The 72,089-nt window shown below is 35.0% G+C and overlaps 7 protein-coding genes and 1 non-coding gene across 12 annotated transcripts; 5 read left to right on the forward strand and 3 right to left on the reverse strand.

Moving 5' to 3' along the window:
- Nucleotides 1-3,459: 3,459 nt before the first annotated feature.
- On the forward strand, nt 3,460-3,531 carry TRNAH-GUG (transfer RNA histidin (anticodon GUG)). The gene has a single exon. It is a non-coding gene; the product is annotated as a tRNA-His (tRNA).
- An 858-nt stretch (nt 3,532-4,389) lies between these two features.
- Nucleotides 4,390-8,330, forward strand: LOC104895301 (mitogen-activated protein kinase 4). Its single transcript, XM_048637827.2, is given in 3 exon segments — nt 4,390-6,484; nt 6,486-6,777; nt 7,440-8,330. Coding segments are annotated over 3 exon segments (1,068 nt in total). The 5' UTR covers nt 4,390-6,392; the 3' UTR covers nt 8,124-8,330.
- Nucleotides 8,331-11,968: 3,638 nt separating this feature from the next.
- LOC104895073 (bZIP transcription factor 11) lies at nt 11,969-13,495 on the forward strand. Its single transcript, XM_010681483.4, has one exon. It carries the CDS (start codon nt 12,641-12,643, stop codon nt 13,181-13,183), a length of 543 nt encoding a protein of 180 aa, XP_010679785.1. The 5' UTR covers nt 11,969-12,640; the 3' UTR covers nt 13,184-13,495.
- Nucleotides 13,496-31,434: 17,939 nt separating this feature from the next.
- LOC104895074 (hypothetical protein) lies at nt 31,435-35,109 on the forward strand. 4 transcript variants are annotated; one of them, XM_048637789.2, is made up of 6 exons: nt 31,435-31,937; nt 32,029-32,110; nt 32,859-33,569; nt 33,661-33,915; nt 34,115-34,207; nt 34,287-34,515. In XM_048637789.2, the coding sequence occupies exons 1-5, from the start codon at nt 31,526-31,528 to the stop codon at nt 34,164-34,166; spliced, it is 1,512 nt and encodes a 503-aa protein (XP_048493746.1). In that variant the 5' UTR covers nt 31,435-31,525; the 3' UTR covers nt 34,167-34,207; nt 34,287-34,515. The 4 variants fall into 4 exon arrangements, with proteins under 4 accessions (XP_048493746.1, XP_048493745.1, XP_048493747.1 ...); XM_048637788.2 differs by having other exon boundaries at nt 34,115-34,515; XM_048637790.2 differs by having other exon boundaries at nt 31,436-31,937; nt 34,059-34,515.
- Nucleotides 35,110-35,687: 578 nt separating this feature from the next.
- On the reverse strand, nt 35,688-37,563 carry LOC104895075 (dehydrin Rab18). The gene is made up of 2 exons (XM_010681485.4): nt 37,157-37,563; nt 35,688-36,019 (listed from the first exon to the last, which is right to left on the reverse strand). The coding sequence occupies exons 1-2, from the start codon at nt 37,484-37,486 to the stop codon at nt 35,798-35,800; spliced, it is 552 nt and encodes a 183-aa protein (XP_010679787.1). The 5' UTR covers nt 37,487-37,563; the 3' UTR covers nt 35,688-35,797.
- A 1,987-nt stretch (nt 37,564-39,550) lies between these two features.
- LOC104895076 (putative disease resistance protein RGA3) lies at nt 39,551-42,551 on the reverse strand. Its single transcript, XM_010681486.4, has one exon. The coding sequence runs from the start codon at nt 42,424-42,426 to the stop codon at nt 39,895-39,897; it is 2,532 nt and encodes an 843-aa protein (XP_010679788.1). The 5' UTR covers nt 42,427-42,551; the 3' UTR covers nt 39,551-39,894.
- Nucleotides 42,552-51,697: 9,146 nt separating this feature from the next.
- Nucleotides 51,698-52,276, reverse strand: LOC104895302 (glycine-rich cell wall structural protein 1.8). The gene has a single exon (XM_010681770.1). The coding sequence runs from the start codon at nt 52,274-52,276 to the stop codon at nt 51,698-51,700; it is 579 nt and encodes a 192-aa protein (XP_010680072.1).
- A 9,830-nt stretch (nt 52,277-62,106) lies between these two features.
- LOC104895077 (hypothetical protein) lies at nt 62,107-71,613 on the forward strand. Of its 2 annotated transcripts, none has more exons than XM_019250075.3 (19): nt 62,107-62,274; nt 62,669-62,726; nt 63,011-63,102; nt 64,443-64,481; nt 64,568-64,621; nt 65,887-65,961; nt 67,542-67,607; nt 67,709-67,745; nt 67,861-67,906; nt 68,761-68,854; nt 68,937-68,989; nt 69,153-69,237; nt 69,401-69,503; nt 69,570-69,662; nt 69,762-69,828; nt 70,308-70,374; nt 70,546-70,599; nt 70,955-71,126; nt 71,266-71,613. In XM_019250075.3, the coding sequence occupies exons 2-18, from the start codon at nt 62,669-62,671 to the stop codon at nt 71,063-71,065; spliced, it is 1,194 nt and encodes a 397-aa protein (XP_019105620.1). In that variant the 5' UTR covers nt 62,107-62,274; the 3' UTR covers nt 71,066-71,126; nt 71,266-71,613. The 2 variants fall into 2 exon arrangements, with proteins under 2 accessions (XP_019105620.1, XP_010679789.1); XM_010681487.4 differs by having other exon boundaries at nt 62,108-62,274; nt 67,709-67,751.
- The last annotated feature ends 476 nt before the right edge of the window (nt 71,614-72,089 follow it).

Below are 72,089 nucleotides of genomic sequence, written 5' to 3' on the forward strand. Positions count from 1 at the left end.
TTCATTTATTAATATTGTACTTTGATATGATAGCACTAAATACAACTTGGTCTAGCGGTTAAAACTTTAGTACATGAACTTGAGGTCACGGGATCAAAACCTATACTATGCAATTTCTAAATTTTTTTATTGTACATCGATTACATGAACTAAATTAAAACTCCTTAGAGAGAGCGCCACGTGGCACCGTTCCTGGTTTATGCACGCCTTTCAATGTATTAGTATAGATATAGATTTCTATTTCTTATTATATTTATATGGAAAATAAAGCAAAATCTAATTATAATATAACTAGCTACAAAATGTATGTTGTATAGTTAAGTTATAACTGTAGGTTTATTCAAACTATATGTTTCTGTAAATAATATAAAAAAATACTTTCAACCTCATTCTTTATATTTTCTTATTTACTCTATAAAACTAACTAATACCAAAAATACGGAGTATTATAATATATATATTATTAAAATATGTATAAAAATATTGGAAATTTGGAGGTCTTCACTTGTCATATGATTGTATAATACACTGATATAGCGACATGTAATTCAATTAATGTCAATTAATGTCATAAAATAAAATGAAAAGAATTATGCAATGGACCCGGAGTATCACCCTGGTCCACTATTAGTTATTATACTTAAAATTTGTGTCATACAAATTAAAATTGTTATATAATTATTATATTTCTTTGTTAAAAAAAAAACAAAAAACATGACATAAACTAAATGATGCCTCAACTAATCTAAATTTGATATTGTGCAAAAAAGTATATGTGATTATTAATTTCAATAAATTTCCATATTATTTTCTAAAGATTTATATATCTATAATTTCTCATAAATTATAAAAATATTATATATGATTAGCAGCATTAGATATTTTACATGTATATATATAGTATTAATTTCTACAAAAATTTAGGGACAATTGGCATTTGAATGGCGTGTCAATTGTTGATTTCTCATTGAATCTATTCGGCATTTTGTATATGCAACTAGACTTGTGTCCAACCCATGTTATACATTAAAAGTATGTTCTATAATATTATATTTATTTGTTGAAAAAATAATCATAGATAAAATGATCGTAAGAATTAAAAATTAATAGTACAACATTTGATCGAAAACAAATATTATTGAAAAAATCACGTATATTTATTATTCACAAAGTCTTATAAAATACGGTCTCACGTTAGTCTTAACGTGAGATCTGTCAAAATAAGCATGTATTGGCGTTTGCCCCAAGCGCTTTATAGGCCCAAGCGCTACTGGTCTAAGTATTTTTTCTGATATAACTAATCTATCCTAGCGTTTAACTAATATACCTCAGCATTTAACTAATATACTTCAGCGCTTAACTAATTCATCCAGAAGCAATTTAAGGCTAGCATAACTAATAGGTGCAAACGCTTAACTAATTCTACTGCTTGTTTGATACACGTGTGTGATGTCAGCATGACATCAGCGGTCTCACGTTTACACTAACGTGAGACCGTCTCACCAAAGATGGACTCTTTATTATTTTCAAGTACTTTCCGTGTTATCTAAACATTTGTACATATATAGTTAAATATAAAATTATGTAATGATTCTTTATGTTTAGTATAATATATATGACATATTATTTTAATGGAATAATCTAAACAAATACACGTTCCTAAAAGATATATAGAAACAATTCACATTCAAAAGAGATGTCAAGTGGGGATACCTCGACTAATATATCCGACTTGATTAGATTAAACTCATTAGACTTAAAACTTAATTATTTTAACATTGGGTTCTCTCTCTAGTTTTCTAGAGAGAGTTTGTTCCCTCTAGGTTTTTTCTTGGGAGGGATTCTTCCTAGCCTCCGCGGCTAGGGTTTTCATTATTTTAAAACTTTCTCCTTCCTTTCTTCTTCCTCTTCTTCTTCCTTCATCCTTTTCTTAACCAGTGGTAAGCCCCAAAAAATCCTATTTATTTGCTTTCAATAAAAGTTCCCATATTTTAGATGGTGATTTTTTCTACTATGTTGATTGTGTTGGTTTTTGAAGAATTAGGGTTTCACAACTTCTGTAAAATTATGGAAGACTATTGGAGTACGTTCATCCCGAAATTTCCGCATCTGCAGATCGTATGCCGAACCAGAGCGAACTCACAGATTGCATTGCTTCAGATGAAGATTTTTATTAAGGCAAAATTAAGTCAAATCTGCGATGTTTACATTTCTAGTGTGATATGTATTTCTATTAGAATTTTATATTTTTCAAAAATGGCTTGTAAGTGCCGTTTGGCGAAATATTAATGAAATCCCTTTTCTTTCCGTCAAAAAAAAAAAAACTTAATTATTTTAAGGTGAATATAACACACTCCTAACTTTTCTTGAGTTAAATATTATATAAGATATCACATAATAGTATGGAGAAATATAATTCAAAAGACTGTAGAATTATACCTCTACCTCAAAGTACTACTACCTTTATTATCAATCAGGACATTTTTTTTATACGTAAGTCAACGAAAACGTCAAAATAGTATAAAAGAGAATAGAGTAATAGGGAGATAAAGGTTTTCCTTGATTTAAAATGTGGGTTTTTTACTTGTTAGAAAAAAAATTGTCAAAAAAAAAAACCTTATAAAATGTTCACTTTGCGAAAAACAAACTTATAAAATATTTCTTGTGACTTACAACCTTTAACTCCATTTTTTTTGCCAAATGAAACCTCAGACTTCTTTTCCGACGTTGACCATCACTTTCGGTATTGACCTACCTTTTCCTATTCTTCCCCCGACTCTTCTTTCCTTCTAGATTCATTAATACAACAAATCCTTCAATTATATATAAAATAAAATTCAAGCTCATAAAATCCTTGATCCAAAAATTATAATTTATTTCAAGTCTTCAACTTGCTAAATCATGTTCCAAACGTGGGTCAACGCCAGAAAGTGACAGTCAACCCCGAAAAAATGGTCTGAGATTTTATCTCGTAAAAAGTTAAAAGTTGTAATTAACAAAAAAAACAACTTTTATAAGATTATTTTTTGTAAAATGGACATTTTATTTTAAAAGATCTTTTTGACAAATTATTCTATCAATTAATAAAGTGGGTCAACCTATCAAGAAAATTGAGCCACATATCTATTAAAATATATCCCTCGATATCATATAAGAATGTCTAAATTCCATAAAAAAAAATATAGAATGTCTAAATTTAAAAATACAACAAATAAAGAGACTATATGACTTGACCTTTTAGAACGAAATCATAATTATGATAATTAATTTTTATTAAGATTTTATTTCTCAGTATTGTCTTAGATGTTTTTGTTTTGTTAATATTTCTAAGAACTGTTATTCATTCTTGTTCTTTTATCATTATATGAATATAAGAGTAGAAATTAATTGTTAAATTGCCAAAGGGGTAATAAAGTTCATTGCTATAGTAAGTTATATACGACCTAGTATTCAACAAAAGTGGCTGTAGTTTAGTGGTTAGAATTCCACGTTGTGGCCGTGGAGACCTGGGCTCGAATCCCAGCAGCCACATTTCATTTTTTATTTTTCATATTCTCATTATATGATGCTTAACTTCTTCAAATATCTAATACTTCATTTATTTTTTCCCCTATATATTCAATATTACAAAAATATAACATCACACTTATTCATAAGACAAATAATTTCATTTTTTTATTTTTCATACTCTCATTATATGATGCTTAACTTCTTCAAATATCTAATACTTCATTTATTTTTTTCCCTATATATTCAATATTACAAAAATATAACATCACACTTATTCATAAGACAAATAATTTCATTTTTTTATTTTTCATACTCTCATTATATGATGCTTAACTTCTTCAAATATCTAATACTTCATTTATTTTTTCCCTATTCAATATTACAAAAAGGAAAATGATATACATAGCCCTTAGGGCCATGTATAAGGTGCTTAAAATGGAAATAAAATATCAAATCAAGCATTTATTACCTCAATTGATGTGAAAATGTGTATTGAATTCTTAAATTGTTTCCATTTAAAAAAATGTATTTAATGCTTATATGTAGCCCTAAGGGTTACATATATCATTACCCTTACAAAAATATAACATCACACTTATTCATAAGACACATAAAACAATTAATAAGATTAGAAGAAAAAAAACAACCATTTTGATAAATAAGATTGAAAAAAAAAAACAGTCCAACTTGGGCCGGGCCGCGCCTAAAAAAACAACCATTTTCATATTCTCATTATATGATGCTTAACTTCTTCAAATATCTAATACTTCATTTATTTTTTCCCCTATATATTCAATATTACAAAAATATAACATCACACTTATTCATAAGACAAATAATTTCATTTTTTTATTTTTCATACTCTCATTATATGATGCTTAACTTCTTCAAATATCTAATACTTCATTTATTTTTTTCCCTATATATTCAATATTACAAAAATATAACATCACACTTATTCATAAGACAAATAATTTCATTTTTTTATTTTTCATACTCTCATTATATGATGCTTAACTTCTTCAAATATCTAATACTTCATTTATTTTTTCCCTATTCAATATTACAAAAAGGAAAATGATATACATAGCCCTTAGGGCCATGTATAAGGTGCTTAAAATGGAAATAAAATATCAAATCAAGCATTTATTACCTCAATTGATGTGAAAATGTGTATTGAATTCTTAAATTGTTTCCATTTAAAAAAATGTATTTAATGCTTATATGTAGCCCTAAGGGTTACATATATCATTACCCTTACAAAAATATAACATCACACTTATTCATAAGACACATAAAACAATTAATAAGATTAGAAGAAAAAAAACAACCATTTTGATAAATAAGATTGAAAAAAAAAAACAGTCCAACTTGGGCCGGGCCGCGCCTAAAAAAATTGCCTATTAATCTGGCCGGGCCAAAATTTTGTGCCGAAAACCCGCTATTTCGGATCAAAATGACGGGCTTTCAGCCACATTTCATTTTTTATTTTTCATACTCTGATTATATGATGCTTAACTTCTTCAAATATTTAATACTTCATTTATTTTTTCCCTATTCAATATTACAAAAATATATCATACTTATTCACAAGGCAAAAACAATTAATAAGATTAGAAAAAAAAAACAGCCATTTTGATAAATAAGATTGAAAAAAAAGGCGGCAAAATGTGCAACAGTCCAACTTGGGCCGGGCCACGCCTAAAAAATTATCTATTGATCGGGCCGGGCCAAAATTTTGTACCCAAAATCCGGTATTTCGGGTCAAAATGAAGGACTTTTTGGGCCAAAATAGACTGAAAAGTCATTTTTGCCTTGCCCAAAGCAAAAGATTATGCCCAACCCCCATCCAAAAAGCAGGCTGGGCCGAACCAAAATAATCAGCTATAAGTCCAAGTGTCCGAAAGCAAAGAACACTTGTTTCATGATTCACTATGGTGAGTAGAGAGAGAATACACCAAAGTTCCCTAATAAGTATTACAAATGCAAACAAGAAAAAAAAAAATCAAATAATCAATCAAAGCCAACAATAATTACCCACGATTGCAAAACCAAAATGCAATTCTTCAAAATCAAAATGCAACTTCGGATTATAGCATTGTGCAAGCAATAATTGCGTATTTGATGGTGATAAAACTAATATTACATATTTTACGGGTGACAGCTGATAGCCTGATATGGAGGATTATTGTTCGAAGATAATTACGGAATTTACAAGAAGAAGAGAGAAATCAGAGAAATTGAAGAAGAATTTTAAAGGTAAGTGATGAATTATTAGACACTAGTACTTTTTTTTGTCGAAAAGAGAGCAAGATTGGGCTCCATAATATTTTTGGGCCCTTAAAATTTGAAATCATAGCCTGTTTTTTATTTTTCGAAAGGAGCCTGTTAATTTTTTGGAAGAGCATTATAATACCGTTTGTTTTTTTAACCAATTGGAGTTGGCGTGAGTCGGCCCTTAATCAAGATCTCGAGTTCGAACGTGGAGATTAGTCGGTGGGAAACTTGTGGAAGTAGGACAAAAAAATAATACCGTTTGTTTTTTTTAAATTGATCTATAAAATACAACTTTGTTTAGGATTTTTCTAACCTATAAGAATACAACTTTATGTAGGATTTAGGAAGAGTAGAAAACCGTTTCAGAAATATGCATTAAACATTTTCTATTTTATCTTCTATGTAGTATTATCTCTACCTAAGTTTAAACTAATTAAGATGGGTAGATTATCATAAACATAGTAGGATAGGAGAAAGTCGTTGTTATAAATAAGAGGGAAAGGTAAATGCAAAGTTAGAGAGAAAAACTCACGCTACTTCTGCTAAAACCAAATCAACCATCCCTTAAATCGTCTTTGTTTAATTTTGTAAGAAAGTTAGTAAGGATGATCTTCCACGAGATACATAGTTTTAGGGTATGGAATACCATATTCGACGTGGACGCAAAGTACGTACCAATAAAACCACTAGGAAAGGGATGTTGTTTGTTCTTGTCTTGATACAAAAACTACTGAAAAAGTTGCCATCAAAAAAATCATTGATGCGTTTGACGATCCAACTAATGCAGTAAGAATACTAAGGGAAATTACAATTCTACGGAAGATTCGCCATCGGAATATTATTGAGTTAAAGAACGTTTTGATTAGTTCTCCTAAACAACTTTTTAAAGATGTGTATTTGGTTTATGAGCTTATGGATACTGACCTTGATCAGATTATTAAGTCACCTCAACCTCTTACCAATGATCAATGCAAGTTATTTTTTGTTCAGGTATTATATTCTTAATTCCAAATTTTTTTTGCTCTATTTTTGTTAGCTATATTTTTTTTTTTTTTTAGAGTTGCATCAACTCTTAGATTTTTTATTTATTAATAGACTAACTATCGGAAAAATTTAACCAACAACTTTAATCGGAAAGAATTAGATCATAGTTTTTATATAAGAAATATTGTTGGAATTAACTCAATGCGTATTTACATAATATAAGTTTGTTTAGTTCCTGGCATGGTGCTGAACTTCTTTCTCACATCCTATAGCAGGAAGAACATTGTGTTTAAGATGAGTGATTAAATGTAATGTTTCCGTAGAATGAGTTTGTCCAAGATTAAAAAGCAATGTAGTGCAATTGTAATAGGACAGATGAGTGATTAAATGTAATGTTTTCCGTAGAATGAGTTTGTCCAAGATTAGACAGCAACGTAGTGCCATTGTAATAGGACTCAATTCCTCCCGCTTCTCTTAATTTTAATCCATGAAGACAAAAGACAAATCATAAAAAAAAAAAAATATTTACTGTTAAAGATTTGCATTGGCTTCAAAATATTGCAACTAACAAAGGAATGTTATCATTTGAATTTTTTTCAAAGAAATATGTGCTAATTGATATCCTGTTTTATGATTATCAATCCATGTTTTTTTTTTTCTTGTTGTAGTTACTTCGAGGCCTAAATCATCTCCATTCAGCTAACATCCTCCACCGAGATCTAAAGCCTGCAAATATCTTGGTAAATGCAAACTATGATCTAAAGATTTGTGATTTCGGCCTAGCAAGAACGAGCAAAGGTGAAGGTAGATCTATGACTGAGTATGTGGGAACCCGTGTGTACCAAGCACCCGAGCTACTTGTTTGTGGTGGCAACTACACTGCATCAATTGATGTGTGGAGTGTTGGATGTATATTTGCTGAAATGTTGGGGCGCAAACCCATCTTCCCTGGTCGAGATAGTATTAACCAATTGAAACTCATACTCAGCATTCTTGGAACTCCTCATCATAATTCTGATATGGACTTTATTGAAGATTTAAGAACAATAAACTTCATAAAAACACAACATTATTCAAGTGGAATTCCATTCGCGGCCTTATATCCTCGAGCCAATCCTTTAGCGTTGGACTTGCTACAAAAAATGCTTGTATTCAACCCGAACAAGAGGATTACCATCTCTGAAGCACTTCAACACCCTTACCTCTCAGCGTTGTATGATCCTTCTCCTGATCCTGCTCCAAAACCATTGAATATTGATATTGATCCAAAGATCGGGGAGATAAAAATGAGAGATATAATGTGGAGAGAGATGTTGATCTATGAACCTGAAATTGTTTTTCAGCATTTGTAGATAAAGTATTGTTCTTTGTGATTCATATAAAAAACATTTAAGTTTTATTCAATATTCAGTATTTGTATTTCAAAGAGTTGTGATTAATTTATGTGTTAGACTTGTATGCAGCATAGCTCATATTTCTCTTCGAGATGCTCTACAAACAATTGGTTTAATGTAAGATGCATTTATTGAGCTAATTGGTGCATAGCAGAGCTTCAATATGAGCTATGCTGCAGAAACAAAATGTGTGCGATTAAGGTAGATTAGTTGAATTTGACTTCCCATGGCCATTACTACAGTCCTTTTAAAACGTTTAGATGATAATAATGATTGATAATTTCTTTATTAAGCTCATTCTAAACATTGTAGATGGAGTTATTTCATTTTTTCTGGTTTTCAATGTAATATTGCTAAATGTTTTTCCTAATTCCTATGCAATTTATTTTTCAGTTATATATATTCATCAAATACGACGCTTTTTAATAGTCGTTTCACTTGCTTTTCTTAAGGTCAAAACTCTGAATTTTGACCATAATTTTTTCGAATATAAATAATACATTATCATGTGGGATTTTCTTAATTTCATGTCAATAATTTTTTTGGCCAAGCAACTATAGTTAATTAATTAATTTTGTTAAACTAGTCTTTTGACTTATAAAAGGTTTCTAACTTAACCCTCGATTAATTTGCATACAAGTCTTAATTGTCACCACGATATTTAATAAAAAAATCTAATAATAACATAATCAGCTAATAGTAATATGAATAATAAATAATAGATAATAATACAAATATTTTAATAAAATAATAGACACTAATACAAGTATAATACTATATAATCATTGTGGTACTTTAATTAAAATTCTAATAATAACATAATAGACAATAATACAAATATTTATTAAACATTGACTATTTGGACCTTATTGGACCTTATTAGACCTGCCTTATTGGAACTTATTGCACCTTATTAGACCTGATTGGAACTTATTGCACCTGATTGGAACTTATTGCACCTGATTGGAACTTATTGCACCTGATTGAAACTTATTGGACCTTATTAGACCTGATTGAAACTTATTGCCCTTATTGGACCTTATTGCAACTTATCTGAACTTATCTGAACTTATTAGACCTGAAACTTAATTTTTTAAGTTGAGGAGAACGCACCCTTAAACTTCGTTTCTTGCTTGTCAAATGAAAACTTTGTTTATCTTGAAACAGTAAATTGAAATATAAGTGAGGTAAACAGTGCTAACATAATTAAAAATCTATACAAATATATTAAAAGGCGTGTGTGATAATGGATACACGCCACGTGGCACCTTTGTTACTCCACTAGAATTGTCCAATGTATACACAAGTGACAGGTGTACTGTGGCAATGGATACACGCCACGTGGCACCTCCATGTAATGTATACACGCCATGTGGCACCTCCACGTAATGTATACACGCCACGTGACACCTTTGTTACCCCGTTAGAATTGTCCAATGTATGCACAAGTGACAAATCATTTTAATTAACAAAAGTAAAATTAGGTTGCAATAAGATTTGAACATGTAACCTCAACCAACTTTTAATCATGTTTTAATTGTCCACATTATTATATTGGTACCTTTTTAGTGTTGCGTTTTTCTTAATATATTTTAATGGGAATGGAAAAAAAAATACATATCAAATCTGTAAAACGGTATCAGCCCGGAGCAACGCTCGAGCCCAAATATTATTACACAATATAAAAAGAAGTTACATATTCATAAGGAAAAAAAAATGAAATATAGTGGATAGGAACATAGGATCATTCTTATACCCTAAATCCTAATTAGAGATATCATATAGTGTACTCCATGTTAGCTTCTAACCACCTGTTTTTCCCGAGTTCACTCATGGTATACCCGGGTGTACCATGAGCATGGTACACCCAAGGGTATTTTTGTAATAAATTAGAATTTCAGATGCTCATTTGACACCAAATTTGTTCATATGTGCATTTTGCTCATTTGCTCATTTTGCTCATTTTGTAATAAAAGTGTTTGCTCATTTTCTTAAATGAATAGAAATGTTTGCTCATTTGTTCATTTTGCTCATTTGTTGATTCGCTCATTTTGCTCATTTGGAGAAAATAGTCTTAGGTGTACCATGTTGGTACACCCAGGTATACTATAAATATTCTCGTTTTTTCCCTTGAAAAAAATATCACATTGTGATTTATTTTTGAATACGATAAGAAATCATGGGTGTTAGATGCCGTGTGACAGCTTGCACTTGGACAATTGACAATTCTCTCGATGCGAGAAGTTACTTCGTTCTACCGCCACCGGCCACCTGCCACAATGCCATTTTTAGAAATAATCTGCATAGGTACTCACCGCCATCTCCTTTTAGAATTCCCCATTCTTCACAAACTAAAATCCATTTTTTTTCAATATAACCTTGACTTTGATAGCCCTGTTTTTTATAATCCTGAACTTGATTTTTGTTATTAAATCTGACGGAATTGTCAATTGTCTTAAAATACGCAGTATAACGTCGTGTCTAATTCCGTCCAGTTTAATGACAAAAATCAAGTTCAAGGTTATTGGAAACAGGTCTGTCAAAATCAGAGTTACATTAGAAAAACGCTTATAAATCGGGATTATCTAAGATGATATATCAAAAAAACACCCATATTTTTCAAAAGTAATAATAAGCTTTGATTTTCCTAAGACGATATCTACTTTTGCTATTAACAAGACAATCAAAAGCCTTCCAAGAAAAAAGGCAGTTGGAGAAAAAATTGGATCTTTATAACTACATTCCATAATATTAATATACGTTATTTGTGCCTTAAATTTCAAGAGATACAAGGATTGTAGTTCAGACTTAAGCGAGCACATTATAGTAGCTCAATGAGTAAATCGAGCTAAAAATTTCTAGTATGGGACAATCTATCCGTGTGACAATATAATTTTCAGAATTTCAGGTGGGAAAATTACTTCTTTAGTTTTGGTATTTGTGATTTATTCAAATTTTCTTGCATTTTATGAGGACTATTAGTCAAAAATAGTTAAGAGTCGGTTGGAATTATCGTAGGGTTATGTCTTATATAACGAGCTTTATTTGAGTTACTTTGACATGCAATATTAGCCGAAACTTAAATGAAAGAATTAAAATCAAACCGAAATTATTACTACTATATATTGGAACAAATGGGTGATGAATTTTCAGGTAATATTCACTATAGTCAAGATTTAGTTGGATGGAAGTTATGGTTCCCTTTCTTTTCTTGGTGTATCAGAATCAATTATTTGGAGGACAAACTTATTTGACTAATGATTTCTCTTAAGTTACATTAATAGGAAAAATATAGTCAAATTTGTATCATTGTTTATAAAAGGTCTGTTTTTTTCAAATTATTTTTATGAATTTAATTTATATTTACCGAACTTATTCTTGTTGAACTTATTTTTTGACCTTTCCTATGAACTTATTTTGTTGAACTTATTTTTGCTGGACTTATTCTTGCTGATTTTGTTTATTTTTGTTACACTTGACTTATTTTTGTTGAACTTACATTTTTTTTTTCGCATAATAGAACTTATTCATGTTGAACTTGACTAATTTTTATTGAATTAAACTTATTTTTACGAACTAAAATATCTATAAGCTTTTAATACAAAACTTTATTTTCCACACATGAAAGGGATAAATTTAATTTAACAAATTGAGCGTACACTGCACGACTTCATACTTGCCTCAACATAGAAAATCACAATCCCTTTCCATTAAAATACTAAAACTTAATTAGGTTAGGACTATTAGAGTGCTTTAAAGAGAATCTTTATTTAAAAAAAGAGAGTAAATGATGATCAATCACTTGTTATAAAATACACCCATTTCCCATCACCAAAACCTCTTTCTCCTTATCATCTTTTTCTTAGTTGAAGTTTTTTTCTTAACCTCCCATTCTTTTTTTTTGTTCAATAATATTGCTTCCTCTCATCACCTTCATATATAGTTGATTCCTCACCTCCCCCAATCTCAAAAGATCCAACCAAACAATCCACTTCTCTTACTCATCTTCATTAGTCATTTCATACACCAAACAAACTTATAAACATCAAATTAATGCATGGATTAAGATTGAAACCTACCAAGTTTCTTCCATGTCGCCTATAATCAGTGAAGTCCTCCTCTCCGGGTTCACCATAAACTCCGCCCTCCGCCGTCGAACCCACCTTGTCTCCTCCTTATCTGTTGTCTTCCTCTACTGGTTCTACGTATTCTCATGAGCTTTTATTAGAGTAACATTATCCAATATATATATATATATATATAGTGTTTACAATACAGGTCTACGACTAGTAAAAATCCATTCTACCCTTTTAGATCGAAACAATGTTACTCTAATCGCTTTTCCCCTGCTTAGCTCCCCGATTTTTTTCTTCTTAGGTTCATATATTATTATTAGTTGACAAGGAGATATCGGTTCACCCCAACAGTAATTATTTACGAGCTAGGTTAGCTTTTATATTACTACTCTTATATACATGGCAAGTTCAAGTTCATCAAGTCAACAACATGTTATTACACCTAATAACTCATCATCAGGATCTGAGGCAGATCCTCAACAGATGATGGATTTAAGGAAGAGGAAACGTATGGAATCCAACAGGGAATCAGCGAGGCGGTCTCGAATACGAAAACAAAAGCATATGGATGATCTGAGGGCTCAAACGATAGAGATTAAAGCTCAAAACAACAAGATCTTGACCACCACGAACTCCACAACGCAGCACTATCTCGACGTTGAGGCGGAGAATTCTGTCCTTAGGGCTCAGCTAGCTGAGCTTGGAAACCGCCTTCAGTCTCTTAATAATATTATTAGCTGCCTCACGACCACGAATACGAATACGAACACGAACACGAACACGAACAACAATGGCAACAATAATTATAATAGTGAATGTGATGATCAAGAGAGCTTTGGTAGCTTTGATCTTGAGTTTGATGATGGATTTTCGATGAATTCATGGGGGTTTTCATTTGCTAATTATCCTATTGTGTCTACCTCAGATGCCTTCATGTGCTAGATAAGGCCTTGATCATGTGGTAATTAATGTTAACAACGATCCAATATATATATATATATATATATATATATATATATATATATATATATATATATATATATATATATATATATATATATATATATATATATATTCCTTCATTAATAAACTAGTTGTTTGATTAAAATGGGGAAATAATGTTGTTTTGTTGCGATTGTAATGGTATAGTAGTACAAAGTACATGGTGTTACATGAGGGTGTTACATTGTAAAATCCATCCTTGAAAAGAGAATTGTTGTATTGATAATGAAAGTTATTAATTATTATGAGTTATTATCGTTGTATTTGGAGTTACATTTTTAGGCTATGTTCAGTTCACCTTATTTCAAATCTAATCAGATCAGATCATGCTTATTAGTATACTATTAAATATCTTTCATTACATATTAGTAAAAATTATAATAATCGAATATTAATAAAGTACTCATTGAGACGAATCAAACAAGACCCCACATGACTATATTTTTTCTTATATATTGAGAAAAATCTAAATGATAAGATTTTGTAATCAGTTCAGATAAGTTCAGATAAGAAAATTTCAGGTGAACTAAACATATATAGCCTTATTCGATTCTAAGATGTTATAATATTGAAGTTACTTTTACAATTATGATAATTACCACTGCAAAAATTACCTCGATTTTACAATAAAATACTATAAGTATCACATATATAGAAATCGAGATAGCTTCATTAGACAGATATCTCTTATAAATTTATCTAATTCAGCTTAAGAGTCCAACTTAAATAAAATCTCTTGTTATTATCATAGGCCAATAAATGCTACTTGGTGGGTAATGTACGAATGTATTAATTATGTTAGGCGTCATATGATGCAGATAGTTTGGACTTTTCAATTTATTGTGAATATGATAGTATGATGCAAGGCAGCAAGGGCCCCTTATTGTGACCTTTCGAAGTATTTTATCAGAATTGATTGGTTAGAAAATTATTGACCATAAAATAATTGTAGCTTTTATGGCTCCTCATAATCATTGGATCAGGCAATCAGTGTAAACCGTGACACCCACAAAAGCCCGATATAAAAATAAGTGTTTTGGTTTTGAAATATACTTCTTTCGCAATTGTATAGTGTTTACTATTCACATCTTGCACTCTGATTGTTTTTGTAATTTGTATTTTAGGAAAAATATAAACATATAAAATTTTATTAGATTCGTCTCAATGTATATTATTTCAATATTAACTTTTTATAACTTTTACTTACTTCCTCCGTTTCAAAATAGATGCTACATTGTTGACTTTTCCACTATTCATGAATGAGGTTTGACCATGCATTATTTACTATTAGGTAAAATCAAATGTTATAATGTAATATGTTGTTGGATTTGTCTTAATGTATATTTTCATAAAATCAAAATTTTATACTTTACTCTAATACATAGTTAAAGATATTAGTAGTCAAAGTAGTGCCTCGACAAGCGTTTTAGTCAACAATATACCATCTATTTTGAAACGGAGAAAGTATTAAAAACTAGAAATATTAATATTTGAAATAATGCATTAACAAATGTGAAAATACAAAATGATGCAACTATTTTTAATTCTAACGGAGGAAATAGTAGCAAAGTTTTATTTGTAACAAACTTTCTATAACAAAGTTTTATTTTAATACAAAATAATGCGCGTGAGTGACGCGGTTGAATTGGACATTTACCCGCATTATTTAGTCACTATCCTAATTCACCTCCACCATCCTGAAAAGTTAACACAAATGGCAAACCTAATTAAGTTAAAAATCGTTAAAGGCCCTTCCAAACTTAAAAGAACATTTTCTACGCTACAAGCTAGTGGTTTATACTTTTTTTTTTTAGGGGAAACCGTAGCCAATAGTGGTTTATACTTTTTATCAATCCAATGTCTTTTTTTTTGTTTTGCTTAAAAAAGTGTTTTAACAAAATAATAATATACCTTTTGAAAAAAATAATAATGTAATTTCAAATGAACAAAAAAACCAGGTTAAATTCGCACTCAAAATAAATTTAAGTTTATTTACATTCTTCTAAAGTCTAAGATGTATATAGAGATGGGCATGGGCCGGGCCAGCACGAGGGCCGACACGGCATGATTTGAGCCCGGCCCAGCACGAATCCGCTATGAGCATGGCACGGCACGCCGACACGAGTGGTGGGCCGTGGGCCATGCATGAACAACATTCTAAAAGTTTGGTACGAACCCGGCACAAGCACGACGGGCCGACCCACAAGTTGGCACGCTTATTTTGGTTAAAAATTTTCATAATATTTAAAATTTGTATAAGGCACGATGGCACGGCACGTGGGCCGGGTCGTGCATGGGCCTTAGATTTTACAATTTGGCACGAGCCCGGCACGACACGAGCATTTCTTGTCCCGTTTTGACATGGCACGTTAGTTGTGGCACGAGGCACGTGGGCTTGGCACATGGGCCGTCCCGGCACGTCCCATGCCCACCTCTAGATGTATAGAGGACAACTTTATATTAAGAGAACAAATTTGGATTTATATTAGTATGAGTACAAATAAAACGTCACAAGAAGGTACCACCAAATATAATACTTATAGCATATTATTATTAAGTGAAAGTATTGGGTTAGATCGTCTGACCCAATACTTTCCGTCAGACTTGCTAAGTCCAACTTAACGCCGCAGGTTTACAAGCGAAGCTGAGTTTAGTTTGTTTATGAGTAACTAAGTAAGTTATGCCGAATTGTCCGCGACCTAATTCACGGCCAAAAATGTAGGATTCACGAACATCTTCCATTGGACGACCTAGAATTCTGCCGATGTTGGAAGAGAGAGAATGACGTACGTTGTGTTTTTTGTTGCGGTGGTTAGTTGTTGTTGTGGTGGTGGTAAGCCATTACAGAATTTACAGTTACCCATTTTGAGGAGAGAGAAAGTAGATATGGTAATGGAGGAAGAAGAGGGTGAAATGTAAGGAGGATTATATATGTGTGAAGAAGGAGAGAGAGAATTTAGATAATTTGAAGAGCTGACATTTTCAATGTAAGAAGAGCTGACATTTTCAATGCGGCAGTGACATTTTCAATCTACACGGCGGCAGTGATGGATGATTTTCAACGTAAGAAGCGGTTTTTGACGACTTCTGATGTTGTTCTTGGAGGAGTGGGTTTTTGACATGGTGGTGGACTGGTGGTGTTCTGAACATGAGTATGGAGTATCAGCTAAGAGGAATGAAGAAGAAGGAGAAAGTGAGAGAAAGTAGAGGTTAGTGTTTTGTTTTCTTTTCAGTCGGACTTTGTTTTCTTTCAGTTGGACTTTCTTTTCTTTCAGTTAGACTTTCTTTTCTTTCAGTTAGACTTTGTTTTCTTTCAGTTGGACTTTCTTTTCTTTCAGTTGGACTTTCTTTTCTTTCAGTTAGACTTTCTTTTCTTTCAGTTAGACTTTGTTTCTTTCAGTTGGACTTTCTTTTCTTTCAGTTGGACTTTCTTTTCTTTCAGTTAGACTTTCTTTTCTTTCAGTTGGACCAACTAAAGAAATAATGGGCCAACTGAAAGAAATAATGGACTAACTGAAACAAAATGAAGACTACCTGAAAAAAATGTAGACTACTTGAAAAGGAATAAAGACCAACTGAAACCCAAGTAAGTCTAACTGAAGCACAAAAACCCACTGAAAAACAAAGAAGACTAACTGAAGACAAAATGAAGACTACCTGAAAAAAATTTGGAACCACCTGGAAAAAAAATGAAGACTACCTGAAAAAAAATTGGAACCACCTGAAAGTCGTCCGACCAAGATTATGGTCGGACGAGTCCGACACAATACGTTCTCTATTATTAAATCAACAATATAATTAAAAAAAAAGGGGAAAAATATTGCTTACATTTTCCAAATCGCTAGGGGCTTAGGTGTCTGAGGTGCTAAATTGTTTGTTTTTATACTGTGGGTCATGAGGTGTGCGATAAGCCGCATTATAAGCTTACCAAATCTATAATTAACTATAAGTATAATGTTGATGAGATCATTATTTGATCTATTCTTGGTAGTTAGTATACCGGAAAGACCAATTAAGTAACTAGAATTATGTATCCCCACGCTTCTTTTCGTTATTGGAGAGTTGAGAGTGGAGAGTGATCATCACTTATTTTGCGTGTTATTTAATATTTTCTTCAAGTTTATTCATGTGTAGTGTAGATCATCTTTTATATAGATTTTATTGTGTCAAATAATGAAAGGTAAAATCCAATAAACTCCTATGAGAACGATTTTTTTTATTAATTTTATTAAAATAAATAGGATTAGTTAATAAATATTGAGAGGTATTGTACTTATTAATTGGGGTGTGGATAATATCTGATCTGGTTGATCCGATTCGTGATCTGGTCGATCCAATACGATAAATCAAATATCTTATCTGATTTTTGAAGTTTCGTATATTTCGGATCGAGTATCCATAAGGTTTCGAGTCTGGTATGGGTCAGAAATTTTGAATTTCGTATATCCCAAAATATCCTAAACATGGTGATTTTTCCATGTATTTTCGGATATCCAATCTGAAATATCCGTTTTAAGGCCGGTTATCCGAAAATACCCGGTTTTGAATCCGGATGTCCGAAATATCCAATGATCCTAAACCTTTTTTATGTGCTTTTTCTTTGAAAATTTCATTTTTAAAAGTTTTCATATATTCGATCCGATCCAAAATTTTCACTTTTTTGGATCAAATTCGAGTCGCTTATCCCCGATCCGAAATTTTCAGATCGGATTATCCGAAATTAATACTCTTACTTGTTAACTTATAATTGTTTACAAAAATTAGTGTCATACAATCTTACATAGCTAAAACAAGTTTTTAATCAAAATCATAAAATTTGACCGGTGAGAGTGAGGATAGCTCATTTGATTACATCTTCTCTCATGATTTCAGAAGATTTGGATTCGATTCTCATCTCTTATCCTTAGATTTCTCTAATATAAAATAGAGATAGAGGAAGTATATATGTTACCTTCAACTTTCCACAAATAATTTGTGCTAGTTTGGTTAACATTGTTTAACATGAGAAGGTAGAATTCCTATGAATTGGAATTTTTTGATGTTGTTTGGTTGACAAATTCATGAAAAGTAGAAATTCTTAGAAAGTTCCACTTCCTACAAAATGGAGGAAATTACTCACCTAGGGAGACCTGGAACTAGGTAAGTGGAAATTCCCATAAGAATTTTCATTTCCCATGAATCACCAAACAACATTTAACAAAACCTAAGAAATACAATTACAAAGAAAAATAAATTTCCAAAAAAATTCATACTTCCTACATTTAACCAAACAAACACAAAATTAGCATAGAGGAAAATGGGAACAGAATAACAGATGAATCGTGGTGAAATTCTGCCATTTCTACGTCACTACTTACTGAATTGGATTGCTTTCTAATTGTGGATACTGGGTCAGATACGAGATACCAACAAAGTTATAAACTTATACTCCCTCTGTTTTTTTTATCATTCTCACTTTCTTATGCACGTCTCCCAATGCACCTCTTTGAGCTTAAATATATTTCATTATATAAAAATTATAACGATTGAATATTAATAATGTACTAATTGAGACGAATCAAACAAGACCCCACATGACTATGTTTTTTCTTATAAATTGTGAAACAATTAGAAGATTCTCTCTAAGTATGAATAGTACCAAGATTCTAAGTGAGAAAGATAAAAAAAACAAAGGGAGTAATGTACATTGTCCTGTGGAAAGAAATTAAAGTCGGCACTCTCCGGCGCTTTTTTTTCTTTCTTTTTACTAATACTTCATCTGTTTTTTCATAAATATTTTGTTTTGACTTTTACATTATTCTCATATCTTATATTGACCTTATTTTTTAGAAAATGCCTAAAAACAAATGTAGCATACAAGATATTTTGAATTTGTCTAAACGTATAATCAAATTATATTTTATAATATTTTACTATTGTATAATAAGAGATATTTATAAATAAAGTTGTACATTGGCAAATGAAATAGAACAATATATTTCTTATCTAGCGCCCCCGGGGCGTCCGTTAGCTTTTGCCATATAAAATATCCATTAAAATTCGGAAGGAGTTGTAATAAAGTTGCACATTGGCAAACGTACTAGTCAATATGGAATGTCTACAATATTAAGTTCACTTAAGACAATTTAGTACACTATAGTTTATTTTTGTTAATTCTTTAAAGTAACATCTAGTTTTATAGAACACTAATTATAATAAAAGCTATTTTCACAATCAAACTCTAATATCTTATAGTTGGCAGCTTGTAAAAACAGCTAACTACTACTTCTCCAACTACTACAACAATATTTTTACCGAACATGCCCAAAGTTCAGTTTAGTTCAGTCTAAAAGAACATAACCTAATTAGACAAGAGGGAGGCATGCACGGAAATGATTGAGCTAAAGTTATGATATTCAATACTGTCCGTATTTATTGAATATATCTATTTGGATATAATTTATTTTAAAAAAATTGGTCCAAAATTATTATGAGACGTTAGACATTATATATGTAATAGCCACGTAGGTGATATCGATAATAATGTAATTTAGCTTCCTAGTAGTAGTACAAGTTTTTTTGGGTAAAAGAATATAATTAACTGAGTATATGATTTTTTTTTTTTTTTTTGACAAGAGTATATGAAATTAATAATGTCTAACTTTTTTTTGAGGGGTAATAATGTCTAACGAGTATTGCAATGGTAGGTGTGTAATTAAAAAGGGAACAATCAATGAATTCCATGTCAAATAAAATACATCTTATGTAGTTATGTATTGGCCCTTTTCACACTAGGGTTTAGGAAATATGAAAAGTTTTTTTTTTTATTGTTCTGTTGCTAATCTATTAGAACATAGCAGTAGAAGAGTTGTGAGAAAGCTTAATTATATTCTACTATTTATAATCTCTGTCCTCTAATAATTTTCAATTTGATTTTAATATTGTCAATGTAAAACTTTGACTGTTAATATTTTTAATTATTTTCTATCAAAAAATATTTTTAACTAATTATTAACAAAAAATTATCAAATTTACTAGTGGTCTTCACATAATTACATTTATTGATTAGTAAAAAAAAATGCCAAAAGCTTGATATTTATGTATTGTGAAAATAAAGTTGCAATTTCCTCCAAAAAAAAATTGGAAAAATTATTAGAGAACATAGACGACATCTATTTTCCTTGGTGCATTATTAGATAATTACTATTAGTAATCACGTGCATTGCACAATTAAGAAAAGCAACGGCCATGCATCATAATTTAAATTTAAAGTAAAAGTAAACTTTCAAGTTTCAACCACAAGACAGGAAAAATAAAGTTGAAATGTAAATAAATTATTAAATTTTTATTAATGGGGGAACAAAAGTGTAAGCACTAATCAAAATTCAGAGTGAACAACAAATTTCTTCATTAATGGCAACGCAAGCGAAAATGGAGGGTGATTTCATCTCTGTAATTCATATACTACTTTCTCCGTAACAAAATAAATGTTACAGTTTTTAAATATGATTGTAACAAAATAGATGTTACACTTCCTTTTTAATCAACAAACTCTCTCTATTTCTGAAAAAGTATACTCACATATCCGGTATTGGGAAACTTTTCCATACCATTTACTTAATATGATTAGATGTAGCCCAGATATGATTTAATAGCTCACTGATATAATAAGATATTGTTAGGATATGATATAAGATTTCAATTAACAAGCCCACCAAAAAAATATGAAAAACAAAAAATTTATAATTTTTTAATATTACTTTTGTCATAAAAATTACATAAATGTCATGGTGTTGGCCCATACCCGATATGGGAATATCATTGCTCCTCTATCTCTCTCCTATCACATTAGTCTCTGTTTTTTTTCTTTTTGTCTTTATTTCTCTTCTCTGCAAAAAAAATTGTATATAAAAGTGTGTTTTTAAAAACAGTAATATCTAATTTGTTACGGAGGAAGTATAAGTTTAATAACTTTTAGTAATGCTCGCTTAATTAGGTTGCTGATGCAGTGATGCTAATCACGCTGTTTGCACGTAAGGAGGAAGCATGTGGCCAGCTTTTGGCCCACATGAATTGCGAGGAGCATCTTGTTTTTCCAATCAACATGCTTGGATAAGCTATCAATTTTATATAATGTCCACTCTATTAAATAATAACATTGTTTTGGTGCAATGGATCCAGGGCTTATTCAAACGACAACATATTTGTAGGAGCAAAAGATAGTTTTGTTTAAATGAGAATAGCCAACTCAAAGTTTGGAACACCTAAAATCACCTAATAATTTATTAATTGTACACAATAACAAGTATAAAAGGTACCTTAGAGGCTTCAATACTCAATCTCCCTAAAGAAGATATATAAATAAATCTTTGAATTTGGTATTTAGTTCTTGTAGAAGTGATGATGATGACAATAACATATTTAGGATTTTCCCCATCTTGTTAGTTATTGTATTCACAACTACTCCCTCCGTTTCCTAAAGATTTTCCCTCTTTCCGTTTAAGGGTGTTTCCAAAAGATCTTCTTTCTTTTGCTTTATTCCTTATTTGGCAAAACAAATTTCCCTATGTACTCTCTCATGTCACTATCATATGGTCCACCATTACATTATTAATTCAATTTTACTCCCTTTCTCTCTCCTACTTTAACCCCTTTTATTTGTTTATTTATCTTAACCCCTTTCTCTCTCCTACTTTACTCACACCATGCCCCACACAACTTGATTTTTCCTTGGTATTTGTAGGAACAGTAAGGCTATGTTTAGTTCACCTGAAATTTTCTGATCTGAACTTATCTGATCTGATCTGAACTTATTTTTTCTGATCTGATCTGAACTGATATGATAACAAGATCTTATCTTTTAGATTTTTCTCAATATATAAGAAAAAATATAGTCATATGGGGTCTTGTTTGATTCGTCTCAATGAGTACTTTATTAATATTCAATTATTATAATTTTTACTAATATGTAATGAAAGATATAGTGATTTTTATATATAAGCATGATCTGAACTGATCTGATCTGAACTTATTTTTTCTGATCTGATCTGATCTGATCTGATTAGATCTGAAATAAGCAAAAATAAGGTGAACTGAACATAGCCTAAGTGGGAAGATCTTTAGGATACGGAGGGAGTATAAAGTAAGTTGTAATAACTTACTTTATAAAGTAATTGACTTCCCTTTTTATTATTAAAAAAAAATTGTCAGATAAGAACCACAAGCAAGCTTAATACGTTGAGTCAATTCAAAAGACATCACTAACAGTATGAGCAACATCCTAATACTAGAAAGGACTTGATCACCAACAAAGTACATTATAACCAAAGAGAGTAGACACAAACATATGAAAAACGCGATGAGTGAGAAAGAAGAGAGAGGTTTCTCTCTTCTCTCTCCTCCATCACCACCACATAAAACTCAACCCCAAACCGCCCTCAAGGCACAAAGTCACCTACCACTCGCCATCCACACAACCCAGCAAAGTCAACCGGAGGATCCAGCCGCCACCGCCGCCAACGTCAGAACATCATCGGAAATCTCCACCATCAACAAAGGTACGTTTAAACAGGCCCTGGGAAGGGCAGATTTCAGAGGGGGTCTCTCACTGTCGGAATCATTCAATACAATGACCCAAAATCTACCATTTGCTACTGCACCGGCCACCACCTAATATGGAAGCGAAAGACGTCTTCCTACCATTATCGGAAGAAGAGTATGGTGTATTAAGTCAACCATGGCAAAATGCTATCATATGTAAACCTATGGGGAAATCTCTCTCTAAAGAATTCCTCAAGCAAGGACTAAGTAAGAAATGGAGGTGGAAAGGCGTAATGGAGGTCACGTCCATCGGAAAAGGATTCTACATAATTGTATGTCCATCGATGGAGAAGAAGGTGGAGGTGCTTACGGGAGTCCCATGGTGTGTAGCTGGGAGTTACATATGGACCCAACCTTGGGTACCCGGATTTAAGCCTTCCCAAATAGACATATCACAGAAGCAAGTATGAGCTCATCTACCTGAGCTTCCAGTTGAATTCCTCCAAAGGGAGCTACTTTTGAGAATAGGGAAAGTTGTGGGAGAGGTTCTAAAAATCGACACTAACTCCATTGAAGGGGCTAAGCGACGGTACGCGTCGATATGCTTGTGGGTTAGTGCAGCAAAGGTACTACCAACTGGAGTTTGGATAGGGAAACTATACCAAGAGGTAATCTATACGGGAGGTCCGGGATTTTGTAGTGGTTGTCACACCTTTGGACACCACTCAAAACATGTCCTAAAGCCACCATGATACACCACAGGGAGAAGAAGGAAAAAAATGAAAATGAAATTCCGGTTGGAGCAGGGTGGAAGGAGGTCCATCAGAAAAAAAGGAGGAAAACGGGTAAAAATCAAAAACAAGGATTTGCTGAAAAGTGGGTCCCAAAGACTTTACATGTCAATGGCAAAGAGGAGAGAGGGGAGATGAAAAGTGTGTCAGACCCAAATCCCTTTGAAGCACTTTGTGAGACCCAAGGAACCTGCAATGCCGCCTTTTCTCCCCTCCCTTCTGATAAAGCAGAAATCCCACCCAATGACAACTCGAAAAGTGGGGAAGGAGAAGCTACCTACACGGAACCCAACCCAATTAATTTATTTAAAGAAAATACCTTGCTGCCATCTATTTTTTCGACCGAAAACTCTGAAGTAAAAACCCATAAACTCATCACAGAAAACCTCCCCATAAAAATTGCCATACTAAAACCTCGAAATGGACCCCTTTCCACTTCTAGCCTTCCAGAACCAACAACGGTTGGAAATCATCATCACATCCCCCCACCAGCTTCCCCCCCAAACACGCCACCACCATCACCACCCATTTTCCCCCCACGAATTCAATTCCAGGACTACACGGGCCCTCTCTTGTTCAATCGCCATGTCCGACCACTAACGCCGGAACTGAATCCGGGATTCACGGATTATGTGTTCCCACTGGAGGAGGAGGGTTATGTAGAAGACATGACATTCGAGAAAATGAAGGAGATGATCTTGAACCCGAAGGTCGACCCGAAGATGTCGAAAATTCTGCTCATGTACAACCACGATGCGTGTGCCTTCACTCCCCCACACATGCCTCAGTTTCAGACCATGCATCACCTACCGGCCACCATGAAAATATTCATGAAATGGTTGCTGCAGAAAAAAGGGGGGGTGGAGGAGGAAGAAAGAGCACTTCTACAGAACCTAGGGCCTTGGTTGGACCCAACCCCATTGCTTCCCCACCGAAGGCTACTAGTTCGAGTATCATATTCAGCACAGAGAGTGACATTCAAGAGCAACACCAATGCTCTAATAGCAGCACGGATTCGCACACCTCTGAAACAACTCCAATTGTCAGTGAGTTGGGAAGAGGAAAGCAAGAAAAACGGCCTGCGCGAAGCCGTGACGGTTCTATGGCCACAACGAGCCTTTTGGATGTGCCCGATAACGGGACGAGAAGTAGAAGTGTTGGGAGCTCACGGAGGGGAGTTATACCAAAGCATTCTCAACCGACCCCCCATACCTAGGAATATGTCGGTGCTATTTTGGAATGCACGGGGGATTGCTCGCCCTTCATTCAAAGCAAACTTTAGGCAGTTAGTGAGTACACACGGGCCGGACATAGTAATTTTGGCAGAGACTTGGGTTAGTAGGGAACATAAGGAGGTGATCGTGAGAAGCTACCGTTTTCGGCGTGGCACCTGGTGGATCCGGTTGGTTTTGCTGGGGGTATTCTTCTCTTATGGAACCCGGATAGGGTAACTATCCATATTACTGGAGGGAGTACTCAAAGTGTGCATGGGCTTGTGGAGGTACGTAACCCCATCTCTTCCTTTTTGCTTTCGTCAATTTATGCTAGTCCGAATGCTATTAAACGTCAATCATTGTGGGACGAACTTGTTGTGGTGGCAAATACTGTGAATGTACCTTGGGTAGCTGTCGGTGATTTTAATAAGATTTTATGCCAAAGTGAAAAATTTGGTGGGAGACCTTTGAATAGAAAAAGAGCTGAATTGTATGCTGAAACAATGAATAAATGCAACTTGATAGACATAGGTTTTCACGGCCCTAAGTTCACTTGGTCCAATAAAAGAAAGAATAATCCTATTTTCCAACGCCTGGACCGGGGGGTGGGGGAACCCTAATTGGTTTCTTGCCTTCCCAGACTCGGCATTGTGGCATCTTCCTAGGATTACGTCAGACCATTGCCCGATTCTCCTTTACCTAGATAAGAGACCCCAACCAATAGGAGCGAAGCCGTTTAGATTCGAACCAATGTGGCTACTTGAGCCTTCATTTCATGACTTTGTAGAGGTCGAGTGGGAAAATCTAAGGGAGGGAGATCTGCAGGAAAACTTAGCAGCCTTGTGTCGTTCCCTTATCCATTGGAATAGGACCACATTTGGGAATGTATACCATAGGAAGAATATAGTGCTAGCAAGACTGACGGGAACCCAAAAGGCATTAGCTGAATCCCCACATTCTAGTTTCCTTTTTGACCTAGAAGTAGAACTCCAACAGGAGCTAACTCAAATCCTAGACCAGGAGGAGGCCCTATGGGCAGCCAAGAGCCGAACTAAGAACATTGTAGAAGGGGATAGAAACACACGATACTTCCATAGAAGTGTGGTTATTGCCCGGAATGCGAGCAGAATTTTAAGTATTAGGGATGGAGTCGGGAATATCTTGGAGGATGCCGCGAATATTAGAGAGCACATTTCAAACTTCTTTGTCAATCTATATGGGACGGAAAAGGAAGTGAGCGTTAGAGAGACTAGGACCCACCCTGTCTTGATTGACTTACAGGGACCAGTAACCAATGAGGAAGTGAGAGGTGCGCTTTTTGGGATGCACCCCAATAAAGCCCCAGGACCAGATGGCCTCCACCCGGTCTTCTTTCAAAAACTATGGAACCTACTAGGGGAAGAGGTCTGTCAGACAATTAAAGGTTGGGTGAGGGAGGGTTGTATACCGGAAACTATGTGCGAGGCCACAATTTGCCTTATACCTAAACAAAATCCCCCGGAAACTGTAAAACACCTAAGACCTATAAGTTTATGCAACACTCTCTACAAAGTTCTCACTAAGGTTCTAGTTAATAGGCTTAAACCGTTTATGCCTAAGCTAATCTCCCAAAATCAGAATAGCTTCACTAAGGGAAGGGGACCGGATATAAACCTAGTGGTAGCTTCAGAGGTTTTACACTCTATGTCTAGGAAGAAGGGTAAATTAGGATAGTTTGCACTAAAAATTGACCTTGAGAAGGCTTATGATCGAATTAAGTGGAGTTTTGTTAGAAAGTGCCTTCAAATCCATGGACTGGATGACCACACGATCAAAATCATCCTTGACTGTGTCTCCAAGGCCTCGTTAACTATTTTAGTCAATGGTAGAAAAGGGGAAAATTTTAAACACACTAGGGGACTTAGACAAGGTGACCCAATGTCACCCTACCTGTTTAATCTGTGCTTGGAGGCTCTGACAACACTGATTAATGAGGCCTGCCTAGCAAAGAAGTGGACTCCCTTTTGGGTGGGAAGGAAGAAGGTCCCTGTGTCCCACCTCATGTTCGCTGATGACCTCTTACTGTTTGGAAGGGTCGAGGAGTCGACAGCTTTCACGGTCAGGGAGGTGTTGAAGCAATTTTGTGAATCTTCTGGGCAGAAGATTAATGAAGAGAAGAGCCGTTTAACTTTCTCCTCGAATACACCGGAGATTGACCGCCTCCTCTTTCAAGAGACTTTGAACATCTCCGATCCCAATCCGAAGACTTAGGCACTTACCTGGGACTGCCCCTCTCCCATAAGAGGCCGACTAAGAGCCAAGTCCAATTCGTTATCGAAAAGGTGAGGAGAAAGCTGGCAAATTGGAAAACAGTGTTCCTGTCTAAGGCAGGGAGGCTCTGCTTAATTAAATTCACCCTATCAACCATCCCCACATACTATATGCAGGCGACCTTTCTGCCAAAGGCCACAATGGACAGCATAGATAAGATTTGCAATGAGTTCCTATGGGGTGATACGGTGACGAAAAAGCGTATACACCTAGTCAACAGACACATTACTTTCCTACCTAAAGAAATGGGAGGCCTAGGCATCAGGAACCAACTTGCCCTAAATAGAGCGTCTATGGCCAAGCTGGGATGGAAGATGTGCCATGGGAAAGATAGTTTGGCCAAAGAATGTATTTTATCTAAGTATGTACACAGAACCATGTAACCAACTATGGGTCGCCAGTTTGGAAAGGGATAGGAAAGGGTTGGGATCTTCTGACCAAAAACAATACCTGGTTACTAGGGAAGGGGGAGTCCATTAATTTTTGGGAGGAGGACTGGGTGGGGATTGGCCCTTTAAGGAAGTGTATAGAAGGTCCCCTTAGGAAGGAGGAGGAGAACTTTAGGGTTTCGGACATTCTTAGAGACAACGAGTGGGAGTTTCATAGACTCTCCTTCTCCCTACCCTCGGGCATCAAGAAGAGAATTCAAGCATACAGAATTACAGAGAGTCTAAGGAGAGCCGGTGGGACATTATAGGGAAGAATCATCAGATGCATACAGAATTACAGAGAGTCTGGAAAGCCCGTACACCACCTAGAATTAGGTTTTTTCTCTGGCTAGCATGGAGGGACCGAATCCCACACAGGGCACTCCTCTACACTAGACGCATTATCCAATCGCCTGTTTGCCCAATATGTGATAACGCGTATGAAGATAGTCTGCATGTATTGCGAGATTGCACACTCGCCACTCAAGTATGGACAGTCATGACAACCGGGAATAGCCTACATCATGGCACTTTAAAAGAGTGGTTAGGTCAGAATTTGGAGGACACGACGGAGGTTAATGGACTACCCTGGAAGAGCCTTTTCCCAACACTATGTTTCCAGATTTGGAAAGCTTGAAATCTGAAAGTATTTGAGGGAAAACATACTAATACCAACGCCATTATAGATCAAGCATTATACCTTAGTCGAGAGTTTGGGACCCATACCACTGCCACGCCTAACGAAAGTGACCCTCCCCATGAACTTATAAATGTGCCCCCTTTACCCAGAATCGCGACCTTTATGATCCATACGGATGCCTCGTACTGTAATAGGGATGACCCGATAGGTTTGGGTGGGATTATTCGGGACTGTAATGGACTATGGACTAAGGGCTTTTATAAACAAACCTTTGCGTCCTCTTCTCTAATGGCTGAGCTCCTTAGTATTAGAGAAGGGCTCCAAAGTGCTTTAAATGAAAATATTGTTGACTGTATTCTTTGTTCAGATAATCTTCAGGCTACTTGTCTCCTTAAGGAGGATCCCACAGATCTCACTTTGTATACGAACATTATTATATTATGCAGGGAGCTATGCAAGGCGTTCCACACCCTTAGGATTATCCACATCCCACGGAGGAAGAACCAACTTGCGGACAAGCTTGCTAAGGAGGCAAGAAGACTAGATGATAGCATGAATGTAGCTACGGATTTTATTAATCCCCCTATTTTCTGCATGGATGCATACATCTCGGATTGTAATAACTTTAACATTATGTTTGACTTTATGTGATTCTCGCCTTTTTCACCAAAAAAAAAAAGTACATTATAACCGTATCCATAAAGAGCAGCATACCATATAGTTGAACGAAAGCTGTATGGACATGCTGCCGAATCAATAAAGTATGAAAATATGATGGACATTTTCGAGACGGACGAAACCACGAGACATGATCTACAATTTTCAATTAGGGGCTAAAGTTATTTAGATTGAAACCAGAATCCAACCAATTTAAACAAATTAGTAATTTGGATTGGACTCAAGCTATGTTCGAATTGGATTCGTATTGAGTTTCTTTGAAAAATTGAATTTTCGAATTGGATTCTATTGAGAGTGATTGGATCCATAAATTCAAAATAACTCAATATTAGATAGGCCTTAAATTGTGTAATTAGAATCTGGCTTAAGATATTATTTCTTAAGAGAAATGGTTAGGCGTCTTTCCCTTCTCCTAAAACTCTAACTGGCTAGCTTCTAAATCACTATCGTGAACTTTATTTTGATGCTCATGTATATTGAAAACTTTTATTTTGATGCTCATGCGTAGTTGTGAGCTTGTACAAATTACTTCTTCTATCGAGAACTTTATTTTGATGCTCGCGCCTAATTTATTTCATCCAAAAAAATGAAGTTTATAAAAATTGGATAATTCGAATCGAATCCAACCTAATATCTAAAAATTCAGATTGGATTGTTTTGGAATCAAACTCTAATTGGATTGAATTTAGATTGTAAAATTGTGAAAAAAAAAAAACAACTATTAAATGATGACTTTAGTTTACTAGAGGCTTCAATTAACATATTTTTTTGTTTGTTTTAGCTCGGTGGAAACAATAAACTTTTCTTTAGGATTATCTCAAATAGAAATAGAAAGTAAGTTGTTTTAAAAATATCTTGTTCAGATGGGATTGGACTAGGCCTAAGTCCATAATGTACATCTGGTCCCTAATCGCAAAATGAGATATTTGAGCAATATATGCATGAATCGCGAAGTATATGAATTTCTACTTCCTCCATTTTTACTACTTGCAACTTGCTTTTCATATTTGACACACACAAACTTATTTAGATAATCAAACAACATCTTACATACTAATATTAATTCTGTACTCACTACTCCATTTGTTTCATAATATATTTCATACTTCTCATTTTCCACGAGAATTAAGCCAAGTGGAACATATCATGATTAAATTTTTGTTGGATATTAATTGATTTTTCTTTAGCTAAAAAGCTTTAATTGAAATTGTTGGTAACTTATCTTGATTGTTTCAACCAATAAAATTAACTTTATTAAGAAAATTAGCCAATAGAATTATAGTAAATAATCTAAATCGTGATTCAGTTCAAGCAAGCTATTCAATCCTTGAAAAAAAAAAAAACTTAAAAACCACTAGACCTCAACTCTTTTCTTTTTTTTTTTTTTAAAAAAAAAGTATTTCATAACATGGATTCATGTACCTCAACATTTGGGTTGAGAAAAATTGAGATAGTTACTAGTGTTCTTCTCAGTCCAAATGGACTAATGAGTCATGGGCTTGAACTCGAATCTTAATTTTGGGAGCCTTTGAAGTTTGAACATCCAAACTACCAAAAAAACAGTGCGTTTTCCATAACACAGGCCACACGGAAAGCAAACCGTGTGGTTGTGCGCGTCACAAGCAAGCAAACAACTCCTCCATCTTCCTTCCTCACTCTTCGCTCCTTTCCATCACCACCACCTTTTCATCATCGATTCATCATCATCATCTTCTCAAATCCTTCAAATTCTCTGCAAACGACTTTCGCTCTCTTCTTTTTTCCCCTACTCTCTCCCCTCATCTTCTTGTTCTTCCAAAATCCTACACTTTCTCTCTCCTCCACGCCACCTTCTTCTCCACCGTAATTTCTCAGGTCGAGTCGATTCTTCTTTGTCCGACAATGGCGTGCACTTCGATTTCGACCACTTCACCATTGGTGCTGGAAGTGGTGGTGTTAGAGTGTTGCATTTTGCTTCGAATTTCACCGTAATTTTAGTTGATTGAGATTTGATTTGTTTTCATTGAGAAATTTGAGTTATTATTGATGTTTGTTGTAGTTATTGTTTTGGTGACTGTGGTGCAGCTAGTAGTGTTTGGTGTTTTCAGATGATCAAGGATGATGGAGGTAGAATCAACGGTCGAGGTGAGGGGAGAGAAAAGGATGAGAATGAAGGTGGTGGTGGTTATGGCGTAAGAAGTAATCCCTAATTTCAGTAAAAGTAACCCCTTATAATTAAAAAGTAACCCCTAATTTCAGTAAAAGTAACCCCTTATAATTACAAATGTAACCCATACTTTCCGTAAAAGTAACCCTTTATCATTACAAAAAGTAATCCCTAGTTTCACTAAAATAATCGCTTAGCATTCAAAAAAGTAACCCTTAGTTTCACTAAAAGTAATACCTAAAAATTAGAAGAAAAAAAAACATAGATTCAACAAAAGTAACCCCTGTTATGAAAAGTAACCCATCTGAAAACGGATTCAAAAGTAACTCATGTTACGAAAAGTAACCCCTCCGAAAACGAATTTTACGCTTGGGCTTTTTTTAGGCGACGTGAGCTTCATTATAAAGGCTAGCTTGAGCCTTTTTTTAGCTGGCCACACCATTTATTTAAGGTGTGGTTTGCCTTATACAAAAGTTTGGGAAAAAAAAAAAAAACTCTTTTCTCATATGATATCCGTTATAGTAGCGAAAATTTGAAGGCGGGAGAGGCAAAAGAAATGTCATCCGAAAACCAAAACCCTAGAAAATGGCGGTACACTTGGGAAGCTCAATCTCACCTTCCTCTTCTCAAACTCTTCATTTTCTCCCCAGAAATTAATCCAATCACTCACTGCAATCATCTCAATGTCGATTTAATCTTCGAAAAATCACTCATCACTTTTACTTGGAAGCTTCATGATTCCTCAAATTCAATCTCTCTCCTAATTCCGCTACCTAGGGTTTTGGTCGACCTTGATTCTCCGCTTAATTTCAGACCTTTTGAAGATCACATTCAAGTTCAGATTCCTCTACTTCTTCCTGTTGATCATCCTATTGTTTCATCTTTCATTTCTGAACTTAATTCTAGTGATCAATTTAGCGCTTGTAATTCATCTCAAAGCTTCCTCCAGCCGCTTTCAATCGATTCCGGTACGATGAATTTTTGCTGATATTTTGTCCATTTTGATAATTTTTGAGTTTTGAATTTTTTGACATTTGAAATGTTTGTTGTGTTTGGTAGATTTCAAGGCGTTGTCTTCTAAAGGAGATGTTCACTTCTACTGCAGAAACTGTGATTATAAGCTTACTAAGCGCTCTATTAGGTAATTGTTGATTTCATTTCTTCAGTATTTGATGTTGTGCGTACATTGCTTGTGTTGAAAGAAATCTTTGGTGGCTCAATCGCTTGATTTTCTTACACGATAGTTGAATTGTTTGTTGTATCGATGTCTTGATCATTGTTCTTACAGTTCTGTGAATCTTGAGTTGATTGCAATCACTTTGATTTTTGCAAATTAAACTGTGAAGTCTGTGGAAGGATGACACTGTAATTGAAAGAATGTATATGAATTGTTCTATCATGTAGTTTGTATGTAGGAGTTAAACCTGGGAAGAAGTATGAGTTGTTCCTGGTGAAACATATTGATTTCATTGGTCATGGTTTTAAAGTATAGTGTGCGTAAATGATTCTGACAACGTATAAATTTCTCTTAGAGATTTACAATAGAAGTTACTAAAATGTAATTAAGATGTGATTCTTGTATTGTTGCTGACTTTCCATGTCAAATGAGTGTCGGCCGGCAAAATGTTTAGCTCGTGTCTTAATCATCTCTAGTTTTTCGTGAACATTATTTCTTTGCTGCATGTCTTTATTGGAATTCCATAAATGTATTGGTTAGTCCTTATGAATCCAGTTCAAGAAAGTTCGTGATCTTCCTCATGTTATTTCAGGTCTCTGTTTCTTCAAATTTTGCTTCAAACATCTTAATTATCCTTAAGTACTGCTGTTTTCTGTTGTAAGTTGTAACTACATCGACATGAGATTCTTCATCTATTCTCATGTGAATACAGGTGTCTAGTGGACTTGCCTTCTGTTAACTGGACTGATGTAGCTGACAATTGGTTTGGTACTTGTTGTTGCTCTTTTGGAGGGATAAGTGAGAAGCTCGTGGCAAAATATGTCAAATCCTATCGGTGTGCAGAGGGTACATGCCTGTTAACTACTGCATCTGTCATTCTTTGCAAGGATGACATTGCAGGGTTCAAGTCTCGGGAGGTAGATTTGAATAATAGTGGCGATAACGAGGGCTCCATTGACATCCCTTGTAAACCTGATAATGATTCTTCCCCAAAACATGGCTCAGAAAATATCCCGACAGAGAAAAATTCTATGAGCAGAGAATCCGTAGAACCTGATGATGACCAGAGAAAGAGTCCATCTTGTCCTCTTCCAAGGGTTGATTCTGCTACAGATGATGAAATTGCACATAGCTGTTGTGAACATGATGCTTTAGGATCGGGTCAAATTATTAACGAACCTGTTGCTCTTCAAGCTGACCAAAAGTCGTTCCTTAATTGTTATCTTGGAAATGCTTTTTTATTCAGATCAGATGGTCTTTCAAAAGATATTGAATGGATTGATTTTGCATGTCCTCAGTGCTCCTTCACATTAGGTGCATACCCATGCAGTGATGGTTCTGAACCATTAGATGGTGGTATTCGGCTGCTTAAATGTTACATCTCGATTTCACCTCCCTCAAAGTCATCGGATGACTTGTTCAGGTAATTTATTGATACTCTTTGCTGACATTCTATCTTTATATAATCGAAATAACTACAAGTGTACAGTTACTTATCTGGCTCTTGTGAACAGTAAATACACATTGGAGAGAATGTTTACTTGTCAACTCCTGGAGAGTGCTAAAGATGAACTGTCCTTCCGCTCTGTGGTTAAGGATCTGAAGACAAAGTCTTCTCTGGTGCATATAGTTCTGCTTAATCCCAACTCATGGTGCTGTAGTGGTTATTGCTCAGAAGATACTGTGGAACCCTTTGTAAAGATCAATCTGCACCCCGTTGTTAAGGTGCTTTTTTCTCAATGCTATGACAAGCCCGACTCTATACTCAGGTCAGTTCATCTTGACACACTTGCTAGTAGCCCTCCCCTGTTACCATATATATATTTTTTTCTGGTTTCTTTTAGTCATCTCTTCTACCTGGTCAATGCATTTGGGTCTGCAAAGAAACGAATGAAATTTTAATGTGTTTCAGCTGAGATTGGTAATGGCTCGAGTTCTAACGAGCTTTAGAAGAAATCTGCTACTTAGGTTTGCTCGTTTGTGCTCCAAGCTCTCGATTGAGCTCCAGCCGGAGCTTTAGCAGATCTTTTATCACATATCCACAATTTTATGGTGTAACTTGTATCCTTTGAAATATTTCTTAAGATACCACAATAATTATTACAAAATTGAGTTTCTCCAAGCTTAACCGAGTCTTTAGAAGACTTGTGATTGTGAACATGGACAAGCTGCTCCACAGAAGATCAACAAGTCGAACATGAATTGTCAATGCCTGCTCAATTGCTACTTGAGAAGAAAATTTGGACTGAGTTTCTATCGTTATTTATAAGCTTTGTGTCAACATATAAGTTTATTCACGGCCTGTACACATTGTTGTGTGAATATTGTCGAATTATACCTCCTACATCCGAGTTAGTGACTTCGTAGTATTTTATCCCTCTGCTTAATACTGCTCACGTACTGAAAGAAAGTTTTTTGCAGTATTAACCAAGAATGGGAAACAAAAAACCGAGCTGAGGAGATCTATATGTTGACATATGTAATTAGGGAGCTCGTAAAGTCGGTTGAGGATGCAACATCCTTATTTCCACCATCATTTAGCTCCTCGCCAGGATTTCTATTGTCCTCCATTCCAAGATAATCGTCCAGATACAGCGTTGAGTTTGTTATCCTCCCAAACGATCTTCATATTTAGATACAGAGATAAGACTTCGTTGCATATCAGAGTTTTGGCATTTTGACAGTATGTAGTAGCAATGTAACATGTAGTGGTGTCCAGAGTAGCAGATTAGTAGGCATTTCAGCCTTTTTTGGTCATGCAGTAGCCTAGTAGGAAACATATATAGTGGTGTTTTGCGGAGTTAGCCACGTTAGTATGGTATCTAGTATGGTCATTTGAGTAAATACCATATTTTGAGTGAATGGTAATTATCATGGCCACTGGCGTTTATAGCACGGCATGCATGTATTATGTATAAAGATAGATGAATTATCAAGTCTTCCGACAATCCGACTTTCCAGTACATTATGTTGCGGGATTTTTTTTTTTTTCTTCTTTTTTTAGTAGGGTAAGAAGGCATCCTAATAGGACGGAACTTTACATAGGTCAACTCAACCTGGATTTACAGACAAAGCTCCTTAAAAGTAAAAAGAAATGACAAGGGAAAATTCTCATCCCAATTTCCAAGTTACCTCTAGTAACTAGTAAAGTTTGATCTCTAGTAACTAGTAAAGTTTGATCCCACGATTTCAAGGTTGTAACTTGTGAGATATAAACAAACCACTAAACCAAATACTTTATGTTGTGAGGAATTTTTTTTTTTTTTTTTTGGTATAAAAAAAAGTGGCTTGAACCGCACTCGGGTCTTAGTGGGCCAGACACTTTAGAGTAAAGGAAAAATAGGAAAATTCCTACCTTCAAAATGTCTCTAGTAGAGATTAAACCTCTCAATTTTGAGGTTGGAAGGAGGCTCTCCTTACTACTAGACCAAATATTAGTTGGTTTATGTTGTTGCAATATGCAACAACTATTTAAGCTGTATAAATATACTCAGTTTACTCATGTATAAATATATATTCAGCTAGAACGAAAGCCGAAAGGTAATTATATAATTTCAGAAACTTTTTTTATTAATTTTTAAAACTTTTTATTACAAAACCTATAAAAAGAAAAGGAAAGAAACAATACAGAAAACAAAAGTGGTGGTGCGTTTAGTGGTGACCGCCACCAGGTAGCTTGTCCTTAATCTTGTCCATAATTCCTTTCTTTTCATGCTGTTCATAGCCAGTGTGAGTATTAGTGTGACCATATCCAGGAGTTGTGGTAGTAGTAGCGCCATACTCATCTTTCTTGTGCCCACCACCAGGTAGTTTTTCCTTTATCTTCTGCTTCAAACTTTTCTTCCTCCTTCCCCCTTGTCCGTCATCCTCCGACTGCAATTTTCGTCATGTTTATAAGTACATAGTAATTATGCATAGCACAGCACCTTACATAAAATCGACCTGACAAAACTATTTCGATTTTTATATAGCTTGTCTTAGACTCGAACCAATATTAGGCAAGATGATTTCGACTTCATCCAGAGTGAAATTCATACTTCACATATCCAAAAATTGTACATTCAATGATAGAAGTTATATTCCGTCTGTTTATTTAATAACTACCCTTTTCTTTATAAATCTTTATACTTCCTCCGTTTTAAAATAGATGCTATATTGTTGACTTTTTCACTATTCATGAATAGGTTTGACCATACATTATTTACTATTAGGTAAAATCAAATATTATAATGTAATATGTTAGTTGGATTTATCTTAATGTATATTTTCAGAAAATCAAGATTTTATACTTTACTCTAATACATAATTAAAGATATTAATAGTCAAAGTAGTGCCTCGACAAACATTTTAGTCAACAATATACCATCTATTTTGAAACGGAGGAAGTATAACTAAAAGCTTGTTAAGAGTATTAAGAATGTGAAAATGTGAAAATTCAATAGTCAAACATGTGCATTCTAGACCATGATAAAATGGGTAAGTCTTACGATAAGAGAGGGAGTTGCAAATGTTAATAGGATATTTTATTAAAAATCACCCATATAAGTAAGTGATCCTCAATTAATTCTCATGACCATCTCCATGTCATAAATGGGTGATTCAATATGCAACATCTTTAAGCAATTAGTGTTGGCATAGTGATTGCTCACTTTTATCCCTTAACCAATTGGTGAGGGTCGGATCTTCAACCTTTGAAAATGGAAAGAAATTCTTGGCCAGTCCTTTACCCTTAAGTGGAGAAAAAAGGGCGAAAGGATTAATTGGATAGCTTGATTGTTCACAGAAAAAAAATTTAAAAAATGCAACATCTTTGATGCACTAAATGATTACAAGAAATTAAATTGCCATGAACAGAACAGATGTTCATATTAATACGAACTTGGGACTTGGGAGACTTCCCATCCTACCCAAAACTATTTCACCATCTTCTCAACAATATATTTATTTTCATCATTTGAAACCAAATAAAATGATATAAGGGGCACATATAGGTTGATAAAAGAATCTTACAGAGCTAGAACTGGAGCTCCCAGAGCGGTGGAGCATACCAGTTAGACCACTTTCATGGGGCTTCTGATGCTGCAACTGTTGTGCATGGCCACCACCCATACCAACACCTGTGTCATAGCTGCCCGTGCCCGTACCCGTTCCCGTGCCGTAACCAGTTCCAATTCCGGTGCCCATAGTAGAGTCATAGCCAGCAGCACCAGTAACCGGATTTCCTCCATGCAAACCGGCTCCTGTGTCATATGAACCCATGGTGCCTGAATACTGAACAGGGTTCCCGTATTCGTCAGTTTGACGAACTGGGTTTCCATACTCATCTCTTAAGTGTTCCATTTTTTACTCTCTTCTTAGGAAAGCTTAAATTTGCTATTACTTTGTGATATTCACTTGGGTGCTTGATGAAGATAAGCGCCTGATTCCCATGCATTTATACATGGGATTGGATATGTTAGAAGAAAGAATGCTCACGTGCATGGCATGCGTAGTATACACATACTTATGTTTAGCTGTGAATTGTGATGCTGACACGTCGGTTTCTATGGTGTTTCTGGCTCCATAGTAAAGTGACACGTATGCCAATCGTTTGCCCCAGTGGTTTATCATAAGGTCGTAATGGAAAATTTGAGTACGTGACTTTGAATGGTGTGATGTAGTATAGGGAAAAAGTTTAGGACCGGTTTGGTGAAACTTATTTTGAAGTAAAAATTATTAAGAGAGATGGTTTAATTTTAATATAAAAATAGATTTAGTAATTAAATGAATTAAACGAGTTATTGAAAGAAATTAATTAATTTTCCTTTTAATATTGAGCTTATTATTGCCTAATTTTAATTTAAAAGTAGGCGGTATAAGCTCATTTTGAAACAAAAATCATTAATAGATGATTTTTCTCAGTTTATATAAATACTGTTTATTAATTAGAGGATAAATATTTGTTGTTAGCTGATTGTATTAGCTAATAACTGTTAGCTATTTGTATAAGGATGTTTGGTAAGTACTGATAGTTGATGGCTACATTATTGTGCAAAGTGACCAATAAAAACATGTACATAATTTATTGTTGTACGATTTATTATTTATTAATGTATATTTTTAATAACTTCAGGACATAAATATAATTGGTCCACTCATTTCCAGACCTATAATATCAAAAATGCCCCTTCTTCCAACTTTTGCAAAAAGAATTTTTTGAACTCAATAAGCTAATTGAGACCTCTTTTTACCAAACACTCAAATTAAAAGATTGACTCGTCAAATCTTTTAGTATTAGCTCAATTCTCTAATTTATCCCAACCTTCTTTTTATCAAACAAGACCATGATAGAACGATGATGATGATGTGATATGAAAGGGAAAATATACATTTGTGAAGTATTAGATTCTAGTTTAAGGTATCGTTATCGCAGGTCTTATAGGAAGTCCTGCAAGGAGTCTTTACATAACTCAGCGTTATTGTTGGAACAAAAAGCAACAAGTCTTGGAGTGAGTTTTGTTTTCAACACTCAACTCAAGACAATTGACATAACAGATTAATGCCCACTAAAAACATGTCACTTGTCTTATTTTTATTTTTAAATTGCATTTTATCAAATTTTTGTATTTATTTTAGTGGATCCAAATCAAAGTTTTGATTTTACTTAGTGTTCTATAAATTTTATAATATTAATATCAATTGAAAATCTTAAATAATTAATTAAATTTTTTTTTTACATTTAACTAATTACTTATTGGTAGTCATTCAAATTTATAAAATTTTCATAATATAATGTTATTGAAAACAAAAAAATGAAATAAAATACGTAAAATAAAGTTAAAGTAATATAGAGCAAGTCTGGAGAGAGTTTGAGGAATAAAGTATAAAATTAGAATGAGTTTAAATAAGTCTGGGAAATTAAAAAATAGAGAAAAACTAATACTACCTCCGTTTCTTAATAAGTGCAACATTTCCCTTATTTGAAATAGTCACAATAAGTGCAACCAAGCTCAAAATGGTAAAAAAAAGTTCAATATTATTACAAATATGCCACCAAAAAGCAAGAGAGGACCACAACTTTTTTGTTTCATCACTTGAATTAGTCCCAACTTACTCTCTCTACATTCCTTGGTATTCCCCCACTTTCTCTATGTTGCACTTATTAAGAAATGGAGGAAGTATAACACAATTTGAAGTTTGAAGTTGAATATGAGGGATAAAATCACCTTTAGATTGAAAAATTGAGAAAGTAACAAGCGATAGTAAAAGCCTAAACAGCGAAGACTAAGGATAGGTGGGATAGAGAAATTTACGCTCGTCACAAGGATATGTTTTCTTCAACAATCCAGGGACTCATTGGAAAAAACCCATTTGTTTTTTAACCAATATTTGTATCTGCATAAAACTTTGTATCAAGATTCAAGATCGCAACAAATTTCTCAATCAGAGTTTGACCTTGCTTGGTACTCCAGTCTTCAACGTTGTAAACAAACAAAAGGCTCAACAAATTAAACCCTAAAGAATTAATTGATGAACTAAGTCCAAAAATTAACTCATTACAACTTGGAACTATGTAAAGGCCCAACATTATTACACTAAATCTGATGAACTGAAAATAAAATTGGTTACATGTAAAATCCTCACATTAGAATGAGGTAAAACCATGCAACTCCCTACAAATCGAGCTTATTAGAGAATAGTGAGATGACGACCAACAGATCAGGGACATGTTGTATGAGAGGAAAGTCTTCTCTTAAAGTTACTGCACATCAACCTGACAACTGGGGACAATTCCTAATACTCAGTTCCTGGTGAGCATCAAGATTTGGAAAGCCCTCTGGAAGGGCCATCAATTTAGGACAATTGTTAATAAGTATCTTACGAAGCATGACAAATTGTTTCAAACCATCTGGAAGTTGGCTCAAATTGTCACAGCCAGAAATGCATAGATATCGAAGAGAAGTTGCAGTTGATTGAATTCCATCTGGTAGACGCCTCAGCTGCGGAACTTCAATGATGGCTAATGATTGAAGCTTTTGAAAGCCACTCAGACATTGATTTTCCTCCAAGTCCAGAGCTTCACAATTAGAAATCACCAAATCCTCAAGTAGAGCAAGTGACTTAAGATTATTCGGAAGCCTAGTTAACAGTGGGCAATTTTGGATGTACAAACGGCGAATGGAAGTGAGGTTTCCAACATCACCATCATCCCATAATGATACTAATCCCTTACAATTGTAGATCCATAAGAAACGAAGAGAACGTAATCTGTTAAATTTGGTGCCAACCAAACTTGTCTGACATGTAGTGATGACAAAGTACCTCACGTTTAGCAACCTGTATATCTTTTTGGGCAACTCTTTTAGTTGCTCACAGCTATAAAGATCCAAGGTTTGTAAGTTCAGTAAATTGCATATTGTATCAGGAAGAGATTTTAGGAGAGGATTGTACGATAGCTTAAGTCCTCTTAAGTGCTTCAAATTCCCAATAGACCTCGGTAACTCTTCAAATTGACTGTCCCCAATTTCCAAGATGCGTAAGCAACTGAAATTGGATATGACCCCTTCAAGAAAGGACCGGCTTACATGATTCATTCGATAACCAAACTTAAATGTTCGGGCCTTTTTTGCGTTGAGAAGGTCTTTAGGGAACTCCTTATCCCAGATACTATCAGGTGCCTCATATCCCCAAATGATGTGCCTTGTAGATTCTGAAACATGTAACTCGTCACATGTTACAAAAGCTAACTCATTCCCTAGAATATCTACAGCTACATCATGCAGAAGATCATGTATGTTACAGGCAAATATTGTTTCATTGAACTCAAATTTCGGTTGCTCAAGAAGGGATCTGGATACCAAATTCATCGCATTTGCGTATCCACAAGCTTCAATTTCGCCTGCTCCATCTTGAAGTTTCAACAATCCATGTGCATTCCATAGATAAATCAATTGTGTTGGATAAAGTTCAACATCCTTTGCTTTTAGTGCGCAATAGACAAAACAAGGTTTCAGATGGGATGGAAGTTTGTCATAGCTTATTCTCAAGAGTTGCAGCACTTTGTTGCTTTCCCCGTGCAGGTTTGCAACGCTATCTGCATTATTAATACGTTGCCACTCCCCTTCATCCCTAACCCTCCGTAAGAGACTACCTATACTTTTAACAACAAGTGGAACCCCTGCACATTTCTCAACAATTGACCTTCCGATTTCATAAAGATTAGGATATTTATTTTTTTCATCTTCCATGAATGCTAATTGTTCAAAAATAGACCAGCAAACATCATCTGGAAGCCTATCCAAATCGTAAGGTTTAATTGTCTGAGTAATTGAAGCAACTTGTGCGCTTCTTGTAGTGACCAAAATGGCACTTCCTACTTTCCCACCCTCAAAAATGCTCTTCAAATCTGTCCAGTCGGAAGCATCATCCAACCATACATCATCCAATACAAGAAAATACTTCTTTCCATTCAATAAATTTTGAAGCTTACGCACTAATTGTTCTAGTGTGAGGTTAGATGTAACATCATTACTAGCTTGATTTATAATGTTTTCTAATAACTTACTTAAGTTAAACTTATGTGAGACACAAGCCCACAGTTTCATATCAAATTGATCACCAGTCAAATGACTCAAATCCTTATATACTAATTTAGCTAATGTAGTTTTTCCAATCCCACCCATCCCAACTACAGGTAAGACACAAGGACATGTAACAGCCGTACCATGAGCCAACAACCTAGTAATAAGTTCTTTTTTAGCCTCATCCCTTCCAACAATAACTGATTCATTCACATATGAACAATCATTAAAAAGATCTCTTTCAACGATTGGGATTTCAACGGGATTTACCGTTAACCCAAAGTCATTTTTCTTAGCTACCACACTCGCAAGCTTTTCACGAAGATCCTTTATGTTCTGACTCAAATGAAAGCGAGTAACTAGAGGATTTGAGGAAGGGGAAAGATAGTACCTAAGTTGGGGGAGAAAGTGGCCTTTGTTGACACTTCGTCGCAGAGCGTCATAGGCTACTTCATCCAAGAGGTCATCTAACTCATAAACAACACTCTTTAGATCAGTTAGCCAAACCTTGATGGCATGACTAGCATACTGTTTCGCCTCAGCATCTTTAAGAACAGCGCAAATGGCAGAGAGATTGCCATGTATGGTCTTGACATCTTTCTTAACAGACTTGGCTAATTTTATTCTTTCCGTAACATCATTCAAGGCAAGATCAAGAGGGAAGGTAACTAGCTTTTCCAGAATGGATTTTGCAAGAGGCAAAATAATGGTTTCTGCCATTTTCTTCAAAGATTAGTGAAGGGTGTGTAGATTGCAAATGAGAAGGGGTTGCCAAATAACTGATGCATTACAAATTTATAACACTAAGGTTGATTTTTTTTTATAATCCACAGACGACCAAGTCTAAGTGGTCAGTTGTCATTGTTCATTAATCTATATACTGTTTATCTTGACCCACAACAGCTAAAATTATTGAAGGCAACTTGGCCACTTGGGTGATGACTGATGAGCTGATCATGCTTATTTCAGACGTGCTAGGCCGCTGTTGCCATGATTAAGCAATCAATTAATAAAAAGGAAGGTAGGCAAACTTTATAAAAATAAAAACAATTTGAAAAAAAAAGATCCCTTTCAACCTCTAGTGGTAGCTTTAGCTTCTGTAAGCTTTCTGATGACATTACTCTCATCCTGTTAATCAGTAATGATAATTGATAAATTAGAAATCTACTTGGATGATAAAAAATAGATGAATCATTATTAGATATACTAATGTGCAATCTCATCTACTTGTTACAATAAAAACATCATAAGTGATGACCATTGTATACACAGTGTTATTGTGACAGCCCGAATTTTCCCGATAAGCTTACAGATGCATTAAGCAAAGCGAAAGAGACTCTAGTTGAGCTAACCCGAACTATTACCATTACACTCATCGAACTTCACATCGGAAGGTGTAGAACTTAAATCCCAACTCTATTCAATTTAATACACTTTTCATCTTCGTTCCATGGTTTATTTTAAGAATACAACTATTGATCTCACCAAACTAACAATTACGTTAAACTAATTCAAGAAGTCATTCTTAAAATTCTATTCCAAAATAACAACTAAAATTATATCACATAACTCAAGGCTACTAATATTTGGGTTTTTAACAAACAATTAACATTTAACATTTAACAATAATTCACAATACCACATCCATTCCATCAACCAACCAAACACCATTCAATTTATCATAGTTCAACCAACACTACATCAATCAATTAACCATAATTTCATAATAAAAAAACTAATCATATTATAAACTTCAATTAGAACAAAATCCAATTCGAAAGGGAGATGAAAAAGGGTTAGTACCGACGAGGGAAGCACAACCATCTGCAGGTGGCAAGACCAACACCACGACGGTGGCAGGACAGTGGCAGCACCACCACATAGCAGCGGCTCATGGCAGCATGATAAGGGTAGAATTTAATGCATTTTTAATAAAGAATGTTAGGAGCCAAAAGTTGTTAAGTAACAGAATAACATAATTCTGTTATTCTGTTAACTCTTTTTCTGTTATTCTGTTAGCTTGCTGGGTTTGTTAATTGCTGTATAAATAGCTGTAAAATCTGGTATGAGGATTTTATTCAGAAATATAAACTCACTCTTCTTCTCTCCTGTTATTTTCTATCTCTCTCTTCCTTTCTCTTTCATTCTGAATTCTGGATTCTTAATCTCTCTTCTCTCTCAAAGTCTATTCTACCTCTTCTATTTCTATTCTATCTTAGCAGGATCTGTTATCCTGCATCATTGGTATCAGAGCCAAAATTCGATTCAATGACGCCATTGTTATTTCTTAAATGCATATTCAGTGTTTGATGAAATGCATAAGTGAAGATTAGAAGAATTGTGGTGAAAACTCTTCATTCTGGCGCCTGCTACTAGGAAGTCTGTAGTTATGGAAGAACAAGTGAAATCATTGGAGAAAAAGTTGGAAGATCAAGCCAAAACGATGCAAAACTTGTTGCAGATGGTGAAGGAATTAAAAGATTCTGCTGCTTCAACTTCTGCATCTAATGATGGTTCTGAGTTTAGTCCAAGACCCAGAAATCATATTCAAGGTATTAATCCCAAACTTGAGTTTCCTAAGTTTGATGGAGTTAATCCTAGGAATTGGATAAAAAAATGCATGAGGTACTTTAATCTGTGCAAAGTTCCGGATGATCAAAGAGTAGATTTGGCTTCCCTTTATATGACAAATAAAGCTGAGAATTGGGTCTCTAGTTATTTGTCTGTAAGAAAACATGTAGATTGGGATGATTTCATTATTGATTTGTCTGCTAGATTTCAAGATACTAGGAGTATAAATGTTGTAGAACAGTTCAATAAACTGCAACAATTAGGTGATTTGGAGGTGTATCTTGATGAATTTGAGAACCTGAGATCCATTATGATGCAAAGTAGCCATGTTTTACCTGATTCATATATTCTAGACAGCTTTATAGGAGGTCTTAAACCATCCATCAAGCCTTTTGTGAGGGCTTTCAGACCTGATAATATTGCCAAAGCTGTAGAATATGCTAGATTGGCAGAAGAACAAGCTTCAGCATCATCTCAAAATTTCCTTAAAACCTATAAACACACTCACCCACAAGCAATTTATAATCCAAAACCTTTACAAGCCATTCCTTATAACAACAATGCCAATAAACCACCTCTTTTACCCACTCCACAAACTAAACCATCTCAAGCTATAACCAAAACACATGTTCCCCATGATGTGAGAGCTGAAAAGATAGCCAAGGGATTATGCTTTTACTGTGATGAAAAATTTGTGAGAGGTCATAAATGTCAGTTTAAGGAACCTCAGTTATTTAAAGTTGAATTCTTGGGAGATTCTGATGAATCAGATGATGGGGAGGATGAAGAAATGGTTGAGAGAGATAAGCAGTTGACAGAACCTGTGATATATGTTAGTGCTTTGGATGGCAATCAGAATTTTCACACTATGAGGGTGGTAGGAGTTGTGAACAATAAGCCTTTGCATATCTTGATTGACTCTGGAAGCACACACAATTTCTTGGACCTATCTTTAGCTCAAAAGATAGGGTGTACGCTGGAAACTATACCCATTCAATCTATTACAGTAGCTGATGGCAATCAACTTGTGTGTCATCATCGATGTGTAGATTTTGCTTGTACAATGAATAAGAAAGATTTTGTGGCTGAGGTGATGTTGATACCTTTAGGAGGGTGTGATATGGTGTTAGGTGTGCAGTGGTTGAGCACTTTGGGGCAGATTAGTTGGGATTTTCAGAAATTGGTGATGAGTTTTGCTTTGAATGGAGAATCATTTGTGTTAAAAGGTACTCCACCCAGTAGAGTGAAGATCTTGAAGGTAAATCATCTGGGAAAGCTATTAATACAGCTGCTCAACTTTGTTTTCTTCAACTTATGGACTGTTCTGTTCAGTCTTCTTTCCATGAATTTAATCAACTACAGTGTGAAGATGTTGAGCTAGAGCAACTCAAAAAGAAGTATAGCTTAGTATTTGAGGACCCAACAGACCTTCCACCTCATAGAGGGGTATTTGATCACAAAATTCCTTTGCTCCCTAATGTTTCTCCTGTTAACATTAGGCCTTATAGATATCCTTTAAAGCAAAGAGATGTGATTGAACAATTGGTGCAAGAAATGTATGATAGAGGCATAATTCAAGCTAGTAACAGTCCCTTTGCTTCTCCTGTGGTTCTTGTTGGGAAGAAAGATGGTACATGGAGGCTCTGTGTGGACTATAGGGAGCTGAATAACAAGACAGTAAAAGACAAATTTCCTATTCCAGTTGTGGAAGAACTTATAGATGAGTTGGCAGGAGCAACTGTGTTCAGTAAACTGGATCTAAGGGCAGGTTATCATCAACTTAGAGTTCATTCAGATGATGTATATAAAACTGCTTTCAAAACTCATACAGGCCACTATGAGTTTTTAGTTATGCCTTTTGGCTTAACTAATGCCCCACTTCCTTCCAAAGTTGGATGAACAATGTTTTCAGACCTCTTTTGAGAAGATGTGTGCTTGTATTTTTTGATGATATTTTAGTCTATAGTAAGAATAAACAGGAGCATATTCAACACCTTGAAGCTGTTTTTCAGCTCATGAAGAATAATTCAATGTATGCAAAGCTAGTAAATGTAGTTTTGTCATTGATAGGGTTGAATACTTGGGTCACTTCATTTCAGCAGCAGGGGTGGAGACTGATCCTAAGAAGGTGGAAGCAGTTGCTAAATGGCCTTCTCCTAAAACAGTGAAAGAGCTTAGAAGTTTTTTGGGTTTGACGGGTTACTATAGAAAATTTGTCAAAAACTATGCTGCTATTTGTAAACCTCTTCATGGACTGCTCAAGCATGGTAGTTTTTGTTGGGATACAGAAGCTCAACTCGCTTTTGAAGCTTTAAAAACAGCCTTAGGTGTTGTTTGGTTGGAGTTGATTTCCCTTGGAAATACAGATTCCTAGGAAATGTCTAAATGGTGTTGTGTTTGGTTGGAGGAAATTGGCAAAATCATAGGAATTAGAACTTCCTAGGAAATGAAAATTCCCACAAGACATGGGAATTAACTTACCAAGCCCCCCCTTGGTGATTTGAATTTCCTAGGAATTGCAATTTCCTATGGTTTCAACCAAACACTTTATCTAAATTCCTAGGAAATTAAGAAGGGAAATTACTTCCCATGAAATATCAATTCCCATAGGAAATTAATTCCCATGCGAACCAAACGAATCCTTAGTATCTGCTCCAGTTCTTGCTGTACCTAATTTTTCTGATGTGTTCATTGTGGAAATAGATGCTTCCAATGCTGGTATTGGGGATGTTCTCATGCAATCAGGCCATCCTCTTGCCTTTATTAGTAGAACTTTGGGTCCAAAATGGCAAAAATTGTCTGTTTATGAGAAGGAGCTCCTAGCTATCGTCTTTGCAGTTCAGAAATGGGAACAATACCTTATTGGTAGCCATTTCATTATCAAGACTGATCAGAAAAGCTTAAAATGGCTTTTGCAACAGAAGATTTCAACACCCTTTCAACAGTTTTGGCTTTCAAAACTCATGGGTTTTGATTATGAAATACAGTACAGAAGTGGGCAAGAGAATGTTGTAGCAGATGCTCTTTCAAGAGTGCAAGGTTCTGAGATTTTATGTATGGCTATCTTAATTGTTTCTTCTAACTTAGAAGAACAAATCAAGGATAGTTATCAAGATGATGCGGCTTTGCAAAATATTCACATCAACAACAACAAACTCATCCTTCTTTCACTTTCAAGGATGGTCTATTAAGACGACATGGCAAGATTGTAGTGGGCCATAATGTAGATTTGAGGCTCAAATTGATCCAATGGCATCACTCCTCTCCTGAGGGAGGACATGCATGGAGAGATTTAACTCTCAAAAGAATCAAAAGTGTCTTCTATTGGAAAGGGATGACCAAAACTGTTAGGCAGTTTGTCAGAAATTGTGTGATTTGTCAAGCTGCTAAGTATGACTCTTCTGCTTATCCTGGGTTATTACAACCTCTTCCAGTACCAAAGGAGGTATGGGTAGACATATCCATGGATTTCATCACAGGTCTACCCAAATCTATGAGGTATGAAGTAATTTTTGTTGTTGTGGACAGATTGAGCAAATATGCTCATTTTGTTCCTTTGGCTCATCCATTTACAGCCCTTCAAGTTGCTCAAGCTTACTTAGATAATATCTTCAAGCTTCATGGATGGCCAAGAAGTATAGTGAGTGATAGGGATGCTATATTCCTTAGCAACTTTTGGAAAGGGTTATTTTCATTACAAGGCACTGAATTTTTACTATCTTCTTCCTACCATCCTGAAACTGATGGTCACAAGGTAGTAAATAGATGTTTGGAGTGTTACTTAAGGTGCATGTGTGGCAATCAGCCTAAAGACTGGTGTTTGTGGCTACCTCTGGCTGAGTGGTGGTACAACACCCACTTCCATTCCTCCACTCATTTAACTCCCTATGAAGTGGTGTATAATCAACCACCTCCCCTACATCTCCCTTATTTGGCTGGAGAATCTGCTGTTGCTACTGTTGATAGGAGTTTGCAAAGAAGAGAAGCTATGATTACAGAGCTTAAGGGTCACTTACTCAAAGCTCAGAACAGAATGAAAATGCAAGCTGACAAACACAGGTCAGAGAGGTCTTTTCTTGTTGGGATTGGGTATGGTTAAAGCTACAGGCTTATAGACAGACTTCAGTACAGAAACGCAGCAATAATAAACTCCCTCAGAAGTATTATGGTCCTTTCCAAGTGCTCGCTATAGTTGGCAAGGTTGCCTATAAATTGAAGCTCCCAAGTACTGCCCATATACATGATGTTTTTCATGTATCTCAACTCAAAAGGTTCCATGGTATTCTTCCAGTTGCTGCACATATACCAGAGTGGTTTCAAGGACAACATGATACTGTCATCTTGCACCCAGCAGCTATCTTAGATAGGAAGGTGATTAAATTTCAGAATAAACCCCAAGTTCAGTACTTGGTGCAATGGGAAGGATACTCTACCAGTGAAGCTACTTGGAAATTGCTGAAGTCTTTGAAAAGGCTTACCCTACATTTGTGGTTACTTAAGACTTGGGACAAGTCTTTTTAAGGGGGAAAGTATGATAAGGGTAGAATTTAATGCATTTTTAATAAAGAATGTTAGGAGCCAAAAGTTGCTAAGTAACAGAATAACAGAATTCTGTTATTCTGTTAACTCTCTTTCTGTTATTCTGTTAGCTTGCTGTGGTTAATTGCTGTATAAATAGCTGTAAAATCTGGTATGAGGATTTTATTCAGAAATATAAACTCACTCTTCTTCTCTCCTGTTATTTTCTATCTCTCTCTTCCTTTCTCTTTCATTCTGAATTCTGGATTCTTAATCTCTCTTCTCTCTCAAAGTCTATTCTACCTCTTCTATTTCTATTCTATCTTAGCAGGATCTATTATCCTGCATCACAGCAGCAGTATAACAGCGACACCAGGGAAAAAATGGGGAGGGGGGGAGGGGTTGGTTTTTCACTTTTTCTCAAACGGAAGGGAAGATTGGTTTCATATTTGGACCAAAAACTACTCAACTAAATTCTTAATTTTTAAATTTAAAATATAAATAATAATAGCTTTATAAAATTAATAATAGATCTACTTCCTCCATTTCAATTTGGTTATGACAATTTCTATTTTAGGAAGTTTCAATTTAGTTGTGACACTTTCATATCGAGTAATAACTTTTTTTTATCTTTTTCCTACCACATGTGACCCTTTTATTTTCTTTCTGTATCTCTCTCCTCTCCATAAATTATCTAGGACTCCGTGATCTTACAACTGCTACAACTAATTGAAACGGAGGAAGTATTATGATTATGAAAATCTCAATTCATACTCCAACTCAAATAAAATAAGAATATTTGATACATAATTAACTTAATAAATGTAAATAACATTTGATAACTATTATTAAAAAATGGACTATTACGGCTAATATTATTCTTGTGGGTTAGTTACATCAACCTTAAGTAGAACAAAAATTATTAAAAAAGACAGTCTAATTTTAATAGTTCCTCCGTTTTTTACTAGATGTTACACTTTTCTAAAACGACATGTTTCAAATTAGATGTTACACTTTTTTTCCTAAATTAGTAAGTTTTGCCTTGTAAAATGACCAACTTACCCTTACTTATAACAATTATCAAAATTAAACCTGTTTAATTTAACTAAGTTTGACCTAAATTAATAATTAACAATTAACCACCTTCCCTCTTCCACCCACCCTAGTAATTCAATCCCCTCCCCACCACTGCAGCAGCCAACAGCCCCCTTCCCACCACTATAACAGCCCCTCTCCCCACCACCGCACCCCACCCAACCCCACTACACCTGCCGGAAACCCCAATACACCCGCCGCGAACCCCACCCATCCACCGAAAACTCGATCCCACCCCACGCGCCAAAAACCTCACCCCACGCGCCGAAAACCCCACCTCAGCCTCGAAAACACCACCCTTACTGCCGAAAACCCCACCCACCCCTCGAAAACCCCACCCACCCGCCATACACCCCACCCGCCTAAAACCCAGTCGCGCGACTGTAAGGGAAGGAGAAGGGGAAGGGGAGGGAGAGGGTGTCGTTGGTCGCGGCGGTGGCGTCGGTGGTCGCGATGGTTGCGCACTGGTGTGGCCCACTGACGGTGGTGGCTCATTGGTGTTTCCCACTCCCTTAAATCCCACCCTTACTTTCTCTTAATCCCCTATTGAAATTTTGCCTAGGTACCCGAATTTATTAAAAGTGTTAACAAAAAAAACGGAAGAAGTATAAAAGTAGACATAGTCACTACATGAATTAAACTAGTTACGGAGAGAAATTAACTTAGTCACTATTGAGCTAATTCTCTTTTTAATATTATTCTCACCATTATCTAATTTTAATTTTAAAATAAACAGTCTCTTATAAGACAAACTCCAAACAGAAATCTCGTGGGTTAGTTGCAAGGATAAACTTTAATAGTTTAGTAAACAATATTTGTGAATTTTTTAAAACTTTATTGTTAATTTTATTAATTATAAAAATAATAAAAATTCAATTTTTTCTTGATCTTCCAACAAAACTACAACGAACTTCTTTATTAATTTTGTGACTCCTTTTCAACAAAAGGAATGATGCATCACTCGTATGGTTATCGTTAAATATATGAGTGTAAATAGTGTAAGTCGAATTTGAATTTTGACTAGTTTGACTCGATTTGTTAACATTATAAATCGAGCTCCATCGAATTGAATTTTGACTGAGTAAATCTCCAATAGCTTGCATATATCTCAGGTTCAAAGCAATAATAAAGTAAAAAATATGTCGGATTTAAATATTTTACTATAAATAATTGAATATTCGAACTTCTCACGCTTTTTTGAGTCAAATATCAAATTTCTCAACCCGACGCACCAACTTCTCGTGTGAAGCTTATATTTGATTCAAGAATCATGTAAAAAGTCCAATGCTCCCAACCTCATAATCGAGAATTCGACTCTCATCTACTCTCATCAACATCATATTTAAAGAGTATATAAATTTATGCTTCTAAATATAAATCCCCAATTTTCAGTCTCTAAAAATTTCTTATCCGTTAAAATTCTCTTCTTATTCCCTACTCTTCCACCTCCTAACTCAGGAGGACGGAACTTACTTAGACTAGTAAATTCCAAAAAAAAAAATTATATTAGCTTCTTCCTCTATTATTTTTATTATTAATTATTTTTTGGCAATGAATTACTTAATAGTTACATCCACACTGATTTGCAACAGAAAATTTATTTAACATTTACACCTTTTGCATTACAACAAGGTAAACTGATGACCTCAATCCTACAAACCTTAAAATTCCAACACTCACTAGTCACTCCCACACATTATTGTTCATCTAAATTGAAAAAAAAGGGAAGAAAATCAAACTAGTGATCCATGACAAAACTAATGTTGAACAGTTTTCACTTCCCCTTCAAGTATCAGAGAGCTATATTCTATCCTCGACGCTGCCCTTCTCTTTTATCTTGAACTCCCCCAGTGTCATAGCCACCTCTCCTCTGTCCGACCCCATGAGCCCGCTCACCTCTCTCTCCAGTATCATAACCAACACCGCCTACACCACCACCAGCACCACCAAGATCCCCAATGTCGTAACCGCCTCCAACACCACCACCACCTCCAACATCCACACCATCATAACCTCCACCATAAGTTCCCGTCACCCCAGTAGTATGAGGGACGTGAACCTCATGAACCTCAGCACGGTACCCAGTCGCAGTTGGGTCCATACTAGCTGCGGTACCATAAGTGTAAGTGTAACCAGCTTGACCAGTGCCAACATCAACACCAGTTGAGCGGTGGAGCTGCTCTTGTCCTCCGCCTTCGGTGCCGTATTCTGTTGGGTCATATCCTACTCCTGTAGCGCCACCCATGGTGGTCCTGGAGGCTCCAGTGGAACCAGGTGCTCCCATTGGGTCACGGGCTCCTGCTGCACCTGTGGTTCCAGGAGCTCCTAAATCAGGACCACCTTGGCCTGTAGCTCTAGTGTGTTGGTTAGTTTGACGACTCGACATTTTTCTTTCAAGGGATTGAGTAGGTTGAATTTGATTTATCAGTGCTTAGTTAAGCTTTGAAGGAAGTTTTTGTTTACAAGTTGGGTAAGGTATGTGATGAATATGATGTGATAAATGTAACATATATATATTGGTGGCGTCTGTATATAGTCGGCGAAGAGGATGTAGTTGATAAGAGTACTAATTAACGACTTCTGATGTACACGTAGCTTTGCGGTTGCTGCGTGGCAGATTTTTGAGGTAGGTTAGTTGGTGAGAGCATGACACAACGCTCGGCAATGTTAGCCTTTATCTTTATACTCGCTCTAATCTTAATGCAGGTGCACCTTCACCTACGGCTTGTAGCTGGACTAATTCAAAGTACGGACTTATGTGCAATCTGTATCATAAATAAGATCGGTGTTCGAAATTTTCGCCTTTTTTATTTTCTTTTTTTAATCTTAATTTTTTTACTTAAACAAAAAGAACTAGAGAAGGCACATGCTTTCATTTTCTCCTTCTTCAATTGAAGACAAAGATTTTCTTCCCTAATTCCCTCTTACTTCTTCAAATTACCTCTTTCTTTTCAAATGGACTCTAAATTCTGAAAAATTGAAATCTACTTAACAATAATGAGCTCAGTTTCATCTTTAAGTTTCAATAGGTAATTGTGTGTATACAGTCAACATCGATTGCTGCAATAGTCCAAAATACTTGGAAGTTCAACTACAATCAAGGAAAACACTTCGTCTTCTATGACTGCCTTATCAACACTCGATTCATAACCCGTGAGAATTATGATCACGAACCTCATTTATGGTACGATTGAACCCATTTTCGTACTTTGGAGATGTTCTGATTATAAGTCTTAGTTAGGATTGTTTGGTGGACTCGTATGATAATTCAAGGTATATATTGATGCTAATTAATTTTGCCTAGTACTAAATAGGGTAAAAACAGTTCTTGATAAAATTTATTTGAGGGTTAGTGTTCAAATTTTTGTAGAAAATTGAAAAATTCTTAAATTTTATAAAACATTATTTCATTTTTTCATATTTAAGTGGGATCCCCACTTAGTCTAATAAGTCTCAGCCAACCTTTGCTGCTTTGTAAAATCATCCAACTGAATTTGCACCAACATTATTAAAAAAATCATAAACATATAAGAGAGTTATAAGTTGAAGATTAAAAGAATAACTGGAATATTGATAAAAATAAATCAATTTAGCAACAGTAAAAAATTGTTGGTATTAATGAGAAATTTGTTTCTAACTCGCGTTAGCAACAAATTGGAAACACAAAATAGTTGTTGCTAAAAGTCTTGTTTCCATATGATTTTAGCTACAAAATCTGAAACATTTTCGTTGCCACATAGCATCCATTGAAATATTGTTGTCATGTTGGTTTCTATATTTAGCAAATTTGTTGCCAACTCTAGTAACGAGTTATAAATGATTGTTGCGACTTATCGCAACAAATTATTAATGTTTTGTTGCTTGACATTAGTAACAAATTATTGATATTGGTTGCTAAAAATATAAACAAACTTTTGATTATTATAGAGTTACACTTTGACTAATACATTTATGCAAATCAATAAAGAGAAGGAGAGTCGGTCCACTTGCAATTCTGAATGATATTTGCATACTGATACTAATAGAATTTGATAATAGTGTATGAAATTTCTTGATATATAAAGTGGTAGTTTGGCTAATCTTTCTTCGATGTGGGACACATTTTTAGGAAAAACTAATGTTATTTCAGCAACAAATAATAAAATATATTGTTTCCAACGATAACAAATCAAATATCTATTTCCATATTTGTTTCTAAATAGCAACATAATGAAAATATGATACCATCTATCAACAAATCATAAAATTAATTGTTTCTAATGTGATCAACGAATGAAATATTGGTTTTGATAATTTGTTGCTAAATGACAACAAATCGCATATATGATGTCATCTAACAACAAATAGTAAAATTAATTGTTTCTAATGACAACAAACCAAATATTTGTTGTCGTAGTTATTTGTTATATGACAACAAATTGAAAATACGATGCTATCTAGCAACAAATAGTAAAGCAACTAGTTTCCAATAGCAACAAATCAAAAATATGTTGCTTTTATTTGTTGAAAAATTAGAGTAAAAAACGTCATTTTATAATAGGTAACAAAAAAATAATATATGTTGCTATCTGTCAACAATTCAAATTTTTGTTGCCGTAATTTGTTTCTATAATGCTCTAATTTTTGTAGTTATATGAGTCATGATCATCAAAATAATAAAATGCAGGTGATTGATTATTTATAAAGATTTATCATGTGAAAAGAGTAATTATCTTTAAATTCTTGATTGACTCGAACAGTGAGGAATGCCAGAGTTAACGTGCAGTGCGATGACGAGTAGTGTAGGAGTCTTACCATGAGAATCAGATCACAGGATAATGATAGGCTCGTTTTGATGTCAAAAAGATCCTTTTTTTTTTTTTTTGCATCTTCCGTAACATTATGCTTTCAAATCTATATTAACCCTTTTTTCTTAATCCTATTTTAAGAAAGTATTATGTACATAGGTCCATATTTTATGTAAATTCATATTGCAACAACAACTAATTTGAGGCTCAATTGTAATTCATATATAATAAAAATTTAGAAATCATATAATATAGGGTTTGATTTCGAAATCATGTAATATAGGGTTTGATTTCGAGATCTCAAGTAAATATATTAAAGTCTTAATCACTAGGCTAAGTTGTACTTAGTGCTATTATCATAAAGTATTACTCCCTCCGCCCCAAAATATAGTTCCCATTTCTATTTTGGGAGTCAAATATTAAAAACTTTGACCAAATATTCTTATTAATGTATACAAAAAAACATATTCATGAGGGGTCTTGTTAGATTCGTCTCAATGTGTAAATTTGTAATAACAACTTTTTATATTTTTTACTAATAAGAAATACTCCCTCTGTATTTTTTTATCTTTCTCACTTAGAATCTTAACACTATTCACAATTAGAGAGAATCTTTTAAATTTTTCTCAATATATAAGATAAAATATAGTCATGTGAGGTTTTGTTTGATTCGTCTCAATGAGTACTTTATTAATATTCTATCATTATAATTTTTACTAATATGTAATGAAAGATATTTAATGTACAATAAGTGCATTGGTAAATATGCAAAGTCAAAGTAGGAAAGATAAAAAAATATAGAGGGAGTAGAAGATATTGTAGGTCAAAAGTATGTTTTGAAGACTGTGCAAAATGAAATAGGAATTATATTTTGGGACGGAGGGAGTATATTAATAAATGAGTTTTTTTCTTACCAGAGGTATAGCCCAAACCTAATAACTAATTACTAGCGATAACGTGTCATTCAAGTTAGCCTCATGCATGTGTGGCGTTCTCTTAGGATGCCACGTGGGTTGCTGAGTTACCTGAACTGGTGATGGACACTCTTCTTAGCTTGCTAACACCTCCCATCGCATATAGTATGTGCAGACGGTTGTGAGTTTGTGACAGCATCCAAACTCCCACCGTTTTTCAAAGGGATGTTTATAAGCAAAGGGATAAAGATCAAGTATTCAAGTTACTCTATTAAAAACGTCCCAACAATACTATATTCGAACCATCAAATTATTCACATTATATCAATTTGTTTTCATCTCTATTCATCACTCCTTCCATTTCTAAATATAAGTCACATACAAAGGGGTAGATAAGAGTGTGCAAGAAGCCCAACAGAACAGGGCCTCCAAAATTATAAAGGCCCCAAAATATATTATTTTGAAAATTTTATTTCATATTTGAATAAATAACCCTTGTTTCCCATCCTTTATAAATTAGTTAATAATTTATCTTTAGATTTTCAACTTTCCATCTTTAGAACTCTAACCTTCCATCTTTATTTTTTATAAATTTAGGGGCCCAATTTTCATGTTAGAACCGGGGCCCCAAAATCTCCAAGACGGTCCTGGTCACATATATTTTTAAAAATTCGCTTCAAACTTAATTCTCTTATGAGTTATAACGACAAATAAAAATTCACAAAAATCATACTGGTAGATTTATGATAGCAATACTTTCATATGATTTTTTTTGAATAGGATAAGATTAATTATTTAAATATTATAATCATCTTTTTCGATGGTGATAAGTCTCAATTTCTATATTTATATATTTATTTTCTAGTTTTTGTTAATAATAATCTTTCTTTCTTCTTATTTTCGAGAAATCTTTTACTCAGTTATTGGGTTTTATTTGTCTCTATTAGTGGGAGTCTGATTTGCTATATTCACAACGAGGGTGTTTAAGATGTTGTTTCAAAAGTTTGTTCCAAAGATATTGTTCATGGATGGTTTGCTATAAAAATTTGCAATCAATATTGCATTTTTGTACCTTATTAGTAAAGAGAGTTGTGCTCAAAACTATGTCAGACACTTTTATAAAAGGCTGCATAATAATTCAGTAAACACTGAACAAAAGGAAGCTATGATGTATTATCATATATGTTTTATTATCATCATAGTTATGTCGTAGAGAAACTTTATTTAATTAAATAAGGTTGTGTATCGTTTTTCTTTGATATCGATTGTAGATAATGTAAGACTTTTAATTAATGAAATTTATATTTCCACTTTTAAAATAAATAGAATAAATAATGGCCAAAATTCACCCTCAAATATCGTGTATACCTTACCTTATAAAAAGTACCTACTTAATTAGGTCCTCTCTAACAATATTCAAACTCTAAAAAGAAAGTTACTCTAAAATCGTATACTTTTGAGCTTAATTTTAACACATTTCAGTTTATTTCAGCTTAGTACCAAACTATTTGTTCAGCAACACTTTTACTGTCACAATTTCAATTCAATTAAGCTCATTAAATTCATGTTAGTTCAATACCATCATTATTGGACTTAGTTATGTTCAGCTCAAAAAGAGTAGGGCAGATGGGTTAATTGATGAACTTATGGGGAGTAATTAAGCACATTGAGAAACAATTCAAAAGAGGAAGCAACTCCAACAATATAAATAAGCATCAGTGGACGTAAATGAGCCCAACTCGTATGATGTTGCATAAAGCATGCGAATCTAAAAATGAAACGCTGCTTATAGGATTGGTGGTTTCTTAAACCATGTAACCTTGAGCCTTTACTCCCCGACATTTGTGCTGAGATAGCTTATCTGTACTAAACCTATTAACCTAATTACCTAATCATAATCTTGTTCGAACATTAGTTGAAGGTATTGAACACTATATTTGAATCTAAAATCAAGGGGAATGGGGAGCCATTCGAGCCCTCCTAGACCGAGCGTGGGTCGTGCCAAGCGAGTCAAGGGAAGGCAAAAGTGAGAAGGAAATGAAGGTCCGAGGCCCATGGGGGATTTTCAGGCACCCCGGGACCCTAGAGAGATCCGGGCAGAAAAAATCCGCCGGCCCCGAGAAGTCGTAAAATGGTTCAAAAACAGAAAAAATCGTGGATTATAGTCCACGAATTCGGGCGCCCGCAGGGTCCGGACACCGATGCCCATAGGGTAAACCCGGGGTTGTGGGAGACCCTCTGAAGGCACACTCGTCCCCTGGAAGGGGCAGGTGGTGCCGACCAATCAAACCAACTTGGTAAAATAGTTTGACTTTAATTTGAAGTGATACTAAAATCAACGGTTAACCTGTCCAAAATCCGAAACTATGGTACATGAATTCCTGACCAACCTGTTTGATATATAATGTGTTTACAACCTTCAATAAGTTTTTCTTTCCAATATCTAACATAAACTTTTGTCTTTAATATTTTTTTTATTGATTATGCAATAATAGTACTTACTTCGTAATTTAATAACTGCAACAAATGAGTACTGTAGACGAAATATAAAATATTTATTCGTTACATTTATTATGTGACGGAGGAAGTATAATCATTACTAATAGCAGTTAATATTATCCCCACAAAGGGCATATAAATTAATTAAGCTTTCTTCGAAGAAAATTATCACATATGGGGTAAACTTTTGTACCAATACTTTTCTAGAGCATAGCCAGACTTATGATTACCCTTTAGGAGTTAAAACTACAAAAGCAAAAACTGATTGCATTTACACAAGGTAAAGCAGGACATGACAATCAGCTTATTCAGGTTAGATACAAGGATACACACATAGAAGAAAACACTAACGAAGACTCAATACTTTTCAAACACTACCAACAAAGAGGTGGTATACATTTTATTATTTTAACGGTGAGCACCATTGGGATGATACGCTGCAATGGTGGCAACACCTTGACGAACCCTCGGACTAACAGCCACCACTTCATCCTCCTCACCATCACCAAACGGATCATAATAAGGAGAGCTGAATTTCGCCGTTTTCGGATCCCAATTCGCTTGTTCGTCCTTGATCAGGCTTCCATGATCCTTGGTGCTCGGGTGTGTTTCCTGTTCTAGTGATGTGTTAGTGGGCGCAACTGCTTGTTGCGGAGTTGTCTCTTGGGTTTGGCCATTTTTTTGATCGGCTTGAAGATTTGGATTTTGAAGACTCGTCATATGAACAACTCAAGGAGAACTAAGAACCTCAATGGGAAGGAAGGGGATCTTGTTGATGAAAAACATGCATGGTTGGAAAGAATGAACTAATTTTACATGTATTTAGTTTGCACAATCTTCTGTTATAGAGCCTATAAGTGGCCACATGTTACTATGTTAGAGATGATGTTGAGGATATGTAAGCTTGTGGGTTGGATTTTATCAACATATACAATTGTTTGTAGTTCCCAAAATCTGGGCACACAATCTCTAGCAACAATAAGATAAGGCAGATAATATCTATCCTACTGTGATGTTGGTACTTGAAACTTGAAAGCTAGTACCCGTCTTATAGCCTGTCTGGCAATTGGCAACTAAGGAATGACTATTTGTAACTTGAAATCTTGTGAAAATGGTATAAGGTTGACTTTAAATGCACATATCTCTCTGTATAAATGGTTTTGATATTTCAAGGTGAAGTTGTTTTGATTGTTTTATGTCTCAAGAGCTTTCCAACGACATGTCATATGCTTAATTCCACTGAAAGAGAAAGTTATGGCTGTTTTACGAAGAACTGACGAAACCGTTTCGTCCCTCGCGCCGCCCGGGCGGATTTTGGCCTGACCGAGCAGCAGTGCCCCACTGGGTGACACATTTTTCATGGGTTTTTATATTTATAAGTTTTTAAATCGAGTTATACTAGGAGATTTTTTCTAGGGTTTATTAGGATTTTCTTATTTTATAAAAGGACCCATTGGTGATCGTTGTTTGACACACAAACTTTTAGCCTCTAGTATTTTAGGAACTCTTGTAATTATTCTCTCTGTTTTTTCTCCATCATAGTGAAGAAACTTGAATCCCCCACCTGTGGACGTAGGTCTATTTTGACCGAACCACGTAAATTCTTGTGTTATCTTATTTATTTATTTTATTGCTTTTCTCGTTCTTATTATTTTATTGATTTGTTCCACATTAATCAAACACTATAACACCTTTTTCCTAACAGTATGAGAGAGAAATTGCAAAAGTGGAGAGAAAAACTAAAAAGCAAGAGAGAACAACTAAAAAGTGGGTTAAAATTTTAAAAAGTAGATGCATGGATAGAAAAAGAGGAGAAAGTAAATGTGACATGTTACCAAAAATAGAAAAAACAATAGTGTGTAGATCAAAAAGAAATAGACCAAAATGAAAAGTGTGTAGATTAAAAAGAAATGGAGGGAGTACATATTAAGTAACCTATCAAAATTAGTATTCTAAGAATAAAATATATCCTAAATAATATTGTATTCTATCTTTACCTAATCGACTTTCCAAGCAAGGCTTGACATAGTGGTAAATGTTTGACCTCATGACTTCAAGGTCATGGGATCTAATCTTACTAAGGGCTATTTCAGGTGAGGTTTCCCCTTACCATCTCTCTCCTCCAAGGAGACTGACTTGGCTGGTTATACGTGTCCGAGGTGCTAATTCAGTATGGTCCTTCATCTTACCAACTTATACTAAGAAGAGTCTTGAAGAAAGGGTAAACGAGATAACAAGCAAGGAGATCAATTTGAAGAGTGAGAAAGAAAAGAGACGACATGAAAATAGTCTATCAAACCAACATAAATATACAAAACAAGTTTAAATAATGGAAGTGAAATCCATAATTTTTCAATTTTCATAAAAAAAAGAACTATAGTATAAAAGTTAACAACAAAATAGATTTATAAGTAAAACTTGACAAATTGTTTCTTAAAGTACTAGCTCACAATAATAACATGATACTTTGTTGTTAAATAATAATAATATAATATGGTTACCTTTTTTCAAGCTATAATTCACCCTCCGTCTAAATTTATAATGCTTGTTTATCATTTTGCACAAGAATTAAGGAAAGTATCATTTGCTTTGATTATTTGTAGTACTTGCATTATATTGAAAAGAAAAGGGAGGTACAAACATAAATGTGGCAGAAACTTTCCATGTAAAGTGAGGTTAAAATAGGAATAAAATTTGCTTGATGATGATATATAAAATAAAATTCACCATATACCTTCAATGTTTCATATATTCATCATATACCCCTTAGTTTCCGAAAACGTTCACCAAACGCCTTTTTTCTAACGGACGTTAACTTACCGTTAGCGTTATTTACAATTTTGCCATAATTAACCTTAACCCCATACCCTTAACCCTAACACACTCTCCAGCATAACCCCCACACCTCTCCCTCCCCTCCACCACCACAACCCCCTCCCCCTCACTTAAGCTAGCCTAGCTCCCCACCCCATCTCCTTTGATTTCTCTCTCCCTAACACCCTCTCCTTTCTCTCACCTGCATTGGCACCTTGTTGCCGTTACTTCAGCTCGACGGAGCTCCTCTCTTGTGCCCCGTTCAGGCTTTTAGCCGTCTTTTGTTGTTGTTGTTGCTATTCGTTTTTGTCGTCTCTTCGAGCTCCCCTTTAATTTCTCTCTCCCGAAGACTCCCTCCCCTTGCCGCACCGTTTCTCTCTCTCTCCCCTTGGTGGTGCTTTCATCGTTGTTGTTGCTGTTCTTGGAAGAGCGTTCGCCTCCCCGTCGTTGCTGCTGTTGTTGTTTTGGTGGTGTCGCTGCTCCTAATACTGTTGATGGGGGTGCTACCCTCGCCACCATTACTTGTGCGTGGGGTTGGGCTGGCAGGGGGAAGGGGAGGGGGTGGGGCCGGGCTGTCAGGGGGGAGGGGACTGCGATGGTGGAGGGGAGGGGTGGGGGCTAGTAGGGGGAAAGGGTTGGTTAGGGTTAGTGTTAGGATTAGAATTAGCTTTATAGTTAGAGTTTAGGGGATTAGGAATTAGGGTTATGGGGTTAATAATGACAAAAAATGTAAATAAAATAAACGTCAACTTAACGTCCGTTAAAATAGGGACAACCCTTGCTAGACTACTAGCCTGCAGGACACACTAGATCAGGGGCTGGGCACACGCCTAAACCGCGCAAAAGTATATATATACCCTAACTGTTGGGATGATATTTCAAACTATGAGCAATGCCCTATAATTTGAGATGGTACCACCTCTCCCGAAGTAGTCAAATATTTCATGCATTAAGGAAGTAGGAGGATGTAGGCTATGTTTAGTTCACCTGAAATTTTCTGATCTGAACTTATCTGATCTGAACTTATCTGATCTGATCTGAACTTATTTTTAAATATAAATATGATATGATCTGAACTTATTTTTAAATATAAGCATGATATGATCTGAACTTATTTTTTCTGATCTGATCTGATCTGATCTGATCTGATCTGATTAGAAGCAAAAATAGCCGTAATTAATAAATACGATTAACATTACGAAGTATATGTTTTTCCAACTGACTCCCAGTTATTGCCTGAAAACAAACAAGAAATTTCGTTAAAGAGGTTCATGTGGATTTCAGTTGAATGTTGAGGCTTCGAACATTGATCTCTCAAAATCAAATTACTCTACTATTCAATTTCTCTGTGATTTTACTTCAACCCCGAGGTACGAAAAAACTAATCTAATCTCCGTTCTTTCTGTTCAGCATTCTCCTTTTTCTTGCTTGATTTGCTACTTTAATTAAAGTGTCATCATCTAAAATTATTGAAAATCAACGAATAATATTCCTCTACTTTTATCTTTTCCTACTCATATTTCAGTTGTAGAATGCACTATTGAATTGAATTTATAAACCCATTTCTCCATTTATTGACAATCTCAAAGTTGTGGGATTCGAGGGTTTTCGTTTAGTTTATGTGATTGTTTTTACTGATTTGCGAGGTTTAGTTTATTACTGTATCAGATTTAAATTTAATGTGGCAGTGTAATAATCATCACATTCTAAATTTGTTTTGGCTGCTGTAATTTATTATATTTGAAAATTGTTATGTTTGAACAGATGTTAAGCTCAGGGAATTATGTCACTGAGCATGGATTTTTTATGCTGGGAATTCTAGGTATGTGATTTTGAATGTCGAGTTTTTGTCTTTGTTGTTGTTCATCTTTGGATTACGGTAAATTTAATGTATTAGATTATGAAACCATGTGTTTGGACTCCACCAAATGCGCTTAAAAGCTTTTGTTTTTTTTTTTTTTTTTTTTTTTTTTTTTTTTTTTTGCATTGAGTTCAATCATGCGAAACTAGTAGTCGTTTCCCAGTCTGTTCAGGGATAAGTGTTCATATGGTTCTGATAATCTTCATAGTTTGTTCATTATTTATATTTCCTATTGATGGGATCAGCTGGACTCTCGTGGGTGGTTGGTGTTGCTTCAGTGGTAGTGCCGAGGTCCAATTGCTATGCTCTTGATAATTCCAGCTACATCGTTGATTTTGTATCCTTGTGCATTACAAATTCGACACACTTTATATTGTGTATTGTAGATTTTTCTAACATTGGCGTGCTTTGATAATAAAAAGAGTAGAGTTCCTTGCAGTTCTAGTGTGTTTTCCCTAGGGACTAGTTGAAATCGTCAACATCTTACGGTGGAATAATCTCTAAAGTCTGATATGTTACTTGTATTATGAATTGTGATCATTAATGGAGATTTTTGCCTTGTCTTTCTGTCCTTTGGAACGTTGGAAGTTAGCTATATCTAGTACTAGTGATGGAAACTCAAATATGTGTCTGTCTACTCATCTGGGTGGTGATCCAAAAACAAAATTAAAGATTGAATAAGAAGAGAAAACATAGTGGGTATGCAAGTGGCAAAAGTCCTTCATGGACTTGAGTGTTTGACTTGAGAAAATATTGTGGCTCATCTCCCTTGCCCTTGATCATTTGTCACTTCATTGACCAAAAATTATGTTTGGGTCCTAATATCTTGTTGTTGTTGGGGGGGGGGGTCGTACTCATTCTAGAGTTTTTTCTATTTCTGATCTCTTGCTAGCTTGTTTCCTTCTTCTGCTGCTACCTGTTGTGTTATTTCTTAATCCTTCCCCTTCAACAGATAAAAGAATAGTTTGGGTATATGTGCCCTTGATATGGCTATGACAAACTACCGATGAACTGATAGGAGGTTCCTTTCTCTAGCTTTGTGCTTTGTTGATGTATTTGGACCAACAGGCTCCTGCGCCCCTTCTTTCATGTATTTTGCTTCCTGCTGCACTTCTATGTTATATCTTGTTTATGAATTAGTTTTCTGCTATGAATTGACATAGCTTGGACACCATTAACAGTAGGAAATAAGGAAGAAAAGGAGTATTTGATTGGGAAACTGAAAAATACAGCAAATTGTAAAGATATTCAAGCGTTCGAGAGGCTTGGTACTCTCCCAATTGAACTATTAAGAGCTCACCCAATTTTCTAATCAATATTCAACATAATTTTCTCTTTCTAATTGTCCCTAGATATAGAGTAATTTCCTTCGCACAACTACCTAGCTTATTCCCCAAGCTAACTAATGAACATAATATCTAAATTACACTTACCCTAATATGGATTCATAGCATTTTCCTCTATATTAAAGTTTTACTAATATTATCACGAGTCTGTGACCTTTAGATGTCACATCACTAATTGTAGGTTCCTCACTCGATATTACCCTGCTTGGAGATGAAGTCTGTAAATTGGATCGACTTGTTGCATTACGACTGTGGTGAATGGTGATGGTTTTACTGTAATCACTAATTTTCAGATGCCTTTTAAACTATTTTGTCCTTAACTGTTTCTCAGACAAGCTGGAAAGGACATCTCTTTGAGTATGAGGGAAAGGTTAATACTTTATTTGGTCGTCTTATATGTTCCAATGCAGGTTGCAGATTAGTGCTTAATGTTTGCTTTTTTCTATCTCCATGCAGGATTCGGACTTGGTTGTTCGATTTTGCAAGGACGTGGAGAGTAGATCACATACAGTAATTTCTGATCTATAATCTTTTTATCTTATAAAAAATTTAAGGTTTATGCCACTTCATTTTAAGGTTCAAGAGTAGGCACAGGAAGGTGCCTCAAGGCCTCAAGGCCCCAACGAAGCCATGTCGAAGATGTTGGAAAGCCACATTTACACTCGGAGTTTGGGTCTTAATCATCCAAGCAACTTAGGATTTACCTAGTTCATAGTAGGCAAGTGAACTTATACATACGACACAGACAGCCCTCAAAGCACAGTTAGGAACCATACCGATGAACGGTGGGGAAATGGCGGAATTACATAACCTATTTTCGTGTCATTTCTTTCTCTTGCTCACACCTCCCTTTATATTCACGAAGCTAGTTTTAGCTTCAAATCTTAATGAATATGTTTTTCAAGGTGAATGATAGAAATGCAAGGTGGCTTCTTGTTTGGAATTCAGTTGTTTATCTACAATCCAGGCAACTTTTCCACAAATGGGACCTCATTATGCCTATTTTTTTGTGTTACTCGCCTGTGGTCTTATTGGCTTTGTATATACTGGACCATTTTCTGAATTTAGTTAGTGACTATTGCTAACCAAATGCACTCTGTCCCAACTATGTTGCTCGGATTCTTCATTTTACCTCAAGTACCCGTGTCGGATCCTCGACACTCGGACATGGGTGGGACACTTGGATACTTTGTTTTGGGCTAAAAAATAGAAAAAATTCCAAAAAATAGCCGAGTCGGACACTTGGACACGTACCCGTGTCGGACATGGGTACCCGAGTCTGAGCAACATAGTGTCCCAAAACTGTCTTTACATGTTTTGAGGCAATTTCTTCGTCTGCTAAACTCATTATATTTTTCATTCCAGTTCCAGTTTACTCACCCTTTTGATCCTTTCTGTTCTTTCTTTTCACCCTTGGTCATGTGGGGGACATGGTTGGATTACTTTGCTTTTCTTTTTATGAAGCAAAGCATTATTCTTTAATTTTGATATTTTATTTTTTCGATATCTTGTTTGATCTCTTTATTAACAAGAACAAGCCTTTTTTTTCGTTTTGTATCGTATTTGATCTTATTTTTATATCTTATCTGATATGTTAAACTATTGAACTACCTTAGAAACATCAAGAAAGAAAGGCCAATTGCTGTAAGGTGGTTCTATCTTAATTGCATAATGTACTGAGTAAATTTTGAGGCATTTATCCTCTGAACTTTTTTGTGCGATCCTTATAACATTACATGACGGCAGATTAATCATTTTCCTTTTTTCGGGTGCAGGGATATGTTGATTTTGGTCGCTTTGATAAATTCAATCATTTTGTTGCTGGTTTTGGAGGTGCCAACTTTGTTCAAGTAATCCTCGACTTCATAGGCTCTCTATTTTTTTTCTTCTGTTGATTTGGACAAAAATCCGATGTTCGTTAGCATTTAAATTCAACTGTGGCTTACAGTATCTGGTTCAATAAACCTCTTAGCTTTCTGGTGTTAATTGTATTCTTGACTTGTAAGGTTACCTGAATCACCTTTACCATTGGAGATAACCAATTTGTCTATTTGCTGATTTCCGCAAAATTTTCTATGTTGAGCTGTATTATCTGTGCAACTTGTTGAAGTCCGATCCAGATCTTATGATCTTACGATTCTACGATCCGGAAGGACCTTTTCGATCCCGATCTTACATAGAATCTTAATTTTATAGGATCTTCGATCCTACCCAACTACCAAAATTCATATAGTAGGATCATAACACGATTTTGACGATCCCCTAATTCTACGATCCGATTCTATCATAAAACTTCACAATTTAGTTCCAAATATTATCTTTCTCCTATTAGTTTTGGGTCACATGTTACTTCAATCTTAAAGTATTGAACTACTATCACAATTTGGAAATAAAAAACCTCATTGTTAGTGTCTAAAGTCTAACATGAGACTTTTGACCACATTATAGCATAATCATCACTAAGTACCCTATATTGTAGGATCTTACGATCCTACGGTTCGATCCTGCCGATTCAATCCTACCAACCCTTACGATCCAAAGTAAGATGCTGATCCTAATATTGTCTGCTTCATATTCTAAAGTAGAATATTGATACTTAAATTAAGCGTTTATAGTTGTTTTGATCAGATCATCAGAAAATAGATGCTCATTTTCTATTTTTGGTAGCACTAGGGTGAAACTTAGGCTTCTATAAAAGGCAGTGACCAAGGAGAAGAGAAAGGCAGTTAAAACAAAGCAAACTGCAATTGCATTTTAAGCATATATAAGGATGAAGATTTTTTTTTTTTTTTTAAAAAAAACACTTCAGTTTCCTTGCACGCTGAAAAAGTGGGGTGGGACATTACTGGGAGCGAGCCTTGATTGAAAATTACTGTGCAACTTTCTAATATAAACTTTGAGATTGATGCACTCATAAGTTATACTTTTTACACGTTAACCTTGTTTCTGACAGTGCTTGCCGATATTTAGTAGCGTAAAGGCTAAAGCATTTGCCTTTTTGGTTAATCCTTTTTCTTTGACATTTTGTCTGTACTCTTGTTATGTGGTAACTCTATAATGTTAACCTCCCTTTAGAAAGTTCTTTCTTTCTTTTTCCTTTTTTTTTGGTTTTTGTTTGTTTTTGTTTGTGTGTGTGTGTGTTTTTGTGTGTGTGTTTTTGTGTGTGTGTGTGTGTGTGTGTGTGTGTGTGTGTGTGGTGTGTGTGTGTGTGTGTGTGTGTGTGTTATGTTCTATGGATTAAGAGAGAAATTAGCAGTATAGCATTGTTCCTTTAGATTGATTTTTGGAAGATATACAGTCATGTTCCATCACGGTAGAGGAATGGATTTCTTGCAACTAATAATTGGCCAACTGTGTTGATCTCTCCTCCAACCCTCCTCTATGCTTCCTTATTACAGTTACTTTGGTTGATCTTCGTTGATATATCTAGGGATTTTATGAGGGTGATCTTATGAATTGTGAGCAAAGCTATGACAAATTGGGGCGCACAGCTAAGGTTAGCCATTCAGGAATTCTTCATCCAAGTGGGCACATACATTTTTTCTTGGTTTGTATTATTGTTGATGTTTGACATGCTTTCTCGTCTTTCCTCATTAGGTTAACATCATATGCGGAAGTTGTTTGAGCAGTCAATGTAAAGGTTATGAACTGGATATATATGTACTCTTTACTTTAAGTTATATCATCTCTGACGTCTCAGCTAGTTAGATGACATGTTTTTACATGTTTTCTACATTATCACATTTCAGGTGAACTTGGATGTATATGCAGCGTTACGTATGAATCGTCTTGCAGGTAGTGCTCCAGAAGTTTATTTCTGATTGTACTTAATCATCTAGTTACTTATGATTTGCATATCTTCGTTGTGATATCATATTGTGATGATGTATCTCTTGTCTGCATAATAATTTCTTGCCGTCGTGAGATTACATGGGATCTTTATTTTTTATGGACATTTTGTTAGGAAGAATATGATATTACTATAGCAAGTTAGCAACACCATTATGTACTAGTCATTATCTATTTGTTCTCGGTTATTGTAGCAAGTTATCTGTTAGTTTCTGCAATAATTTCATGCCAATATGAACAGTAATATCTATTTTTTTTTGCACAAATGTGTAACTCTGTCCTGTTCGTTCCTATTGGTGCTTGACTGATTGATTGTGTCTAAAATCAACTTCTCTTTTTCCTTTCTTTTATTCGTTGTCTCTCTCATACCAATTGCACAACTATATTCCCCCTCTTGGTTTACTTGTTAGTCGTCACATACTTGTGATGGATCTGTTGCATTATCATATATTCATATCGTGCTAACCAACAAATAGAGGGAATTTTTTTGGGAAGGGGGGGGGGGGGGGGGAGAGGAAGGAGAAATAAAATCTTGAATGTCTGAGTTTCTTTATATCAGCTTCCTGGATTTTTTTTTTTTTTTTTTTTTTTTTTACAATCTAGTGTTTATATATTTCTCTTATCTATAACTACAGTGACACGTGTTACTGCTGGTAAGTGATGTGGGTTACTAAATTAAGAGTTGTTTGTGGTTTGCTTCGCAGAGTACCTTGAGATTCTTGTTTGTACTTCTGACTATTGTATGAGAATTAAATTTCTAGTTGTTTGATTATATGTATACTGGTTGCAACTTGCAAAAGAGTGCTTGTAGAACTTGCTATTCCGTGCGAGAAACGTGGTCCACGGGTATATGAAGGCTTCACTATTGGATTCCACCCGCGGTCATGGGAAATTGTAAGAATCTATCGGTTATAAATGTCAAATCCACATGTCGATAACCTAATTGGTCTGATTAATGAATTTTCTGGAATGTTAGGTGTACAATGGCATGACTCAGCATGGTTTTGAGAAGTCTCACAATGAATTTAGGTAAGACCTATTATGAAAAGTTATTATGCAGTCTGCACACTGCATTTGTTGATATGAGCTGTATTGCTTTAGGCTTTCCCCTGAAACACTTTGGTATTTTGGGCTATCTGAGACTGAAATATAGATTGTTTTTGCTGATACATGTGGTTTTTTTGTTGTACAGCTTTAGTACTGAACAGACTCGTCTGACCCTTTATATGACTGCAATTGCATCTCTCTCGAATTTGGTACAAAAACCCATTGTAAAGGTGATTTTGTCCCGACTGAGTATCAACTTTGCATGAGTACTTTGTGTAATGTCTAGTTGTGTACCATAGCTTTTGTTACTAGGACTCCCCTAACGGTGGAAAATAAATGTCCACGATTTTTCAATGTTGATTTGGCTGATAGGCTCTTGTCTACTATGTTCAGGTATTCCCACAAAATGGCCTAGAAATTCAACTATCTGGCTCCGGTGCTTCTGGAAATTCACCAACAACTTTATCACCAACTGTTTTGACTGTAGACTGGACATGTATGGCTGCAGCTGATTGTTTTTACCTATTGAGGTGAAGTAGTATCTTAACTTTTGAATTTACAGGTAAAAAGGCACGAAAAACACCTTATGAAGTGGAAATCACTATTCCCGTGGAGAATTATGAGCCAGTGAAGTTTACTCTCACAAAAATGTGCAGTAAGTATATTTATTCAGTAGTGGTATGCATTTATAAGGAGCAGTCCCCCATCATTTTAAAATGACGAACTTCTTTTTTCCAATAATGAAAATTTGCAGATCATAGACAAGATGATGGGAAGGAGGCAAGAAAAGGATGGGCTATATTTGGGATAATATCCTGCATGTGGGCAATTTAATGTTTCTAAATAATAGCTTTATCATTTTGATAGTTTATTTTCTTTAGATGCTGCCAGTGTGTAGCAATTGTATGTTGCTTCCAGTCCACTTCCAAACGATTTACCCTCCGTCTTTTCTTCTACCTTCATAATCTCACTTGCTGAAAACTCAGATAACGAAACAAGTATATAGTATGACTCACTGTGTACAGCTTCAAATATAACATTGTAAAATGATCTTGTAATTTACTAGCATTCCTATGTGAAAAAGGAAGTTGCACCTCGCAGTTAAAAAATTTTCTGTCATGCCAGGGAATTAAATTCTGGCCCTTCTCATCCAAAAAATGAGAAAACATTGTAATAATTTACTGCTGATCTTGAGGTTTCTATCGTGTTTCATATAAAGTTACATGTCCCCCCTTTTTTTTATTGCATTATACACTTTACCCCTATTTGACATAAGGATTTTCTGGGATTTCTTGAGCAGATTCTCTGTTTCACTTACCCTGTTCTGCTGTGGTGGATTTATATATAAATCACGGGTGCAAAACCAGGTACGATATTCCCTTTTGCATTCCATTTGTAAATTGTAAGCTGAACTTTCTTAACGTTCAGCCTCTCATATTGTGTTAATCCTGAGGTCCCCCCCCCCCCCCAAAAAAAAAAAAGAAATAAAGAAAAAGGAAAAGTCTGCATTATCCTGATTATGAAAATTATTTTTGCAGCATGGCCTTGATGCTTTACCAGGGATGACCTATTTATCAGCTTTTCTGCAAACTGTAAGTTTTAATTCTTCATATCATCTGCCATTTTTCTCTGGGGCAGGGGAGGGGGGAAGGGATCGAGGCCTGGTGCTGGCCCATAATTGCTCTCAGAATGTTATGTGGTCACTTGGAGCAGTTTGGTGCAGTGTCAAGTGTTGATGCACGTCCAATGGTCAGAGTTAGCTATGACTAGCAACCAGCGAGATCTATGTTTTATTTTGCTTGGTCTGAGGTGTCTATTGTCTAGTGTCCAAAATCGTAATGTTGTTATGCTGTGAAACAGTCCAATACCCTGCATATTTTACCTTCACTTAGAAGCATCTTTTCAATTTGTTCCAATCTGTTTATCTGAAGTTCTAGTTGATGACAGGTGGCTGGAGGAGCTCATGGTTACCAAAGAGCGGATGAGAGTAACAATCCTTACATTTCTGTTGGTCAAGGATCTGGAAGACCCGCTGACGTCAGATATGGTTCCATTTGAGCATACATGCTCTCGGATCCAAATTGAAGCAAACTTGATGACGATGATCTATATAGTTCAGGTACGAGCTAGACATACACCTTCTCCGGGGGCCACCCTACCGCCTCCAAAAAATAAGAGAACTAGAAGGAAAAAAGAGCAAGAGCCTCAAAAGGAATAATAAAAACACAAAGAACTGAAGATATTTTTCTAATTTACAGGTTCCACTCTGGGCAGTGTCAGCTTGTCTCTAGCAATTCTATTGTCAGTCATGCCAATCGTAGTCATGACTTCCATGGGGAACTGCTTCTTGAGTCCGGAAATTGACTGGTTACTTCATTGTCGAAGGTTTATTTTGACATAACGTCAGCTAAGCTTATGGTTATGCAGGCTCTGTTAATGGTCATTGACCTTGGCATAACAGTATACTGCATTTACATGGCCATGTAATGTTTATCACTAGGCTATTTGACTTTTACTGTTTCAGATTAGCGGTAGAATCAAAATTCTTGAAATTACTTGATTCAATTTTTTTTTTGTATATACTTGTATATATGTTTTTAACTATAGACTGTCATATTCTATGCTACGCGAATCCTTTAATGCATGCCATGTATCTGTTTTTGACACTTGACACTCTTAATAGGTATGAAAATTGATATATGAGATTTTGTATGGATCACTTAGTTTCTAGTCACATGGGATATAACTGGAGAGGGAGAAACTTTGAAAGTGATGTGAATTGGGAGGTTAATGAGTCAAATCAAGTGATCGAGACTAAACTTGGGGTTGCTATGCTTGTTTTATAACACTTGAGGAGCTTACATTTTCAAGTTCAAATTATCTTAAAAGTGAACTTGAGCTCAAAAATTATATGTCATGGATGTTTCCTTTTGACAACTACGGCTTTTAAGTTAGTCCGTTTCTTTGTTTTTGTTTGCTCTTGGTGGGTAACGACTAACGGCTGTGATGCTAACTGCAAAGTTGTTGTTGATGCTTAATTTGCAACCATCGATGAAAACAATTGAGCATCACCTTGCAAGGG

The sequence above is a fragment of the Beta vulgaris genome, chromosome 6 (genome assembly GCF_026745355.1).
Source record: "Beta vulgaris subsp. vulgaris cultivar EL10 chromosome 6, EL10.2, whole genome shotgun sequence".
Taxonomy (NCBI): Eukaryota; Viridiplantae; Streptophyta; class Magnoliopsida; order Caryophyllales; family Amaranthaceae; genus Beta; species Beta vulgaris.

Coding starts and splice junctions, on each gene's coding strand:
- LOC104895076 (XM_010681486.4), bottom strand. CDS start 42,426: ATGGCAGAAACCATTATTTTGCCTCTTGCAAAATCCATTCTGGAAAAG.
- LOC104895302 (XM_010681770.1), bottom strand. CDS start 52,276: ATGTCGAGTCGTCAAACTAACCAACACACTAGAGCTACAGGCCAAGGT.
- LOC104895077 (XM_010681487.4), top strand. CDS start 62,669: ATGTTAAGCTCAGGGAATTATGTCACTGAGCATGGATTTTTTATGCTG. Junction 68,990..69,152: donor AAGTCTCACAATGAATTTAG/GTAAGACCTATT, acceptor TTTGTTGTACAG/CTTTAGTACTGAACAGACTC. Junction 70,600..70,954: donor TATCAGCTTTTCTGCAAACT/GTAAGTTTTAAT, acceptor AGTTGATGACAG/GTGGCTGGAGGAGCTCATGG.
- LOC104895074 (XM_010681484.3), top strand. CDS start 31,526: ATGTCATCCGAAAACCAAAACCCTAGAAAATGGCGGTACACTTGGGAA. Junction 31,938..32,028: donor GCCGCTTTCAATCGATTCCG/GTACGATGAATT, acceptor TGTGTTTGGTAG/ATTTCAAGGCGTTGTCTTCT. Junction 33,916..34,567: donor AAGCCCGACTCTATACTCAG/GTCAGTTCATCT, acceptor AGTTTTTTGCAG/TATTAACCAAGAATGGGAAA.
- LOC104895075 (XM_010681485.4), bottom strand. CDS start 37,486: ATGGAACACTTAAGAGATGAGTATGGAAACCCAGTTCGTCAAACTGAC. Junction 36,020..37,156: donor GGAGCTCCAGTTCTAGCTCT/GTAAGATTCTTT, acceptor CGAAAATTGCAG/TCGGAGGATGACGGACAAGG.
- LOC104895073 (XM_010681483.4), top strand. CDS start 12,641: ATGGCAAGTTCAAGTTCATCAAGTCAACAACATGTTATTACACCTAAT.